The sequence below is a fragment of the Salvelinus fontinalis genome, unplaced genomic scaffold (genome assembly GCF_029448725.1).
Source record: "Salvelinus fontinalis isolate EN_2023a unplaced genomic scaffold, ASM2944872v1 scaffold_0999, whole genome shotgun sequence".
In the NCBI taxonomy this organism is placed as follows: domain Eukaryota; kingdom Metazoa; phylum Chordata; class Actinopteri; order Salmoniformes; family Salmonidae; genus Salvelinus; species Salvelinus fontinalis.
The window spans coordinates 5,709-68,340 of record NW_026601208.1 but is presented as its reverse complement, the minus strand read 5'-3'; the positions used below and the strand labels follow the sequence as shown (position 1 = coordinate 68,340).

The 62,632-nt window shown below is 48.7% G+C and overlaps 1 protein-coding gene across 1 annotated transcript; it reads right to left on the bottom strand.

Annotated features, from left to right (window-relative positions):
• Positions 1-1,956: 1,956 nt before the first annotated feature.
• LOC129848130 (regulator of G-protein signaling 7-like) lies at positions 1,957-60,836 on the bottom strand (the record flags this gene model as incomplete). The annotated part of the gene is made up of 10 exons (XM_055915604.1): positions 60,610-60,836; positions 58,117-58,168; positions 52,901-52,965; positions 52,112-52,188; positions 50,422-50,503; positions 40,588-40,659; positions 37,920-38,018; positions 33,653-33,714; positions 33,157-33,267; positions 1,957-2,082 (listed from the first exon to the last, which is right to left on the bottom strand). Coding segments are annotated over exons 1-10 (827 nt in total), but the record flags the coding sequence as incomplete, so codon positions are not given.
• Between the last annotated feature and the right edge of the window lie 1,796 nt (positions 60,837-62,632).

Sequence of the window (62,632 nt, the reverse complement as noted above, 5' to 3'; positions counted from 1 at the left end):
AGAGGAATGTTTAACATGTCAACAGAACCACAGACAGATAGAGGACTGTTTAACACGTCAACAGAACCACAGACAGATAAAGGAATGTTAAACACATCAACAGAACCTGGACCACAGACAGATAAAGGAATGTTAAACACGTCAACAGAACCTGGACCACAGACAGATAAAGGAATGTTAAACACGTCAACAGAACCTGGACCACAGACATATAAAGGAATGTTTAACACATCAACAGAACCTGGACCACAGACAGATAAAGGAATGTTAAACACGTCAACAGAACCTGGACCACAGACAGATAAAGGAATGTTTAACATGTCAACAGAACCACAGACAGATAGAGGACTGTTTAACACGTCAACAGAACCACAGACAGATAAAGGAATGTTAAACACATCAACAGAACCTGGACCACAGACAGATAGAGGACTGTTTAACACGTCAACAGAACCACAGACAGAGGAATGTTAAACACGTCAACAGAACCACAGATAAAGGAATGTTAAACACGTCAACAGAACCTGGACCACAGTCAGATAAAGGAATGTTTAACACGTCAACAGAACCTGGACCACAGACAGATAGAGGACTGTTTAACATGTCAACAGAACCACAGACAGATAGAGGACTGTTTAACACATCAACAGAACCTGGACCACAGACAGATAGAGGACTGTAACACGTCAACAGAACCTGGACCACAGACCGATAGAGGACTGTTTAACACGTCAACAGAACCACAGACAGATAAAGGAATGTTAAACACGTCAACAGAACCTGGACCACAGACAGATAGAGGACTGTTTAACACGTCAACAGAACCACAGACAGATAAAGGAATGTTAAACACGTCAACAGAACCACAGTCAGATAGAGGACTGTTAAACACGTCAACAGAACCACAGACAGATAGAGGAATGTTTAACACATCAACAGAACCTGGACCACAGACAGATAGAGGAATGTTAAACACATCAACAGAACCTGGACCACAGACAGATAGAGGAATGTTTAACACGTCAACAGAACCTGGACCACAGACAGATAGAGGAAGGTTAAACACATCAACAGAACCTGGACCACAGACAGATAAAGGAATGTTTAACACGTCAACAGAACCACAGACAGATAAAGGAATGTTAAACACGTCAGCAGAACCACAGACAGATAAAGGAATGTTAAACACAACAGAACCTGGACCACAGACAGATAAAGGAATGTTAAACACAACACCGTTTAGTACTCTTAAGTACTAGAGTAGAGTACTAGCGTAAAGTACTGTGTAATACAGAGTAAAGTACTGTAGAGTCAAGTACTGTAGACTACAGTACTGTAGAGTACAGTACTGTAGAGTACAGTACTGTAGAGTACTGTAAAGTACCGTTTAGTACCGTTAAGTACTCTTAAGTACTAGAGTAGAGTACTAGCGTAAAGTACTGTGTAATACAGAGTAAAGTACTGTGTAATACAGAGTAAAGTACTGTGTAATATAGAGTAAAGTACTGTGTAATACAGAGTAACGTACTGTGTAATACAGAGTAACGTACTGTGTAATACAGAGTAACGTACTGTGTAATACAGAGTAACGTACTGTGTAATACAGAGTAAAGTACTGTGTAATACAGAGTAAAGAACAGTAGACATACCTGAGGTTCTCTGAGTACTAGAGTAGAGTACAGTAATATAGAGTGAAGTACTGTAGAGTACAGTAAAGTACTGTCGAGTACTAGAGTAGAGTACTAGAGTAAAGTAATGTATAATAGAGTAAAGTACAGTAGAGTACTAGAGTAGAGTAAAGTACTGTATAATACAGAGTAAAGAACAGTAGACATACCTGAGGTTCTCTGAGTACAGTAAAGTACTAGAGTAAAGTACTGTGTAATACAGAGTAAAGTACAGTAGAGTACTAGAGTAAAGTACTGTGTAATACAGAGTAAAGAACAGTAGACATACCTGAGGTTCTCTGAGCTGAACTCCGACTCCAGGAACTTGAGGAACTGTTCTCTCCCAACAGGATCCTTCAACACCTCGTTAATCCCAAATGCCCACCTCTTCACTCTCTGCTGGCCTGGCTCCTTACTAGAGAGAGAGAGAGAGAGAGGTGTTACAACAGGATCCTTCAACACCTCGTTAATCCCAAATGCCCACCTCTTCACTCTCTGCTGGCTCCTTACTGAGACAGAGGTGTTACAACATAGGTTATTGAAACAGCTTGTGTTGCGTGGACCTAAATGAAACCATTGGCATTACATTCAGTGTTGAGGCTCTACACTCAAAGAAGATATTTCAAAGGTTGTTTATTCATTGTAATACAACACAGACCATCCTGTCTGCTGGGCCTCTTCTCAGTACCTTCCCTAGCCTGGTTAGCCACTCACTACTTAATAACAACACAGACCGTCCTGTCTGCTGGGCCTCTTCTCAGTACCTTCCCTAGCCTGGCTAGCCAATCACTACTTAATAACAACACAGACCGTCCTGACTGCTGGGCCTCTTCTCAGTACCTTCCCTAGCCTGGCTAGCCACTCACTACTTAATAACAACACAGACCGTCCTGACTGCTGGGCCTCTTCTCAGTACCTTCCCTAGCCTGGCTAGCCACTCACTACTTAATAACAACACAGACCGTCCTGCTGGGCCTCTTCTCAGTACCTTCCCTAGCCTGGCTAGCCACTCACTACTTAATAACAACACAGACCGTCGTGACTGCTGGGTCTCTTCTCAGTACCTTCCCTAGCCTGGCTAGCCACTCACTACTTGATAACAACACAGACCGTCCTGACTGCTGGGCCTCTTCTCAGTACCTTCCCTAGCCTGGCTAGCCACTCACTACTTAATAACAACACAGACCGTCCTGCTGGGCCTCTTCTCAGTACCTTCCCTAGCCTGGCTAGCCACTCACTACTTAATAACAACACAGACCGTCCTGCTGGGCCTCTTCTCAGTACCTTCCCTAGCCTGGCTAGCCACTCACTACTTAATAACAACACAGACCGTCCTGACTGCTGGGCCTCTTCTCAGTACCTTCCCTAGCCTGGCTAGCCACTCACTACTTAATAACAACACAGACCGTCCTGTCTGCTGGGCCTCTTCTCAGTACCTTCCCTAGCCTGGCTAGCCACTCACTACTTAATAACAACACAGACCGTCCTGTCTGCTGGGCCTCTTCTCAGTACCTTCCCTAGCCTGGCTAACCACTCACTACTTAATAACAACACAGACCGTCCTGACTGCTGGGCCTCTTCTCAGTACCTTCCCTAGCCTGGCTAGCCACTCACTACTTAATAACAACACAGACCGTCCTGTCTGCTGGGCCTCTTCTCAGTACCTTCCCTAGCCTGGCTAGCCACTCACTACTTAATAACAACACAGACCGTCCTGCTGGGCCTCTTCTCAGTACCTTCCCTAGCCTGGCTAGCCACTCACTACTTAATAACAACACAGACCGTCCTGCTGGGCCTCTTCTCAGTACCTTCCCTAGCCTGGCTAGCCACTCACTACTTAATAACAACACAGACCGTCCTGCTGGGCCTCTTCTCAGTACCTTCCCTAGCCTGGCTAGCCACTCACTACTTAATAACAACACAGACCGTCCTGACTGCTGGGCCTCTTCTCAGTACCTTCCCTAGCCTGGCTAGCCACTCACTACTTAATAACAACACAGACCGTCCTGACTGCTGGGCCTCTTCTCAGTACCTTCCCTAGCCTGGCTAGCCACTCACTACTTAATAACAACACAGACCGTCCTGCTGGGCCTCTTCTCAGTACCTTCCCTAGCCTGGCTAGCCACTCACTACTTAATAACAACACAGACCGTCCTGACTGCTGGGTCTCTTCTCAGTACCTTCCCTAGCCTGGCTAGCCACTCACTACTTAATAACAACACAGACCGTCCTGCTGGGCCTCTTCTCAGTACCTTCCCTAGCCTGGCTAGCCACTCACTACTTAATAACAACACAGACCGTCCTGCTGGGCCTCTTCTCAGTACCTTCCCTAGCCTGGCTAGCCACTCACTACTTAATAACAACACAGACCGTCCTGCTGGGCCTCTTCTCAGTACCTTCCCTAGCCTGGCTAGCCACTCACTACTTAATAACAACACAGACCGTCCTGACTGCTGGGCCTCTTCTCAGTACCTTCCCTAGCCTGGCTAGCCACTCACTACTTAATAACAACACAGACCGTCCTGTCTGCTGGGCCTCTTCTCAGTACCTTCCCTAGCCTGGCTAGCCACTCACTACTTAATAACAACACAGACCGTCCTGTCTGCTGGGCCTCTTCTCAGTACCTTCCCTAGCCTGGCTAACCACTCACTACTTAATAACAACACAGACCGTCCTGACTGCTGGGCCTCTTCTCAGTACCTTCCCTAGCCTGGCTAGCCACTCACTACTTAATAACAACACAGACCGTCCTGTCTGCTGGGCCTCTTCTCAGTACCTTCCCTAGCCTGGCTAGCCACTCACTACTTAATAACAACACAGACCGTCCTGCTGGGCCTCTTCTCAGTACCTTCCCTAGCCTGGCTAGCCACTCACTACTTAATAACAACACAGACCGTCCTGCTGGGCCTCTTCTCAGTACCTTCCCTAGCCTGGCTAGCCACTCACTACTTAATAACAACACAGACCGTCCTGCTGGGCCTCTTCTCAGTACCTTCCCTAACCTGGCTAGCCACTCACTACTTAATAACAACACAGACCGTCCTGTCTGGTGGGCCTCTTCTCAGTACCTTCCCTAGCCTGGCTAGCCACTCACTACTTAATAACAACACAGACCGTCCTGACTGCTGGGCCTCTTCTCAGTACCTTCCCTAGCCTGGCTAGCCACTCACTACTTAATAACAACACAGACCGTCCTGTCTGCTGGGCCTCTTCTCAGTACCTTCCCTAGCCTGGCTAGCCACTCACTACTTAATAACAACACAGACCGTCCTGACTGCTGGGCCTCTTCTCAGTACCTTCCCTAGCCTGGCTAACCACTCACTACTTAATAACAACACAGACCGTCCTGACTGCTGGGCCTCTTCTCAGTACCTTCCCTAGCCTGGCTAGCCACTCACTACTTAATAACAACACAGACCGTCCTGTCTGCTGGGCCTCTTCTCAGTACCTTCCCTAGCCTGGCTAGCCACTCACTACTTAATAACAACACAGACCGTCCTGACTGCTGGGCCTCTTCTCAGTACCTTCCCTAGCCTGGCTAACCACTCACTACTTAATAACAACACAGACCGTCCTGACTGCTGGGCCTCTTCTCAGTACCTTCCCTAGCCTGGCTAGCCACTCACTACTTAATAACAACACAGACCGTCCTGACTGCTGGGCCTCTTCTCAGTACCTTCCCTAGCCTGGCTAGCCGCTCACTACTTAATAACAACACAGACCGTCCTGTCTGCTGGGCCTCTTCTCAGTACCTTCCCTAGCCTGGCTAACCACTCACTACTTAATAACAACACAGACCATCCTGACTGCTGGACCTCTTCTCAGCACCTTCCCTAGCCTGGCTAACCACTCACTACTTAATAACAACACAGACCGTCCTGCTGGGCCTCTTCTCAGTACCTTCCCTAGCCTGGCTAGCCACTCACTACTTAATAACAACACAGACCGTCCTGACTGCTGGGCCTCTTCTCAGTACCTTCCCTAGCCTGGCTAGCCACTCACTACTTAATAACAACACAGACCGTCCTGCTGGGCCTCTTCTCAGTACCTTCCCTAGCCTGGCTAGCCACTCACTACTTAATAACAACACAGACCGTCCTGTCTGCTGGGCCTCTTCTCAGTACCTTCCCTAGCCTGGCTAGCCACTCACTACTTAATAACAACACAGACCGTCCTGCTGAGCCTCTTCTCAGTACCTTCCCTAGCCTGGCTAGCCACTCACTACTTAATAACAACACAGACCGTCCTGACTGCTGGGTCTCTTCTCAGTACCTTCCCTAGCCTGGCTAGCCGCTCACTACTTAATAACAACACAGACCGTCCTGTCTGCTGGGCCTCTTCTCAGTACCTTCCCTAGCCTGGCTAGCCACTCACTACTTAATAACAACACAGACCATCCTGCTGGGCCTCTTCTCAGTACCTTCCCTAGCCTGGCTAGCCACTCACTACTTAATAACAACACAGACCATCCTGACTGCTGGGACTCTTCTCAGTACCTTCCCTAGCCTGGCTAGCCACTCACTACTTAATAACAACACAGACCGTCCTGACTGCTGGGTCTCTTCTCAGTACCTTCCCTAGCCTGGCTAGCCACTCACTACTTAATAACAACACAGACCGTCCTGCTGGGCCTCTTCTCAGTACCTTCCCTAGCCTGGCTAGCCACTCACTACTTAATAACAACACAGACCGTCCTGCTGGGCCTCTTCTCAGTTCCTTCCCTAGCCTGGCTAACCACTCACTACTTAATAACAACACAGACCGTCCTGACTGCTGGGTCTCTTCTCAGTACCTTCCCTAGCCTGGCTAGCCACTCACTACTTAATAACAACACAGACCGTCCTGTCTGCTGGGCCTCTTCTCAGTACCTTCCCTAGCCTGGCTAACCACTCACTACTTAATAACAACACAGACCGTCCTGCTGGGCCTCTTCTCAGTACCTTCCCTAGCCTGGCTAGCCACTCACTACTTAATAACAACACAGACCGTCCTGCTGGGCCTCTTCTCAGTACCTTCCCTAGCCTGGCTAGCCACTCACTACTTAATAACAACACAGACCATCCTGTCTGCTGGGCCTCTTCTCAGTACCTTCCCTAGCCTGGCTAGCCACTCACTACTTAATAACAACACAGACCGTCCTGACTGCTGGGCCTCTTCTCAGTACCTTCCCTAGCCTGGCTAGCCACTCACTACTTAATAACAACACAGACCGTCCTGTCTGCTGGGCCTCTTCTCAGTACCTTCCCTAGCCTGGCTAGCCACTCACTACTTAATAACAACACAGACCGTCCTGCTGGGCCTCTTCTCAGTACCTTCCCTAGCCTGGCTAGCCACTCACTACTTAATAACAACACAGACCGTCCTGTCTGCTGGACCTCTTCTCAGTACCTTCCCTAGCCTGGCTAGCCACTCACTACTTAATAACAACACAGACCGTCCTGACTGCTGGGCCTCTTCTCAGTACCTTCCCTAGCCTGGCTAGCCACTCACTACTTAATAACAACACAGACCGTCCTGTCTGCTGGGCCTCTTCTCAGTACCTTCCCTAGCCTGGCTAGCCACTCACTACTTAATAACAACACAGACCATCCTGCTGGGCCTCTTCTCAGTACCTTCCCTAGCCTGGCTAGCCACTCACTACTTAATAACAACACAGACCGTCCTGACTGCTGGGCCTCTTCTCAGTACCTTCCCTAGCCTGGCTAGCCACTCACTACTTAATAACAACACAGACCGTCCTGCTGGGTCTCTTCTCAGTACCTTCCCTAGCCTGGCTAGCCACTCACTACTTAATAACAACACAGACCATCCTGACTGCTGGGCCTCTTCTCAGTACCTTCCCTAGCCTGGCTAGTCACTCACTACTTAATAACAACACAGACCGTCCTGACTGCTGGGCCTCTTCTCAGTACCTTCCCTAGCCTGGCTAGCCACTCACTACTTAATAACAACACAGACCGTCCTGACTGCTGGGCCTCTTCTCAGTACCTTCCCTAGCCTGGCTAGCCACTCACTACTTAATAACAACACAGACCGTCCTGTCTGCTGGGCCTCTTCTCAGTACCTTCCCTAGCCTGGCTAGCCACTCACTACTTAATAACAACACAGACCGTCCTGCTGGGCCTCTTCTCAGTACCTTCCCTAGCCTGGCTAGCCACTCACTACTTAATAACAACACAGACCGTCCTGACTGCTGGGCCTCTTCTCAGTACCTTCCCTAGCCTGGCTAGCCACTCACTACTTAATAACAACACAGACCGTCCTGCTGGGTCTCTTCTCAGTACCTTCCCTAGCCTGGCTAGCCACTCACTACTTAATAACAACACAGACCGTCCTGTCTGCTGGGCCTCTTCTCAGTACCTTCCCTAGCCTGGCTAGCCACTCACTACTTAATAACAACACAGACCGTCCTGCTGGGTCTCTTCTCAGTACCTTCCCTAGCCTGGCTAGCCACTCACTACTTAATAACAACACAGACCGTCCTGACTGCTGGGCCTCTTCTCAGTACCTTCCCTAGCCTGGCTAGCCACTCACTACTTAATAACAACACAGACCATCCTGACTGCTGGGCCTCTTCTCAGTATCTTCCCTAGCCTGGCTAGCCACTCACTACTTAATAACAACACAGACCGTCCTGCTGGGCCTCTTCTCAGTACCTTCCCTAGCCTGGCTAGCCACTCACTACTTAATAACAACACAGACTGTCCTGACTGCTGGGCCTCTTCTCAGTACCTTCCCTAGCCTGGCTAGCCACTCACTACTTAATAACAACACAGACCGTCCTGCTGGGTCTCTTCTCAGTACCTTCCCTAGCCTGGCTAACCACTCACTACTTAATAACAACACAGACCGTCCTGCTGGGCCTCTTCTCAGTACCTTCCCTAGCCTGGCTAGCCACTCACTACTTAATAACAACACAGACCGTCCTGACTGCTGGGCCTCTTCTCAGTACCTTCCCTAGCCTGGCTAGCCACTCACTACTTAATAACAACACAGACCGTCCTGTCTGCTGGGCCTCTTCTCAGTACCTTCCCTAGCCTGGCTAGCCACTCACTACTTAATAACAACACAGACCATCCTGACTGCTGGGCCTCTTCTCAGTACCTTCCCTAGCCTGGCTAGCCACTCACTACTTAATAACAACACAGACCGTCCTGCTGGGCCTCTTCTCAGTACCTTCCCTAGCCTGGCTAGCCACTCACTACTTAATACCAACACAGACCGTCCTGTCTGCTGGGCCTCTTCTCAGTACCTTCCCTAGCCTGGCTAGCCACTCACTACTTAATAACAACACAGACCGTCCTGACTGCTGGGCCTCTTCTCAGTACCTTCCCTAGCCTGGCTAACCACTCACTACTTAATAACAACACAGACCGTCCTGTCTGCTGGGCCTCTTCTCAGTACCTTCCCTAGCCTGGCTAGCCACTCACTACTTAATAACAACACAGACCGTCCTGTCTGCTGGGTCTCTTCTCAGTACCTTCCCTAGCCTGGCTAGCCACTCACTACTTAATAACAACACAGACCGTCCTGTCTGCTGGGCCTCTTCTCAGTACCTTCCCTAGCCTGGTAGCCACTCACTACTTAATAACAACACAGACTGTCCTGCTGGGCCTCTTCTCAGTACCTTCCCTAGCCAGGCTAACCACTCACTACTTAATAACAACACAGACCATCCTGTCTGCTGGGCCTCTTCTCAGTACCTTCCCTAGCCTGGCTAGCCACTCACTACTTAATAACAACACAGACCATCCTGCTGGGCCTCTTCTCAGTACCTTCCCTAGCCTGGCTAGCCACTCACTACTTAATAACAACACAGACCGTCCTGACTGCTGGGCCTCTTCTCAGTACCTTCCCTAGCCTGGCTAGCCACTCACTACTTAATAACAACACAGACCGTCCTGCTGGGCCTCTTCTCAGTACCTTCCCTAGCCTGGCTAGCCACTCACTACTTAATAACAACACAGACCGTCCTGACTGCTGGGCCTCTTCTCAGTACCTTCCCTAGCCTGGCTAGCCACTCACTACTTAATAACAACACAGACCGTCCTGTCTGCTGGGTCTCTTCTCAGTACCTTCCCTAGCCTGGCTAGCCACTCACTACTTAATAACAACACAGACCGTCCTGTCTGCTGGGCCTCTTCTCAATATCTTCCCTAGCCTGGCTAGCCACTCACTACTTAATAACAACACAGACCGTCCTGTCTGCTGGGCCTCTTCTCAGTACCTTCCCTAGCCTGGCTAACCACTCACTACTTAATAACAACACAGACCGTCCTGTCTGCTGGGCCTCTTCTCAGTACCTTCCCTAGCCTGGCTAGCCACTCACTACTTAATAACAACACAGACCGTCCTGACTGCTGGGCCTCTTCTCAGTACCTTCCCTAGCCTGGCTAGCCACTCACTACTTAATAACAACACAGACCGTCCTGCTGGGCCTCTTCTCAGTACCTTCCCTAGCCTGGCTAGCCACTCACTACTTAATAACAACACAGACCGTCCTGCTGGGCCTCTTCTCAGTACCTTCCCTAGACTGGCTAGCCACTCACTACTTAATAACAACACAGACCATCCTGTCTGCTGGGCCTCTTCTCAGTACCTTCCCTAGCCTGGCTAGCCACTCACTACTTAATAACAACACAGACCGTCCTGACTGCTGGGCCTCTTCTCAGTACCTTCCCTAGCCTGGCTAGCCACTCACTACTTAATAACAACACAGACCGTCCTGTCTGCTGGGCCTCTTCTCAGTACCTTCCCTAGCCTGGCTAGCCACTCACTACTTAATAACAACACAGACCGTCCTGCTGGGCCTCTTCTCAGTACCTTCCCTAGCCTGGCTAGCCACTCACTACTTAATAACAACACAGACCGTCCTGTCTGCTGGACCTCTTCTCAGTACCTTCCCTAGCCTGGCTAGCCACTCACTACTTAATAACAACACAGACCGTCCTGACTGCTGGGCCTCTTCTCAGTACCTTCCCTAGCCTGGCTAGCCACTCACTACTTAATAACAACACAGACCGTCCTGTCTGCTGGGCCTCTTCTCAGTACCTTCCCTAGCCTGGCTAGCCACTCACTACTTAATAACAACACAGACCGTCCTGTCTGCTGGGCCTCTTCTCAGTACCTTCCCTAGCCTGGCTAGCCACTCACTACTTAATAACAACACAGACCATCCTGCTGGGCCTCTTCTCAGTACCTTCCCTAGCCTGGCTAGCCACTCACTACTTAATAACAACACAGACCGTCCTGACTGCTGGGCCTCTTCTCAGTACCTTCCCTAGCCTGGCTAGCCACTCACTACTTAATAACAACACAGACCGTCCTGCTGGGTCTCTTCTCAGTACCTTCCCTAGCCTGGCTAGCCACTCACTACTTAATAACAACACAGACCATCCTGACTGCTGGGCCTCTTCTCAGTACCTTCCCTAGCCTGGCTAGTCACTCACTACTTAATAACAACACAGACCGTCCTGACTGCTGGGCCTCTTCTCAGTACCTTCCCTAGCCTGGCTAGCCACTCACTACTTAATAACAACACAGACCGTCCTGCTGGGTCTCTTCTCAGTACCTTCCCTAGCCTGGCTAGCCACTCACTACTTAATAACAACACAGACCGTCCTGTCTGCTGGGCCTCTTCTCAGTACCTTCCCTAGCCTGGCTAGCCACTCACTACTTAATAACAACACAGACCGTCCTGCTGGGTCTCTTCTCAGTACCTTCCCTAGCCTGGCTAGCCACTCACTACTTAATAACAACACAGACCGTCCTGACTGCTGGGCCTCTTCTCAGTACCTTCCCTAGCCTGGCTACCCACTCACTACTTAATAACAACACAGACCATCCTGACTGCTGGGCCTCTTCTCAGTACCTTCCCTAGCCTGGCTAGCCACTCACTACTTAATAACAACACAGACCGTCCTGCTGGGCCTCTTCTCAGTACCTTCCCTAGCCTGGCTAGCCACTCACTACTTAATAACAACACAGACCATCCTGACTGCTGGGCCTCTTCTCAGTACCTTCCCTAGCCTGGCTAGTCACTCACTACTTAATAACAACACAGACCGTCCTGACTGCTGGGCCTCTTCTCAGTACCTTCCCTAGCCTGGCTAGCCACTCACTACTTAATAACAACACAGACCGTCCTGACTGCTGGGCCTCTTCTCAGTACCTTCACTAGCCTGGCTAGCCACTCACTACTTAATAACAACACAGACCATCCTGACTGCTGGGCCTCTTCTCAGTACCTTCCCTAGCCTGGCTAGCCACTCACTACTTAATAACAACACAGACCGTCCTGCTGGGCCTCTTCTCAGTACCTTCCCTAGCCTGGCTAGCCACTCACTACTTAATAACAACACAGACTGTCCTGACTGCTGGGCCTCTTCTCAGTACCTTCCCTAGCCTGGCTAGCCACTCACTACTTAATAACAACACAGACCGTCCTGCTGGGTCTCTTCTCAGTACCTTCCCTAGCCTGGCTAACCACTCACTACTTAATAACAACACAGACCGTCCTGCTGGGCCTCTTCTCAGTACCTTCCCTAGCCTGGCTAGCCACTCACTACTTAATAACAACACAGACCGTCCTGCTGGGCCTCTTCTCAGTACCTTCCCTAGCCTGGCTAGCCACTCACTACTTAATAACAACACAGACCATCCTGTCTGCTGGGCCTCTTCTCAGTACCTTCCCTAGCCTGGCTAGCCACTCACTACTTAATAACAACACAGACCGTCCTGCTGGGCCTCTTCTCAGTACCTTCCCTAGCCTGGCTAGCCACTCACTACTTAATAACAACACAGACCGTCCTGCTGGGCCTCTTCTCAGTACCTTCCCTAGCCTGGCTAGCCACTCACTACTTAATAACAACACAGACCATCCTGTCTGCTGGGCCTCTTCTCAGTACCTTCCCTAGCCTGGCTAGCCACTCACTACTTAATAACAACACAGACCGTCCTGACTGCTGGGCCTCTTCTCAGTACCTTCCCTAGCCTGGCTAGCCACTCACTACTTAATAACAACACAGACCGTCCTGTCTGCTGGGCCTCTTCTCAGTACCTTCCCTAGCCTGGCTAGCCACTCACTACTTAATAACAACACAGACCGTCCTGCTGGGCCTCTTCTCAGTACCTTCCCTAGCCTGGCTAGCCACTCACTACTTAATAACAACACAGACCGTCCTGTCTGCTGGACCTCTTCTCAGTACCTTCCCTAGCCTGGCTAGCCACTCACTACTTAATAACAACACAGACCGTCCTGACTGCTGGGCCTCTTCTCAGTACCTTCCCTAGCCTGGCTAGCCACTCACTACTTAATAACAACACAGACCGTCCTGTCTGCTGGGCCTCTTCTCAGTACCTTCCCTAGCCTGGCTAGCCACTCACTACTTAATAACAACACAGACCGTCCTGTCTGCTGGGCCTCTTCTCAGTACCTTCCCTAGCCTGGCTAGCCACTCACTACTTAATAACAACACAGACTGTCCTGCTGGGCCTCTTCTCAGTACCTTCCCTAGCCAGGCTAACCACTCACTACTTAATAACAACACAGACCATCCTGTCTGCTGGGCCTCTTCTCAGTACCTTCCCTAGCCTGGCTAGCCACTCACTACTTAATAACAACACAGACCATCCTGCTGGGCCTCTTCTCAGTACCTTCCCTAGCCTGGCTAGCCACTCACTACTTAATAACAACACAGACCGTCCTGACTGCTGGTTCTCTTCTCAGTACCTTCCCTAGCCTGGCTAGCCACTCACTACTTAATAACAACACAGACCGTCCTGACTGCTGGGCCTCTTCTCAGTACCTTCCCTAGCCTGGCTAGCCACTCACTACTTAATAACAACACAGACCGTCCTGTCTGCTGGGTCTCTTCTCAGTACCTTCCCTAGCCTGGCTAGCCACTCACTACTTAATAACAACACAGACCGTCCTGTCTGCTGGGCCTCTTCTCAATATCTTCCCTAGCCTGGCTAGCCACTCACTACTTAATAACAACACAGACCGTCCTGTCTGCTGGGCCTCTTCTCAGTACCTTCCCTAGCCTGGCTAGCCACTCACTACTTAATAACAACACAGACCGTCCTGACTGCTGGGCCTCTTCTCAGTACCTTCCCTAGCCTGGCTAGCCACTCACTACTTAATAACAACACAGACCGTCCTGCTGGGCCTCTTCTCAGTACCTTCCCTAGCCTGGCTAGCCACTCACTACTTAATAACAACACAGACCGTCCTGCTGGGCCTCTTCTCAGTACCTTCCCTAGCCTGGCTAGCCACTCACTACTTAATAACAACACAGACCATCCTGTCTGCTGGGCCTCTTCTCAGTACCTTCCCTAGCCTGGCTAGCCACTCACTACTTAATAACAACACAGACCGTCCTGACTGCTGGGCCTCTTCTCAGTACCTTCCCTAGCCTGGCTAGCCACTCACTACTTAATAACAACACAGACCGTCCTGTCTGCTGGGCCTCTTCTCAGTACCTTCCCTAGCCTGGCTAGCCACTCACTACTTAATAACAACACAGACCGTCCTGCTGGGCCTCTTCTCAGTACCTTCCCTAGCCTGGCTAGCCACTCACTACTTAATAACAACACAGACCGTCCTGTCTGCTGGACCTCTTCTCAGTACCTTCCCTAGCCTGGCTAGCCACTCACTACTTAATAACAACACAGACCGTCCTGACTGCTGGGCCTCTTCTCAGTACCTTCCCTAGCCTGGCTAGCCACTCACTACTTAATAACAACACAGACCGTCCTGTCTGCTGGGCCTCTTCTCAGTACCTTCCCTAGCCTGGCTAGCCACTCACTACTTAATAACAACACAGACCGTCCTGTCTGCTGGGCCTCTTCTCAGTACCTTCCCTAGCCTGGCTAGCCACTCACTACTTAATAACAACACAGACCATCCTGCTGGGCCTCTTCTCAGTACCTTCCCTAGCCTGGCTAGCCACTCACTACTTAATAACAACACAGACCGTCCTGACTGCTGGGCCTCTTCTCAGTACCTTCCCTAGCCTGGCTAGCCACTCACTACTTAATAACAACACAGATCGTCCTGCTGGGTCTCTTCTCAGTACCTTCCCTAGCCTGGCTAGCCACTCACTACTTAATAACAACACAGACCATCCTGACTGCTGGGCCTCTTCTCAGTACCTTCCCTAGCCTGGCTAGTCACTCACTACTTAATAACAACACAGACCGTCCTGACTGCTGGGCCTCTTCTCAGTACCTTCCCTAGCCTGGCTAGCCACTCACTACTTAATAACAACACAGACCGTCCTGCTGGGTCTCTTCTCAGTACCTTCCCTAGCCTGGCTAGCCACTCACTACTTAATAACAACACAGACCGTCCTGTCTGCTGGGCCTCTTCTCAGTACCTTCCCTAGCCTGGCTAGCCACTCACTACTTAATAACAACACAGACCGTCCTGCTGGGTCTCTTCTCAGTACCTTCCCTAGCCTGGCTAGCCACTCACTACTTAATAACAACACAGACCGTCCTGACTGCTGGGCCTCTTCTCAGTACCTTCCCTAGCCTGGCTAGCCACTCACTACTTAATAACAACACAGACCATCCTGACTGCTGGGCCTCTTCTCAGTACCTTCCCTAGCCTGGCTAGCCACTCACTACTTAATAACAACACAGACCGTCCTGCTGGGCCTCTTCTCAGTACCTTCCCTAGCCTGGCTAGCCACTCACTACTTAATAACAACACAGACCATCCTGACTGCTGGGCCTCTTCTCAGTACCTTCCCTAGCCTGGCTAGTCACTCACTACTTAATAACAACACAGACCGTCCTGACTGCTGGGCCTCTTCTCAGTACCTTCCCTAGCCTGGCTAGCCACTCACTACTTAATAACAACACAGACCGTCCTGTCTGCTGGGCCTCTTCTCAGTACCTTCCCTAGCCTGGCTAGCCACTCACTACTTAATAACAACACAGACCGTCCTGTCTGCTGGGCCTCTTCTCAGTACCTTCCCTAGCCTGGCTAGCCACTCACTACTTAATAACAACACAGACCATCCTGCTGGGCCTCTTCTCAGTACCTTCCCTAGCCTGGCTAGCCACTCACTACTTAATAACAACACAGACCGTCCTGACTGCTGGGCCTCTTCTCAGTACCTTCCCTAGCCTGGCTAGCCACTCACTACTTAATAACAACACAGATCGTCCTGCTGGGTCTCTTCTCAGTACCTTCCCTAGCCTGGCTAGCCACTCACTACTTAATAACAACACAGACCATCCTGACTGCTGGGCCTCTTCTCAGTACCTTCCCTAGCCTGGCTAGTCACTCACTACTTAATAACAACACAGACCGTCCTGACTGCTGGGCCTCTTCTCAGTACCTTCCCTAGCCTGGCTAGCCACTCACTACTTAATAACAACACAGACCGTCCTGCTGGGTCTCTTCTCAGTACCTTCCCTAGCCTGGCTAGCCACTCACTACTTAATAACAACACAGACCGTCCTGTCTGCTGGGCCTCTTCTCAGTACCTTCCCTAGCCTGGCTAGCCACTCACTACTTAATAACAACACAGACCGTCCTGCTGGGTCTCTTCTCAGTACCTTCCCTAGCCTGGCTAGCCACTCACTACTTAATAACAACACAGACCGTCCTGACTGCTGGGCCTCTTCTCAGTACCTTCCCTAGCCTGGCTAGCCACTCACTACTTAATAACAACACAGACCATCCTGACTGCTGGGCCTCTTCTCAGTACCTTCCCTAGCCTGGCTAGCCACTCACTACTTAATAACAACACAGACCGTCCTGCTGGGCCTCTTCTCAGTACCTTCCCTAGCCTGGCTAGCCACTCACTACTTAATAACAACACAGACCATCCTGACTGCTGGGCCTCTTCTCAGTACCTTCCCTAGCCTGGCTAGTCACTCACTACTTAATAACAACACAGACCGTCCTGACTGCTGGGCCTCTTCTCAGTACCTTCCCTAGCCTGGCTAGCCACTCACTACTTAATAACAACACAGACCGTCCTGCTGGGTCTCTTCTCAGTACCTTCCCTAGCCTGGCTAGCCACTCACTACTTAATAACAACACAGACCGTCCTGTCTGCTGGGCCTCTTCTCAGTACCTTCCCTAGCCTGGCTAGCCACTCACTACTTAATAACAACACAGACCGTCCTGCTGGGTCTCTTCTCAGTACCTTCCCTAGCCTGGCTAGCCACTCACTACTTAATAACAACACAGACCGTCCTGACTGCTGGGCCTCTTCTCAGTACCTTCCCTAGCCTGGCTAGCCACTCACTACTTAATAACAACACAGACCATCCTGACTGCTGGGCCTCTTCTCAGTACCTTCCCTAGCCTGGCTAGCCACTCACTACTTAATAACAACACAGACCGTCCTGCTGGGCCTCTTCTCAGTACCTTCCCTAGCCTGGCTAGCCACTCACTACTTAATAACAACACAGACTGTCCTGACTGCTGGGCCTCTTCTCAGTACCTTCCCTAGCCTGGCTAGCCACTCACTACTTAATAACAACACAGACCGTCCTGCTGGGTCTCTTCTCAGTACCTTCCCTAGCCTGGCTAACCACTCACTACTTAATAACAACACAGACCGTCCTGCTGGGCCTCTTCTCAGTACCTTCCCTAGCCTGGCTAGCCACTCACTACTTAATAACAACACAGACCGTCCTGCTGGGCCTCTTCTCAGTACCTTCCCTAGCCTGGCTAGCCACTCACTACTTAATAACAACACAGACCATCCTGTCTGCTGGGCCTCTTCTCAGTACCTTCCCTAGCCTGGCTAGCCACTCACTACTTAATAACAACACAGACCGTCCTGCTGGGCCTCTTCTCAGTACCTTCCCTAGCCTGGCTAGCCACTCACTACTTAATAACAACACAGACCGTCCTGCTGGGCCTCTTCTCAGTACCTTCCCTAGCCTGGATAGCCACTCACTACTTAATAACAACACAGACCATCCTGTCTGCTGGGCCTCTTCTCAGTACCTTCCCTAGCCTGGCTAGCCACTCACTACTTAATAACAACACAGACCGTCCTGCTGGGCCTCTTCTCAGTACCTTCCCTAGCCTGGCTAGCCACTCACTACTTAATAACAACACAGACCGTCCTGTCTGCTGGACCTCTTCTCAGTACCTTCCCTAGCCTGGCTAGCCACTCACTACTTAATAACAACACAGACCGTCCTGACTGCTGGGCCTCTTCTCAGTACCTTCCCTAGCCTGGCTAGCCACTCACCACTTAATAACAACACAGACCGTCCTGTCTGCTGGGCCTCTTCTCAGTACCTTCCCTAGCCTGGCTAGCCACTCACTACTTAATAACAACACAGACCGTCCTGTCTGCTGGGCCTCTTCTCAGTACCTTCCCTAGCCTGGCTAGCCACTCACTACTTAATAACAACACAGACCATCCTGCTGGGCCTCTTCTCAGTACCTTCCCTAGCCTGGCTAGCCACTCACTACTTAATAACAACACAGACCGTCCTGACTGCTGGGCCTCTTCTCAGTACCTTCCCTAGCCTGGCTAGCCACTCACTACTTAATAACAACACAGACCGTCCTGCTGGGTCTCTTCTCAGTACCTTCCCTAGCCTGGCTAGCCACTCACTACTTAATAACAACACAGACCATCCTGACTGCTGGGCCTCTTCTCAGTACCTTCCCTAGCCTGGCTAGTCACTCACTACTTAATAACAACACAGACCGTCCTGACTGCTGGGCCTCTTCTCAGTACCTTCCCTAGCCTGGCTAGCCACTCACTACTTAATAACAACACAGACCGTCCTGCTGGGTCTCTTCTCAGTACCTTCCCTAGCCTGGCTAGCCACTCACTACTTAATAACAACACAGACCGTCCTGTCTGCTGGGCCTCTTCTCAGTACCTTCCCTAGCCTGGCTAGCCACTCACTACTTAATAACAACACAGACCGTCCTGCTGGGTCTCTTCTCAGTACCTTCCCTAGCCTGGCTAGCCACTCACTACTTAATAACAACACAGACCGTCCTGACTGCTGGGCCTCTTCTCAGTACCTTCCCTAGCCTGGCTAGCCACTCACTACTTAATAACAACACAGACCATCCTGACTGCTGGGCCTCTTCTCAGTACCTTCCCTAGCCTGGCTAGCCACTCACTACTTAATAACAACACAGACCGTCCTGCTGGGCCTCTTCTCAGTACCTTCCCTAGCCTGGCTAGCCACTCACTACTTAATAACAACACAGACCGTCCTGCTGGGCCTCTTCTCAGTACCTTCCCTAGCCTGGCTAGCCACTCACTACTTAATAACAACACAGACCGTCCTGACTGCTGGGTCTCTTCTCAGTACCTTCCCTAGCCTGGCTAGCCACTCACTACTTAATAACAACACAGACCGTCCTGTCTGCTGGGCCTCTTCTCAGTACCTTCCCTAGCCTGGCTAGCCACTCACTACTTAATAACAACACAGACCGTCCTGCTGGGCCTCTTCTCAGTACCTTCCCTAGCCTGGCTAGCCACTCACTACTTAATAACAACACAGACCGTCCTGTCTGCTGGACCTCTTCTCAGTACCTTCCCTAGCCTGGCTAGCCACTCACTACTTAATAACAACACAGACCGTCCTGACTGCTGGGCCTCTTCTCAGTACCTTCCCTAGCCTGGCTAGCCACTCACTACTTAATAACAACACAGACCGTCCTGTCTGCTGGGCCTCTTCTCAGTACCTTCCCTAGCCTGGCTAGCCACTCACTACTTAATAACAACACAGACCGTCCTGTCTGCTGGGCCTCTTCTCAGTACCTTCCCTAGCCTGGCTAGCCACTCACTACTTAATAACAACACAGACCATCCTGCTGGGCCTCTTCTCAGTACCTTCCCTAGCCTGGCTAGCCACTCACTACTTAATAACAACACAGACCGTCCTGACTGCTGGGCCTCTTCTCAGTACCTTCCCTAGCCTGGCTAGCCACTCACTACTTAATAACAACACAGACCGTCCTGCTGGGTCTCTTCTCAGTACCTTCCCTAGCCTGGCTAGCCACTCACTACTTAATAACAACACAGACCATCCTGACTGCTGAGCCTCTTCTCAGTACCTTCCCTAGCCTGGCTAGTCACTCACTACTTAATAACAACACAGACCGTCCTGACTGCTGGGCCTCTTCTCAGTACCTTCCCTAGCCTGGCTAGCCACTCACTACTTAATAACAACACAGACCGTCCTGCTGGGTCTCTTCTCAGTACCTTCCCTAGCCTGGCTAGCCACTCACTACTTAATAACAACACAGACCGTCCTGTCTGCTGGGCCTCTTCTCAGTACCTTCCCTAGCCTGGCTAGCCACTCACTACTTAATAACAACACAGACCGTCCTGCTGGGTCTCTTCTCAGTACCTTCCCTAGCCTGGCTAGCCACTCACTACTTAATAACAACACAGACCGTCCTGACTGCTGGGCCTCTTCTCAGTACCTTCCCTAGCCTGGCTAGCCACTCACTACTTAATAACAACACAGACCATCCTGACTGCTGGGCCTCTTCTCAGTACCTTCCCTAGCCTGGCTAGCCACTCACTGCTTAATAACAACACAGACCGTCCTGCTGGGCCTCTTCTCAGTACCTTCCCTAGCCTGGCTAGCCACTCACTACTTAATAACAACACAGACCATCCTGACTGCTGGGCCTCTTCTCAGTACCTTCCCTAGCCTGGCTAGTCACTCACTACTTAATAACAACACAGACCGTCCTGACTGCTGGGCCTCTTCTCAGTACCTTCCCTAGCCTGGCTAGCCACTCACTACTTAATAACAACACAGACCGTCCTGCTGGGTCTCTTCTCAGTACCTTCCCTAGCCTGGCTAGCCACTCACTACTTAATAACAACACAGACCGTCCTGTCTGCTGGGCCTCTTCTCAGTACCTTCCCTAGCCTGGCTAGCCACTCACTACTTAATAACAACACAGACCGTCCTGCTGGGTCTCTTCTCAGTACCTTCCCTAGCCTGGCTAGCCACTCACTACTTAATAACAACACAGACCGTCCTGACTGCTGGGCCTCTTCTCAGTACCTTCCCTAGCCTGGCTAGCCACTCACTACTTAATAACAACACAGACCATCCTGACTGCTGGGCCTCTTCTCAGTACCTTCCCTAGCCTGGCTAGCCACTCACTACTTAATAACAACACAGACCGTCCTGCTGGGCCTCTTCTCAGTACCTTCCCTAGCCTGGCTAGCCACTCACTACTTAATAACAACACAGACTGTCCTGACTGCTGGGCCTCTTCTCAGTACCTTCCCTAGCCTGGCTAGCCACTCACTACTTAATAACAACACAGACCGTCCTGCTGGGTCTCTTCTCAGTACCTTCCCTAGCCTGGCTAACCACTCACTACTTAATAACAACACAGACCGTCCTGCTGGGCCTCTTCTCAGTACCTTCCCTAGCCTGGCTAGCCACTCACTACTTAATAACAACACAGACCGTCCTGTCTGCTGGGCCTCTTCTCAGTACCTTCCCTAGCCTGGCTAGCCACTCACTACTTAATAACAACACAGACCATCCTGACTGCTGGGCCTCTTCTCAGTACCTTCCCTAGCCTGGCTAGCCACTCACTACTTAATAACAACACAGACCGTCCTGCTGGGCCTCTTCTCAGTACCTTCCCTAGCCTGGCTAGCCACTCACTACTTAATAACAACACAGACCGTCCTGTCTGCTGGGCCTCTTCTCAGTACCTTCCCTAGCCTGGCTAGCCACTCACTACTTAATAACAACACAGACCGTCCTGACTGCTGGGCCTCTTCTCAGTACCTTCCCTAGCCTGGCTAACCACTCACTACTTAATAACAACACAGACCGTCCTGTCTGCTGGGCCTCTTCTCAGTACCTTCCCTAGCCTGGCTAGCCACTCACTACTTAATAACAACACAGAACGTCCTGTCTGCTGGGTCTCTTCTCAGTACCTTCCCTAGCCTGGCTAGCCACTCACTACTTAATAACAACACAGACCGTCCTGTCTGCTGGGCCTCTTCTCAGTAAGTTCCCTAGCCTGGTAGCCACTCACTACTTAATAACAACACAGACTGTCCTGCTGGGCCTCTTCTCAGTACCTTCCCTAGCCAGGCTAACCACTCACTACTTAATAACAACACAGACCATCCTGTCTGCTGGGCCTCTTCTCAGTACCTTCCCTAGCCTGGCTAGCCACTCACTACTTAATAACAACACAGACCATCCTGCTGGGCCTCTTCTCAGTACCTTCCCTAGCCTGGCTAGCCACTCACTACTTAATAACAACACAGACCGTCCTGACTGCTGGGCCTCTTCTCAGTACCTTCCCTAGCCTGGCTAGCCACTCACTACTTAATAACAACACAGACCGTCCTGCTGGGCCTCTTCTCAGTACCTTCCCTAGCCTGGCTAGCCACTCACTACTTAATAACAACACAGATCGTCCTGACTGCTGGGCCTCTTCTCAGTACCTTCCCTAGCCTGGCTAGCCACTCACTACTTAATAACAACACAGACCGTCCTGTCTGCTGGGTCTCTTCTCAGTACCTTCCCTAGCCTGGCTAGCCACTCACTACTTAATAACAACACAGACCGTCCTGTCTGCTGTGCCTCTTCTCAATATCTTCCCTAGCCTGGCTAGCCACTCACTACTTAATAACAACACAGACCGTCCTGTCTGCTGGGCCTCTTCTCAGTACCTTCCCTAGCCTGGCTAACCACTCACTACTTAATAACAACACAGACCGTCCTGTCTGCTGGGCCTTTTCTCAGTACCTTCCCTAGCCTGGCTAGCCACTCACTACTTAATAACAACACAGACCGTCCTGACTGCTGGGCCTCTTCTCAGTACCTTCCCTAGCCTGGCTAGCCACTCACTACTTAATAACAACACAGACCGTCCTGCTGGGCCTCTTCTCAGTACCTTCCCTAGCCTGGCTAGCCACTCACTACTTAATAACAACACAGACCGTCCTGTCTGCTGGGCCTCTTCTCAGTACCTTCCCTAGCCTGGCTAACCACTCACTACTTAATAACAACACAGACCGTCCTGCTGGGCCTCTTCTCAGTACCTTCCCTAGCCTGGCTAACCACTCACTACTTAATAACAACACAGACCGTCCTGTCTGCTGGGCCTCTTCTCAGTACCTTCCCTAGCCTGGCTAGCCACTCACTACTTAATAACAACACAGACCGTCCTGACTGCTGGGCCTCTTCTCAGTACCTTCACTAGCCTGGCTAGCCACTCACTACTTAATAACAACACAAACCGTCCTGCTGGGCCTCTTCTCAGTACCTTCCCTAGCCTGGCTAGCCACTCACTACTTAATAACAACACAGACCGTCCTGACTGCTGGGCCTCTTCTCAGTACCTTCCCTAGCCTGGCTAACCACTCACTACTTAATAACAACACAGACCGTCCTGCTGGGCCTCTTGTCAGTACCTTCCCTAGCCTGGCTAACCACTCACTACTTAATAACAACACAGACCGTCCTGTCTGCTGGGCCTCTTCTCAGTACCTTCCCTAGCCTGGCTAGCCACTCACTACTTAATAACAACACAGACCGTCCTGACTGCTGGGCCTCTTCTCAGTACCTTCCCTAGCCTGGCTAGCCACTCACTACTTAATAACAACACAGACCGTCCTGCTGGGCCTCTTCTCAGTACCTTCCCTAGCCTGGCTAGCCACTCACTACTTAATAACAACACAGACCGTCCTGACTGCTGGGCCTCTTCTCAGTACCTTCCCTAGCCTGGCTAGCCACTCACTACTTAATAACAACACAGACCGTTCTGACTGCTGGGCCTCTTCTCAGTACCTTCCCTAGCCTGGCTAGCCACTCACTACTTAATAACAACACAAACCGTCCTGCTGGGCCTCTTCTCAGTACCTTCCCTAGCCTGGCTAGCCACTCACTACTTAATAACAACACAGACCGTCCTGACTGCTGGGCCTCTTCTCAGTACCTTCCCTAGCCTGGCTAGCCACTCACTACTTAATAACAACACAGACCGTCCTGCTGGGCCTCTTCTCAGTACCTTCCCTAGCCTGGCTAGCCACTCACTACTTAATAACAACACAGACCGTCCTGTCTGCTGGGCCTCTTCTCAGTACCTTCCCTAGCCTGGCTAGCCACTCACTACTTAATAACAACACAGACCGTCCTGCTGGGCCTCTTCTCAGTACCTTCCCTAGCCTGGCTAGCCACTCACTACTTAATAACAACACAGACCGTCCTGACTGCTGGGCCTCTTCTCAGTACCTTCACCTAGCCTGGCTAGCCACTCACTGCTTAATAACAACACAGACCATCCTGCTGGGCCTCTTCTCAGTACCTTCCCTAGCCTGGCTAGCCACTCACTACTTAATAACAACACAGACCGTCCTGACTGCTGGGCCTCTTCTCAGTACCTTCCCTAGCCTGGCTAGCCACTCACTACTTAATAACAACACAGACCGTCCTGCTGGGCCTCTTCTCAGTACCTTCCCTAGCCTGGCTAGCCACTCACTACTTAATAACAACACAGACCGTCCTGTCTGCTGGGCCTCTTCTCAGTACCTTCCCTAGCCTGGCTAGCCACTCACTACTTAATAACAACACAGACCGTCCTGTCTGCTGGGCCTCTTCTCAGTACCTTCCCTAGCCTGGCTAGCCACTCACTACTTAATAACAACACAGACCGTCCTGCTGGGCCTCTTCTCAGTACCTTCCCTAGCCTGGCTAGCCACTCACTACTTAATAACAACACAGACCGTCCTGACTGCTGGGCCTCTTCTCAGTACCTTCCCTAGCCTGGCTAGCCACTCACTACTTAATAACAACACAGACCGTCCTGCTGGGCCTCTTCTCAGTACCTTCCCTAGCCTGGCTAACCACTCACTACTTAATAACAACACAGACCGTCCTGCTGGGCCTCTTCTCAGTACCTTCCCTAGCCTGGCTAACCACTCACTACTTAATAACAACACAGACCGTCCTGTCTGCTGGGCCTCTTCTCAGTACCTTCCCTAGCCTGGCTAGCCACTCACTACTTAATAACAACACAGACCGTCCTGACTGCTGGGCCTCTTCTCAGTACCTTCCCTAGCCTGGCTAGCCACTCACTACTTAATAACAACACAGACCGTCCTGCTGGGTCTCTTCTCAGTACCTTCCCTAGCCTGGCTAGCCACTCACTACTTAATAACAACACAGACCGTCCTGCTGGGCCTCTTCTCAGTACCTTCCCTAGCCTGGCTAGCCACTCACTACTTAATAACAACACAGACCGTCCTGACTGCTGGGCCTCTTCTCAGTACCTTCCCTAGCCTGGCTAGCCACTCACTACTTAATAACAACACAGACCATCCTGACTGCTGGGCCTCTTCTCAGTACCTTCCCTAGCCTGGCTAGCCACTCACTACTTAATAACAACACAGACCGTCCTGACTGCTGGGCCTCTTCTCAGTACCTTCCCTAGCCTGGCTAGCCACTCACTACTTAATAACAACACAAACCGTCCTGCTGGGCCTCTTCTCAGTACCTTCCCTAGCCTGGCTAGCCACTCACTACTTAATAACAACACAGACCGTCCTGCTGGGCCTCTTCTCAGTACCTTCCCTAGCCTGGCTAGCCACTCACTACTTAATAACAACACAGACCGTCCTGTCTGCTGGGCCTCTTCTCAGTACCTTCCCTAGCCTGGCTAGCCACTCACTACTTAATAACAACACAGACCGTCCTGACTGCTGGGCCTCTTCTCAGTACCTTCCCTAGCCTGGCTAGCCACTCACTACTTAATAACAACACAGACCGTCCTGCTGGGCCTCTTCTCAGTACCTTCCCTAGCCTGGCTAGCCACTCACTACTTAATAACAACACAGACCGTCCTGTCTGCTGGGCCTCTTCTCAGTACCTTCCCTAGCCTGGCTAGCCACTCACTACTTAATAACAACACAGACCGTCCTGCTGGGCCTCTTCTCAGTACCTTCCCTAGCCTGGCTAGCCACTCACTACTTAATAACAACACAGACCGTCCTGACTGCTGGGCCTCTTCTCAGTACCTTCCCTAGCCTGGCTAGCCACTCACTACTTAATAACAACACAGACCATCCTGCTGGGCCTCTTCTCAGTACCTTCCCTAGCCTGGCTAGCCACTCACTACTTAATAACAACACAGACCGTCCTGTCTGCTGGGCCTCTTCTCAGTACCTTCCCTAGCCTGGCTAGCCACTCACTACTTAATAACAACACAGACCGTCCTGACTGCTGGGCCTCTTCTCAGTACCTTCCCTAGCCTGGCTAGCCACTCACTACTTAATAACAACACAGACCATCCTGCTGGGTCTCTTCTCAGTACCTTCCCTAGCCTGGCTAGCCACTCACTACTTAATAACAACACAGACCGTCCTGCTGGGCCTCTTCTCAGTACCTTCCCTAGCCTGGCTAGCCACTCACTACTTAATAACAACACAGACCTGACTGCTGGGCCTCTTCTCAGTACCTTCCCTAGCCTGGCTAGCCACTCACTACTTAATAACAACACAGACCTGACTGCTGGGCCTCTTCTCAGTACCTTCCCTAGCCTGGCTAGCCGCTCACTTCTTACTAACAACACAGTCCTGTCTGCTGGGCCTCTTCTCAGTACCTTCCCTAGCCTGGCTAGCCACTCACTACTTAATAACAACACAGACCGTCCTGCTGGGCCTCTTCTCAGTACCTTCCCTAGCCTGGCTAACCACTCACTACTTAATAACAACACAGACCGTCCTGACTGCTGGGCCTCTTCTCAGTACCTTCCCTAGCCTGGCTAGCCACTCACTACTTAATAACAACACAGACCGTCCTGTCTCCTGGGCCTCTTCTCAGTACCTTCCCAAGCCTGGTTAGCCACTCACTACTTAATAACAACACAGACCGTCCTGCTGGGCCTCTTCTCAGTACCTTCCCTAGCCTGGCTAGCCACTCACTACTTAATAACAACACAGACCGTCCTGACTGCTGGGCCTCTTCTCAGTACCTTCCCTAGCCTGGCTAGCCACTCACTACTTAATAACAACACAGACCTGACTGCTGGGCCTCTTCTCAGTACCTTCCCTAGCCTGGCTAGCCACTCACTACTTAATAACAACACAGACCGTCCTGACTGCTGGGCCTCTTCTCAGTACCTTCCCTAGCCTGGCTAGCCACTCACTACTTAATAACAACACAGACCATCCTGCTGGGCCTCTTCTCAGTACCTTCCCTAGCCTGGCTAGCCACTCACTACTTAATAACAACACAGACCGTCCTGACTGCTGGGCCTCTTCTCAGTACCTTCCCTAGCCTGGCTAGCCACTCACTACTTAATAACAACACAGACCGTCCTGACTGCTGGGCCTCTTCTCCGTACCTTCCCTAGCCTGGCTAGCCACTCACTACTTAATAACAACACAGACCATCCTGTCTGCTGGGCCTCTTCTCAGTACCTTCCCTAGCCTGGCTAGCCACTCACTAATTAATAACAACACAGACCATCCTGTCTGCTGGGCCTCTTCTCAGTACCTTCCCTAGCCTGGCTAGCCACTCACTACTTAATAACAACACAGACCGTCCTGCTGGGCCTCTTCTCAGTACCTTCCCTAGCCTGGCTAGCCACTCACTACTTAATAACAACACAGACCGTCCTGTTGGGCCTCTTCTCAGTACCTTCCCTAGCCTGGCTAGCCACTCACTACTTAATTACAACACAGACCATCCTGACTGCTGGGCCTCTTCTCAGTACCTTCCCTAGCCTGGCTAGCCACTCACTACTTAATAACAACACAGACCGTCCGGTCTGCTGGGCCTCTTCTCAGTACCTTCCCTAGCCTGGCTAGCCACTCACTACTTAATAACAACACAGACCGTCCTGACTGCTGGGCCTCTTCTCAGTACCTTCCCTAGCCTGGCTAGCCACTCACTACTTAATAACAACACAGACCGTCCTGACTGCTGGGCCTCTTCTCAGTACCTTCCCTAGCCTGGCTAGCCACTCACTACTTAATAACAACACAGACCGTCCTGACTGCTGGGCCTCTTCTCAGTACCTTCCCTAGCCTGGCTAGCCACTCACTACTTAATAACAACACAGACCATCCTGCTGGGCCTTTTCTCAGTACCTTCCCTAGCCTGGCTAGCCACTCACTACTTAATAACAACACAGACCGTCCTGTCTGCTGGGCCTCTTCTCAGTACCTTCCCTAGCCTGGCTAGCCACTCACTACTTAATAACAACACAGACCGTCCTGACTGCTGGGCCTCTTCTCAGTACCTTCCCTAGCCTGGCTAGCCACTCACTACTTAATAACAACACAGACCATCCTGTCTGCTGGGCCTCTTCTCAGTACCTTCCCTAACCTGGCTAGCCACTCACTACTTAATAACAACACAGACCGTCCTGCTGGGCCTCTTCTCAGTACCTTCCCTAGCCTGGCTAGCCACTCACTACTTAATAACAACACAGACCGTCCTGTTGGGCCTCTTCTCAGTACCTTCCCTAGCCTGGCTAGCCACTCACTACTTAATAACAACACAGACCATCCTGACTGCTGGGCCTCTTCTCAGTACCTTCCCTAGCCTGGCTAGCCACTCACTACTTAATAACAACACAGACCGTCCTGTCTGCTGGGCCTCTTCTCAGTACCTTCCCTAGCCTGGCTAGCCACTCACTACTTAATAACAACACAGACCGTCCTGTCTGCTGGGCCTCTTCTCAGTACCTTCCCTAGCCTGGCTAGCCACTCACTACTTAATAACAACACAGACCGTCCTGTCTGCTGGGCCTCTTCTCAGTACCTTCCCTAGCCTGGCTAGCCACTCACTACTTAATAACAACACAGACCGTCCTGCTGGGCCTCTTCTCAGTACCTTCCCTAGCCTGGCTAGCCACTCACTACTTAATAACAACATAGACCATCCTGACTGCTGGGCCTCTTCTCAGTACCTTCCCTAGCCTGGCTAACCACTCACTACTTAATAACAACACAGACCATCCTGACTGCTGGGCCTCTTCTCAGTACCTTCCCTAGCCTGGCTAGCCACTCACTACTTAATAACAACACAGACCGTCCTGCTGGGCCTCTTCTCAGTACCTTCCCTAGCCTGGCTAACCACTCACTACTTAATAACAACACAGACCGTCCTGTCTGCTGGGCCTCTTCTCAGTACCTTCCCTAGCCTGGCTAGCCACTCACTACTACTCATGGAACTACCTTCACAGTATTACACAGAGCCATGATCTCATGGAAATGTCTTCACAGTATTACACAGAGCAATGATCTCATGGAAATGCCTTCACAGTGTTACACAGAGCCATGATCTCATGGAAATGCCGTCACAGTATTACACAGAGCCATGATCTCATGGAAATGCTGTCAAAGTATTACACAGAGCCATGATCTCATGGAACTACCTTCACAGTATTACACAGAGCCATGATCTCATGGAACTGCCTTCACAGTATTACACAGAGCCATGATCTCATCGAACTACCTTCACAGTATTACACAGAGCCATGATCTCATGGAACTGCCTTCACAGTATTACACAGAGCCATGATCTCATCGAACTACTTTCACAGTATTACACAGAGCCATGATCACATGGAACTACCTTCACAGTATTACACAGAGCCATGATCTCATGGAACTACCTTCACAGTATTACACAGAGCCATGATCTCATGGAAATGCCTTCACAGTATTACACACAGCCATGATCTCATGGAACTACCTTCACAGTATTACACAGAGCCATGATCTCATGGAACTACCATCACAGTATTACACAGAGCCATGATCTCATGGAACTACCGTCACAGTATTACACAGAGCCATGATCTCATGGAACTGCCTTCACAGTATTACACAGAGCCATGATCACATGGAACTACCTTCACAGTATTACACAGAGCCATGATCTCATGGAACTACCTTCACAGTATTACACAGAGCCATGATCTCATGGAAATGCCTTCACAGTATTACACACAGCCATGATCTCATGGAACTACCTTCACAGTATTACACAGAGCCATGATCTCATGGAACTACCTTTACAGTATTACACAGAGCCATGATCTCATGGAACTGCCTTCACAGTATTACACAGAGCCATGATCTCATGGAACTGCCTTCACAGTATTACACAGAGCCATGATCTCATCGAACTACCTTCCCAGTATTACACAGAGCCATGATCTCATCGAACTACCTTCACAGTATTACACAGAGCCATGATCTTATCGAACTACCTTCCCAGTATTACACAGAGCCATGATCTCATGGAACCGCCATTTATGTAAAACAAGGATATCAGCTGAAACTGTGCTTTTGGGGGTGGATGGGTCCAGAGGCTGTCAGAACCTAATGGGGTAATGAGGGGGTGGATGGGTCCAGAGGCTGTCAGAACCTGTTGGTGTGGATGGGTCCAGAGGCTGTCAGAACCTGTTGGGGAATGCGGGGGTGGATGGGACCAGAGGCTGTCAGAACCTGATGGGGTAATGAGGGGGTGGATGGGTCCAGAAGCTGTCAGAACCTGATGGGGTAATTAGGGTGTGGTAGGGACCAGAGGCTGTCAGAACCTGATGGGGTAATGAGGGGGTGGTAGGGACCAGAGGCTGCCAGAACCTGCTGGGGTAATGCCGGGGTGGATGGGTCCAGAGGCTGTCAGAACCTGCTGGGGTAATGCGGGGGTGGATGGGTCCAGAGGCTGTCAGAACCTGATGGGGTAATGAGGGGGTGGATGGGACCAGAGGCTGTCAGAACCTGATGGGGTAATGAGGGGGTGGATGGGACCAGAGGCTGTCAGAACCTGATGGGGTAATGAGGGGGTGGATGGGTCCAGAGGCTGTCAGAACCTGATGGGGTAATGAGGGGGTGGATGGGACCAGAGGCTGTCAGAACCTGCTGGGGTAATGAGGGGTGGATGGGACCAGAGGCTGTCAGAACCTGATGGGGTAATGTGGGGGTGGATGGGTCCAGAGGCTGTCAGAACCTGATGGGGTAATGAGGGGGGGATGGGACCAGAGGCTGTCAGAACCTGTTGGGGTAATGAGGGGGTGGATGGGACCAGAGGCTGTCAGAACCTGATGGGGTAATGAGGGGTGGATGGGACCAGAGGCTGTCAGAACCTGATGGGGTGGATGGGTCCAGAGGCTGTCAGAACCTGATGGGGTAATGAGGGGGTGGATGGGACCAGAGGCTGTCAGAACCTGATGGGGTGGATGGGTCCAGAGGCTGTCAGAACCTGATGGGGTAATGAGGGGGGGATGGGACCAGAGGCTGTCAGAACCTGTTGGGGTGGATGGGTCCAGAGGCTGTCAGAACCTGTTGGGGAATGCGGGGGGGATGGGACCAGAGGCTGTCAGAACCTGATGGGGTAATGAGGGGGGGATGGGACCAGAGGCTGTCAGAACCTGATAGGGTAATGAGGGGGTGGTAGGGACCAGAGGCTGCCAGAACCTGCTGGGGTAATGCGGGGGTGGATGGGTCCAGAGGCTGTCAGAACCTGCTGGGGTAATGCGGGGGTGGATGGGTCCAGAGGCTGTCAGAACCTGATGGGGTAATGAGGGGGTGGATGGGACCAGAGGCTGTCAGAACCTGATGGGGTAATGAGGGGGTGGATGGGACCAGAGGCTGTCAGAACCTGATGGGGTAATGAGGGGGTGGATGGGTCCAGAGGCTGTCAGAACCTGATGGGGTAATGAGGGGGTGGATGAGACCAGAGGCTGTCAGAACCTGCTGGGGTAATGAGGGGTGGATGGGACCAGAGGCTGTCAGAACCTGATGGGGTAATGTGGGGGTGGATGGGTCCAGAGGCTGTCAGAACCTGATGGGGTAATGAGGGGGGGATGGGACCAGAGGCTGTCAGAACCTGTTGGGGTAATGAGGGGGTGGATGGGACCAGAGGCTGTAAGAAGCTGATGGGGTAATGAGGGGTGGATGGGACCAGAGGCTGTCAGAACCTGATGGGGTGGATGGGTCCAGAGGCTGTCAGAACCTGATGGGGTAATGAGGGGGTGGATGGGACCAGAGGCTGTCAGAACCTGATGGGGTGGATGGGTCCAGAGGCTGTCAGAACCTGATGGGGTAATGAGGGGGGGATGGGACCAGAGGCTGTCAGAACCTGTTGGGGTGGATGGGTCCAGAGGCTGTCAGAACCTGTTGGGGAATGCGGGGGGGATGGGACCAGAGGCTGTCAGAACCTGATGGGGTAATGAGGGGGGGATGGGACCAGAGGCTGTCAGAACCTGTTGGGGTGGATGGGTCCAGAGGCTGTCAGAACTTGTTGGGGTGGATGGGTCCAGAGGCTGTCAGAACCTGTTGGGGTGGATGGGACCAGAGGCTGTCAGAACCTGTTGGGGTGGATGGGACCAGAGGCTGTCAGAACCTGTTGGGGTGGATGGGACCAGAGGCTGTCAGAACCTGTTGGGGTGGATGGGTCCAGAGGCTGTCAGAACCTGATGGGGTAATGAGGGGGTGGATGGGTCCAGAGGCTGTCAGAACCTGATGGGGTAATGAGGGGGTGGATGGGACCAGAGGCTGTCAGAACCTGATGGGGTAATGAGGGGTGGATGGGACCAGAGGCTGTCAGATAGACTGAGGTTAAACCCACCTGGTCTCCAGTAACTCTGACAGAGAGAGAGAAGGATAGACTGAGGGTCAACCCACCTGGTCTCCAGTAACTCTGACAGAGAGAGAGAAGGATAGACTGAGGGTCAACCCACCTGGTCTCCAGTAACTCTGACAGAGGCTGTCAGATAGACTGAGGTTAAACCCACCTGGTCTCCAGTAACTCTGACAGAGAGAGAGAAGGATAGACTGAGGTTAAACCCACCTGGTCTCCAGTAACTCTGACAGAGAGAGAGAAGGATAGACTGAGGTTAAACCCACCTGGTCTCCAGTAACTCTGACAGAGAGAGAGAAGGATAGACTGAGGTTAAACCCACCTGGTCTCCAGTAACTCTGACAGAGAGAGAGAAGGATAGACTGAGGTTAAACCCACCTGGTCTCCAGTAACTCTGACAGAGAGAGAGAAGGATAGACTGAGGTTAAACCCACCTGGTCTCCAGTAACTCTGACAGAGAGAGAGAAGGATAGACTGAGGTTAAACCCACCTGATCTCCAGTAACTCTGACAGAGAGAGAGAAGGATAGAATGAGGATAAACCCACCTGGTCTCCAGTAACTCTGACAGAGAGAGAGAAGGATAGACTGAGGTTAAACCCACCTGGTCTCCAGTAACTCTGACAGAGAGAGAGAAGGATAGACTGAGGATAAACCCACCTGGTCTCCAGTAACTCTGACAGAGAGAGAGAAGGATAGACTGAGGATAAACCCACCTGGTCTCCAGTAACTCTGACAGAGAGAGAGAAGGATAGACTGAGGTTAAACCCACCTGGTCTCCAGTAACTCTGACAGAGAGAGAGAAGGATAGACTGAGGTTAAAACCCACCTGGTCTCCAGTAACTCTGACAGAGAGAGAGAAGGATAGACTGAGGGTCAACCCACCTGGTCTCCAGTTCCCAGACGGTGGTGTCATCAGAGGTCCAGGGGTTGGAGGGCTCCGGGGAGGTGAAGAAGGGGTCGTACTCTACATACTGCTCTGTGTAGCTCAGCAAGCTGCATAGGGAGAACAACAATCACACTGCTCACTTACAATACGTATAATATAGCTATACTGAACAAGTTAGTGTGAAACCATGATGCCACAATAACAGCCCTGACTCCTCCAATAACAGCCTTGACTCCTCCAATACCAGCCTTGACTCCTCCAATAACAGCCTTGACTCCTCCAATAACAGCCTTGACTACCAGTCTGTTTTCAGACAGTACTTCAATAACAGGATAGGACCTGTATAAGGAACTGTCAGAGGCCAACACAGGAGGGGCAGTTTCACTACGGATGCATTTGCCGTTTCCAATGTACTTGGGAAAAAGGTTGCATGAAACGTCTGAAAATATGCCTGTGTGTGTGTGTGTGTTGCATTACAAGGAAACAGCCTACCTTTCTGCCACTTTGGACATTTTTAACCGATGCCTGTCTAGTTGGGCTTGCCAGTGTTGAATCTGAAAGGAGAAAGTGCCAATGTGATGGCATGCTGCTCTGTCACATAACATGATATAGTCAAGTTAACAACCATTCTGTCACATAACATGATATAGTCAAGTTAACAACCATTCTGTCACATAACATGATATAGTCAAGTTAACAACCATTCTGTCACATAACATGATATAGTCAAGTTACCCTGATGAAGACAGCTTGCCTGTCGAAACGTTGGTAATTAAATATTTTTGCATCTGAGCTCCTAGAGTGTGCGGCTCTCCTTTATTTTCTAGTTTTCTACTCCGCTAGCCAGCACCTCGCCTACATAGGTGTTCTACTCCGCTAGCCAGCACCTCGCCTACATAGGTGTTCTACTCCGCTAGCCAGCACCTCGCCTACATAGGTGTTCTACTCCGCTAGCCAGCACCTCGCCTACATAGGTGTTCTACTCCGCTAGCCAGCACCTCGCCTACATAGGTGTTCTACTCCGCTAGCCAGCACCTCGCCTACATAGGTGTTCTACTCCGCTAGCCAGCACCTCGCCTACATAGGTGTTCTACTCCGCTAGCCAGCACCTCGCCTACATAGGTGTTCTACTCCGCTAGCCAGCACCTCGCCTACATAGGTGTTCTACTCCGCTAGCCAGCACCTCACCTACATAGGTGTTCTACTCCGCTAGCCAGCACCTCACCTACATAGGTGTTCTACTCCGCTAGCCAGCACCTCGCCTACATAGGTGTTCTACTCCGCTAGCCAGCACCTCGCCTACATAGGTGTTCTACTCCGCTAGCCAGCACCTCACCTACATAGGTGTTCTACTCCGCTAGCCAGCACCTCACCTACATAGGTGTTCTACTCCGCTAGCCAGCACCTCACCTACATAGGTGTTCTACTCCGCTAGCCAGCACCTCACCTACATAGGTGTTCTACTCCGCTAGCCAGCACCTCGCCTACATAGGTGTTCTACTCCGCTAGCCAGCACCTCGCCTACATAGGTGTTCTACTCCGCTAGCCAGCACCTCACCTACATAGGTGTTCTACTCCGCTAGCCAGCACCTCACCTACATAGGTGTTCTACTCCGCTAGCCAGCACCTCGCCTACATAGGTGTTCTACTCCGCTAGCCAGCACCTCGCCTACATAGGTGTTCTACTCCGCTAGCCAGCACCTCACCTACATAGGTGTTCTACTCCGCTAGCCAGCACCTCACCTACATAGGTGTTCTACTCCGCTAGCCAGCACCTCGCCTACATAGGTGTTCTACTCCGCTAGCCAGCACCTCGCCTACATAGGTGTTCTACTCCGCTAGCCAGCACCTCGCCTACATAGGTGTTCTACTCCGCTAGCCAGCACCTCGCCTACATAGGTGTTCTACTCCGCTAGCCAGCACCTCGCCTACATAGGTGTTCTACTCCGCTAGCCAGCACCTCGCCTACATAGGTGTTCTACTCCGCTAGCCAGCACCTCGCCTACATAGGTGTTCTACTCCGCTAGCCAGCACCTCGCCTACATAGGTGTTCTACTCCGCTAGCCAGCACCTCGCCTACATAGGTGTTCTACTCCGCTAGCCAGCACCTCGCCTACATAGGTGTTCTACTCCGCTAGCCAGCACCTCGCCTACATAGGTGTTCTACTCCGCTAGCCAGCACCTCGCCTACATAGGTGTTCTACTCCGCTAGCCAGCACCTCGCCTACATAGGTGTTCTACTCCGCTAGCCAGCACCTCGCCTACATAGGTGTTCTACTCCGCTAGCCAGCACCTCGCCTACATAGGTGTTCTACTCCGCTAGCCAGCACCTCGCCTACATAGGTGTTCTACTCCGCTAGCCAGCACCTCGCCTACATAGGTGTTCTACTCCGCTAGCCAGCACCTCGCCTACATAGGTGTTCTACTCCGCTAGCCAGCACCTCGCCTACATAGGTGTTCTACTCCGCTAGCCAGCACCTCGCCTACATAGGTGTTCTACTCCGCTAGCCAGCACCTCGCCTACATAGGTGTTCTACTCCGCTAGCCAGCACCTCGCCTACATAGGTGTTCTACTCCGCTAGCCAGCACCTCGCCTACATAGGTGTTCTACTCCGCTAGCCAGCACCTCGCCTACATAGGTGTTCTACTCCGCTAGCCAGCACCTCGCCTACATAGGTGTTCTACTCCGCTAGCCAGCACCTCGCCTACATAGGTGTTCTACTCCGCTAGCCAGCACCTCGCCTACATAGGTGTTCTACTCCGCTAGCCAGCACCTCGCCTACATAGGTGTTCTACTCCGCTAGCCAGCACCTCGCCTACATAGGTGTTCTACTCCGCTAGCCAGCACCTCGCCTACATAGGTGTTCTACTCCGCTAGCCAGCACCTCGCCTACATAGGTGTTCTACTCCGCTAGCCAGCACCTCGCCTACATAGGTGTTCTACTCCGCTAGCCAGCACCTCGCCTACATAGGTGTTCTACTCCGCTAGCCAGCACCTCGCCTACATAGGTGTTCTACTCCGCTAGCCAGCACCTCGCCTACATAGGTGTTCTACTCCGCTAGCCAGCACCTCGCCTACATAGGTGTTCTACTCCGCTAGCCAGCACCTCGCCTACATAGGTGTTCTACTCCGCTAGCCAGCACCTCGCCTACATAGGTGTTCTACTCCGCTAGCCAGCACCTCGCCTACATAGGTGTTCTACTCCGCTAGCCAGCACCTCGCCTACATAGGTGTTCTACTCCGCTAGCCAGCACCTCGCCTACATAGGTGTTCTACTCCGCTAGCCAGCACCTCGCCTACATAGGTGTTCTACTCCGCTAGCCAGCACCTCGCCTACATAGGTGTTCTACTCCGCTAGCCAGCACCTCGCCTACATAGGTGTTCTACTCCGCTAGCCAGCACCTCGCCTACATAGGTGTTCTACTCCGCTAGCCAGCACCTCGCCTACATAGGTGTTCTACTCCGCTAGCCAGCACCTCGCCTACATAGGTGTTCTACTCCGCTAGCCAGCACCTCGCCTACATAGGTGTTCTACTCCGCTAGCCAGCACCTCGCCTACACAGGTGTTCTACTCCGCTAGCCAGCACCTCGCCTACATAGGTGTTCTACTCCGCTAGCCAGCACCTCGCCTACATAGGTGTTCTACTCCGCTAGCCAGCACCTCGCCTACATAGGTGTTCTACTCCGCTAGCCAGCACCTCGCCTACATAGGTGTTCTACTCCGCTAGCCAGCACCTCGCCTACATAGGTGTTCTACTCCGCTAGCCAGCACCTCGCCTACATAGGTGTTCTACTCCGCTAGCCAGCACCTCGCCTACATAGGTGTTCTACTCCGCTAGCCAGCACCTCGCCTACATAGGTGTTCTACTCCGCTAGCCAGCACCTCGCCTACATAGGTGTTCTACTCCGCTAGCCAGCACCTCGCCTACATAGGTGTTCTACTCCGCTAGCCAGCACCTCGCCTACATAGGTGTTCTACTCCGCTAGCCAGCACCTCGCCTACATAGGTGTTCTACTCCGCTAGCCAGCACCTCGCCTACATAGGTGTTCTACTCCGCTAGCCAGCACCTCGCCTACATAGGTGTTCTACTCCGCTAGCCAGCACCTCGCCTACATAGGTGTTCTACTCCGCTAGCCAGCACCTCGCCTACATAGGTGTTCTACTCCGCTAGCCAGCACCTCGCCTACATAGGTGTTCTACTCCGCTAGCCAGCACCTCGCCTACATAGGTGTTCTACTCCGCTAGCCAGCACCTCGCCTACATAGGTGTGCGTTTCTTTTTTCTTCTAGATAGTCAAGTTAACAACCATTCTGTCACATAACATGATATAGTCAAGCTAACAACCATTCTGTCACATAACATGATATAGTCAAGTTAACAACCATTCTGTCAGATAACCAGTCAAGCTAACAATCATTCTGTCACATAACATGATATAGTCAAGCTAACAATCATTCTGTCAGATAACCAGTCAAGCTAACAACCATTCTGTCACATAACCAGTCAAGCTAACAACCATTCTGTCAGATAACCAGTCAAGCTAACAATCATTCTGTCACATAACCAGTCAAGCTAACAACCATTCTGTCAGATAACCAGTCAAGCTAACAACCATTCTGTCAGATAACATGAGTTTTAAATGGTGTAATCTACCAGTGAACACCTTTTGATATGTCATTGCATTTTGATAGACATTTGTTGACACTCGCTCTAGAAGAACCCTCTTTTGTAACTTGTCGTTGAATTGATGACATTACCTGGTCACGTAACTCCTCCTCCGTGGGATCTATGACCTCTGGAGAGGGGGCGTGGGGGGGGCTGTGGCTCCGGATGTCATTCTGGAGGCCGTACACAGACTGGAGAGAAACATCATTCAGACAAACAGAGAGAGAGAAGAGCCCATTCACTCTGATATACAGAGGAGCAAGACAAGGACAGCCCAGTCAATCTGATACAGAGGAGCAAGACAAGGACAGCCCAGTCAATCTGATATACAGAGGAGCAAGACAAGGACAGCCCAGTCAATCTGATATACAGAGGAGCAAGACAAGGACAGCCCAGTCAATCTGATATACAGAGGAGCAAGACAATGACAGCTCATTCAATCTGATATATGAGTCCATATTACAGTAGATATTACAGTAGATATTACAGACCATATTACAGTATATATTAGTCCACATTACAGTAGATATTACAGACAATATTACAGTATATATTAGTCCACATTACAGTAGATATTACAGTAGATATTACAGACCATATTACAGTCAATATCACAGTCCATATTACAGTCCATATTACAGTAGATATTACAGTCCCATATTACAGTAGATATTACAGTAGATATTACAGTCCATATTACAGTCCATATCACAGTCCATATTACAGTCCATATTACAGTAGATATTACAGTAGATATTACAGTAGATATTACAGTCCCATATTACAGTAGATATTACAGTCCATATTACAGTAGATATTAAAGTCCATATTACAGTAGATATTACAGTCCATATTACAGTAGATATTACAGTCCATATTACAGTATATATTACAGTCCATATTACAGTCCATATTACAGTCCATTTTACAGTAGATATTACAGTCCATATTACAGTAGATATTACAGTCCATATTACAGTAGATATTACAGTCCATATTACAGTAGATAATACTGTAGATATTACAGTCCATATTACAGTAGATATTACAGTCCACATTACGGTCCATATTACAGTCCATATTACAGTAGATGTTACGGTCCATCTTACGGTCCATATTATAGCAGATATTACAGTCCATATTACAGTAGATATTACAGTCCATATTACAGTCCATATTACAGTAGATATTACGGTCCATCTTACGGTCCATATTACAGCAGATATTACAGTCCATATTACAGTAGATATTACAGTCCATATTACAGTAGATATTACAGTCCATATTACAGTAGATATTACAGTCCATATTACAGTCCATATTACAGTAGATATTACAGTCCATATTACAGTAGATATTACAGTCCTTATTACAGTCCATATTACAGTCCAAATTACAGTCCATATTACAGTCCATATTACAGTAGATATTACAATCCATATTACAGTCCATATTACAGTCCATATTACAGTCAATATTACGGTCCAAATTACAGTAGATATTACAGTCCATATTACAGTCCATATTACAGTAGATATTACAGTAGATATTACAGTCCATATTACAGTAGATATTACAGTCCATATTACAGTAGATATTACAGTCCATATTACAGTCCATATTACAGTAGATATTACAGTAGATATAACAGTCCATATTACAGTAGATATTACAGTCCCATATTACAGTCCATATTACAGTAGATATTACAGTCCTTATTACAGTCCATATTACAGTAGATATTACAGTTGATATTACAGTCCATAATACGGTCCATATTACAGTAGATATTACAGTAGATATTACAGTCCATATTACAGTAGATATTACAGTAGATATTACAGTCCATATTACAGTAGATATTACAGTCCATATTACAGTAGATATTACAGTCCATATTACAGTCCATATTACAGTAGATATTACAGTAGATATTACAGTCCATATTACAGTAGATATTACATTCCCATATTACAGTCCATATTACAGTAGATATTACAGTCCTTATTACAGTCCATATTACAGTAGATATTACAGTCCATATTACAGTAGATATTACAGTAGATATTACAGTCCTTATTACAGTCCATATTACAGTAGATATTAGAGTAGATATTACAGTCCATATTACAGTCCATATTACAGTAGATATTACAGTCGATATTACATTCCATATTACATTCCATATTACAGTAGATATTACAGTAGATATTACAGTAGATATTACAGTATATATTACAGTCCATATTACGGTCCATATTATGGTCCATATTACAGTAGATATTACAATCCATATTACAGTCCATATTACAGTCCTTACTTCAGTACATATTACAGTAGATATTACAGTCCATATTACAGTAGATATTACAGTAGATATTACAGTAGATATTACAGTATATATTACAGTATATATTACAGTCCATATTACAGTCCATATTACAGTAGATATTACAGTCCATATTACAGTAGATATTACAGTAGATATTACAGTACATATTACAGTAGATATTACAGTCCATATTAGTCCATATTACAGTAGATATTACAGTCCATATTACAGTAGATATTACAGTAGATATTACAGTACATATTACAGTATATATTACAGTCCATATTGCAGTCCATATTACAGTAGATATTACAGTCCATATTAGTCCATATTACAGTAGATATTACAGTCCATATTACAGTAGATATTACAGTAGATATTACAGTAGATATTACAGTCCATATTACAGTAGATATTACAGTACATACCTTTCTTTTATGAGGCTGCTTCATCCTCGAGGACTTCTTGATGTCGGCTTCTGTTGTGTTCACACATCCAGGCTGTATAGAGAAACAAGGACACATTTACATCAGTCTTCTCCAGGCTGTGGAACAAGGACACATTTACATCAGTCTTCTCCAGGCTGTGGAACAAGGACAAATTTACATCAGTCTTCTCCAGGCTGTATAGAGGAACAAGGAGACATTTACATCAGTCTTCTCCAGGCTGTGGAACAAGGACACATTTACACCAGTCTTCTCCAGGCTGTGGAACAAGGACACATTTACATCAGTCTTCTCCAGGCTGTGGAACAAGGACACATTTACATCAGTATTCTCCAGGCTATGGAAAGAGGACACATTTACATCAGTCTTCTCCAGGCTGTGGAACAAGGACACATTTACATCAGTCTTCTCCAGGCTGTATAGAGGAACAAGGACACATTTACATCAGTCTTCTCCAGGCTGTAGAGAGAAACAAGGACACATTTCCATCAGTCTTCTCCAGGCTGTATAGAGAAACAAGGACACATTTACATCAGTCTTCTCCAGGCTGTATAGAGAAACAAGGACACGTTTACATCAGTCTTCTCCAGGCTGTATAGAGGAACAAGGACACATTTACATCAGTCTTCTCCAGGCTGTGGAACAAGGACACATTTCCATCAGTCTTCTCCAGGCTGTGGAACAAGGACACATTTCCATCAGTCTTCTCCAGGCTGTGGAACAAGGACACATTTACATCAGTCTTCTCCAGGCTGTGGAACAAGGACACATTTACATCAGTCTTCTCCAGGCTGTGGAACAAGGACATATTTACATCAGTCTTCTCCAGGCTGTATAGAGAAACAAGGACAAGTTTACATCAGTCTTCTCCAGGCTGTATAGAGAAACAAGGACACATTTACATCAGTCTTCTCCAGGCTGTGGAACAAGGACACATTTACATCAGTCTTCTCCAGGCTGTGGAACAAGGACATATTTACATCAGTCTTCTCCAGGCTGTATAGAGAAACAAGGACACATTTACATCAGTCTTCTACAGGCTGTGGAACAAGGACACATTTACATCAGTCTTCTCCAGGCTGTGGAACAAGGACACATTTACATCAGTCTTCTCCAGGCTGTGGAACAAGGACAAATTTACATCAGTCTTCTCCAGGCTGTATAGAGGAACAAGGACACATTTACATCAGTCTTCTCCAGGCTGTGGAACAAGGACACATTTCCATCAGTCTTCTCCAGGCTGTGGAACAAGGACACATTTCCATCAGTCTTCTCCAGGCTGTGGAACAAGGACACATTTACATCAGTCTTCTCCAGGCTGTGGAACAAGGACACATTTACATCAGTCTTCTCCAGGCTGTGGAACAAGGACATATTTACATCAGTCTTCTCCAGGCTGTATAGAGAAACAAGGACAAGTTTACATCAGTCTTCTCCAGGCTGTATAGAGAAACAAGGACACATTTACATCAGTCTTCTCCAGGCTGTGGAACAAGGACACATTTACATCAGTCTTCTCCAGGCTGTGGAACAAGGACATATTTACATCAGTCTTCTCCAGGCTGTATAGAGAAACAAGGACACATTTACATCAGTCTTCTACAGGCTGTGGAACAAGGACACATTTACATCAGTCTTCTCCAGGCTGTGGAACAAGGACACATTTACATCAGTCTTCTCCAGGCTGTGGAACAAGGACAAATTTACATCAGTCTTCTCCAGGCTGTATAGAGGAACAAGGAGACATTTACATCAGTCTTCTCCAGGCTGTGGAACAAGGACACATTTACACCAGTCTTCTCCAGGCTGTGGAACAAGGACACATTTACATCAGTCTTCTCCAGGCTGTGGAACAAGGACACATTTACATCAGTATTCTCCAGGCTATGGAAAGAGGACACATTTACATCAGTCTTCTCCAGGCTGTGGAACAAGGACACATTTACATCAGTCTTCTCCAGGCTGTATAGAGGAACAAGGACACATTTACATCAGTCTTCTCCAGGCTGTATAGAGAAACAAGGACACATTTACATCAGTCTTCTCCAGGCTGTAGAGAGAAACAAGGACACATTTCCATCAGTCTTCTCCAGGCTGTATAGAGAAACAAGGACACATTTACATCAGTCTTCTCCAGGCTGTATAGAGAAACAAGGACACGTTTACATCAGTCTTCTCCAGGCTGTATAGAGGAACAAGGACACATTTACATCAGTCTTCTCCAGGCTGTGGAACAAGGACACATTTCCATCAGTCTTCTCCAGGCTGTGGAACAAGGACACATTTCCATCAGTCTTCTCCAGGCTGTGGAACAAGGACACATTTACATCAGTCTTCTCCAGGCTGTGGAACAAGGACACATTTACATCAGTCTTCTCCAGGCTGTGGAACAAGGACATATTTACATCAGTCTTCTCCAGGCTGTATAGAGAAACAAGGACAAGTTTACATCAGTCTTCTCCAGGCTGTATAGAGAAACAAGGACACATTTACATCAGTCTTCTCCAGGCTGTGGAACAAGGACACATTTACATCAGTCTTCTCCAGGCTGTGGAACAAGGACATATTTACATCAGTCTTCTCCAGGCTGTATAGAGAAACAAGGACACATTTACATCAGTCTTCTACAGGCTGTGGAACAAGGACACATTTACATCAGTCTTCTCCAGGCTGTATAGAGGAACAAGGGCACATTTACATCAGTCTTCTCCAGGCTGTATAGAGAAACAAGGACACATTTACATCAGTCTTCTCCAGGCTGTGGAACAAGGACACATTTCCATCAGTCTTCTCCAGGCTGTGGAACAAGGACACATTTCCATCAGTCTTCTCCAGGCTGTGGAACGAGGACACATTTACATCAGTCTTCTACAGGCTGTGGAACAAGGACACATTTACATCAGTCTTCTCCAGGCTGTATAGAGGAACAAGGACACATTTACATCAGTCTTCTCCAGGCTGTATAGAGGAACAAGGACACATTTACATCAGTCTTCTCCAGGCTGTATAGAGGAACAAGGACACATTTACATCAGTCTTCTCCAGGCTGTATAGAGAAACAAGGACACATTTACATCAGTCTTCTCCAGGCTGTGGAACAAGGACACATTTACATCAGTCTTCTCCAGGCTGTGGAACAAGGACACATTTACATCAGTCTTCTACAGGCTGTGGAACAAGGGCACATTTACATCAGTCTTCTCCAGGCTGTATAGAGAAACAAGGACACATTTACATCAGTCTTCTCCAGGCTGTATAGAGAATCAAGGACACAATTACATCAGTCTTCTCCAGGCTGTATAGAGAAACAAGGACACATTTACATCAGTCTTCTCCAGCCTGTGGAACAAGGACACATTTGAATCAATCTTCTCCAGGCTGTATAGAGGAACAAGGACACATTTCCATCAGTCTTCTCCAGGCTGTATAGAGGAACAAGGACACATTTCCATCAGTCTTCTCCAGGCTGTGGAACAAGGACACATTTACACCAGTCTTCTCCAGGCTGTGAAACAAGGACACATTTCCATCAGTCTTCTCCAGGCTGTGGAACAAGGACACATTTCCATCAGTCTTCTCCAGGCTGTGGAACAAGGACACATTTACACCAGTCTTCTCCAGGCTGTATAGAGAAACAAGGACACATTTACATCAGTCTTCTCCAGGCTGTATAGAGAAACAAGGACACATTTACATCAGTCTTCTCCAGGCTGTGGAACAAGGATACATTTCCATCAGTCTTCTCCAGGCTGTGGAACAAGGACACATTTACATCAGTCTTCTCCAGGCTGTGGAACAAGGACACATTTACATCAGTCTTTTTCAGGCTGTGGAACAAGGACACATTTACATCAGTCTTCTCCAGGCTGTATAGAGAAACAAGGACACATTTACATCAGTCTTCTCCAGGCTGTGTAACAAGGACACATTTACATCAGTCTTCTCCAGGCTGTATAGAGAAACAAGGACACATTTACATCAGTCTTCTCCAGGCTGTATAGAGAAACAAGGACACATTTACATCAGTCTTCTCCAGGCTGTGGAACAAGGACACATTTACATCAGTCTTCTCCAGGCTGTATAGAGGAACAAGGACACATTTCCATCAGTCTTCTCCCGGCTGTGGAACAAGGACACGTTTACATCAGTCTTCTCCAGGCTGTATAGAGGAACAAGGACACATTTACATCAGTCTTCTCCAGGTTGTATAGAGAAACAAGGACACATTTACATCAGTCTTCTCCAGGCTATAAAGAGGAACAAGGACACATTTACATCAGTCTTCTCCAGGCTGTGGAACAAAGACACATTTACATCAGTCTTCTCCAGGCTGTGGAACAAGGACACATTTCCATCAGTGTCACGTTCTGACCATAGTTCTTGTGTGTTTTCCTTGTTTTAGTGTCGGTCAGGACGTGAGCTGGGTGGGCATTCTATGTTTTGTTTCTATGTGGGGATTGTCAATTGGCCTGATATGGTTCTCAATCAGAGTCAGGTGTTTGTCATTGTCTCTGATTGGGAACCATATTAAGGTAGCCTGTTTTGTGTTGGGATTTGAGGGTGGCTGTTTTCTGTATTTGTGTTTCTCTGCACCAGATAGGACTGTTTCGGTTTGCCACGTTTCTTATTTTGTATTTGTATAGTGTTCACGTTTATCGTCTTTTTAATAAAACATGTTGAACACGGAATACGCTGCGCCTTGGTCCGATCCCTGCTACACCTCCTCTTCAAACGAAGAGGAGGAAGGCTGCCGTTACAGAACCACCCACCAAAACCAGACCAAGCAGCGTGGTAATAGATAGCAGCAGCAGCGGCCTATTACACAGGACTCCTGGACATGGGATAGAAATTCAGGACGGTAAGGGACCCTGGGCTAAAGCTGGAGAATATCGCCGCCCTCGTGAAGAGCTGGAGGCAGCTAAAGCCGAGAGGCGGTGGTATGAGGAGGCAGCACGGAAGCGTGGCTGGAAGCCAGAGAGGCAGCCCCAAAAATGTCTTGGGGGGGATAAAGGGGAGTGTGGCGAAGTCAGGTAGGAGACCTGCGCCCACTTCCCGGGCTTACCGTGGAGAGCGAGAGTACGGGCAGACACCGTGTTATGCGGAAGAGCGCACGGTGTCTCCTGTACGTGTGTATAGCCCGGTGCGGTACATCCCAGCTCCACGTATCGGCCGGGCTAGAGTGGGCATTGAGCCAGGTGCCATGAAGCCGGCTCAACGCATCTGGTTTCCAGTGCGTCTCCTCGGGCCGGTGTACATGGCACCAGCCTTACGCATGGTGTCCCCGGTTCGCCAGCACAGCCCAGTGCGGGTTATTCCACCTCCCCGCACTGGACGGGCTACGGGTAGCATTCAACCAGGAAAGGTTGGGCAGGCTCGGTGCTCAAGAGCTCCAGTACGCCTTCACGGTCCGGTATATCCGGTGCCACCTCCTCGCACCAGCCCAGTACCACCAGTGCCAACACCACGCACCAGGCTTCCTGTGCGTCTTCAGAGCCCTGTTCCTCCTCCCCGCACTCGCCCAGTGGTGAGCGTTACCAGCCCAGTACTGTGCGTCTCCAGAGCCCTGTACGCACTGTTCCTTCTCCCCGCACTAGCCTTGAGCTGCGTGCCCTCAGCCCGGTACCACCAGTGCCGGTACCACGCACCAGGCTTATAGTGCGCCTCGAGAGTTCAGTGTGCCCTGTTCCTGCTCCCCGCACTCGCCCAGTGGTGCGTGTCTCCAGTCCGGTACCACCAGTTCCGGCACCACGCACCAGGCCTACTGTGCGCCTCAGCAGGCCAGAGTCTGCCGTCTGCCCAGTGCTGCCTGCGTTGTTTGACTTGTTTGGACGAAGTTTACCGGTAGCTTTTTGGATTCCTTTGTCTGCATGTTGAACGAGTGGATTACTGAAATCAATGGCACCAACTAAACTGACTTTTTTTTATATAAAGAAGGACTTTATCAAACAAAATTACCATTCATTGTGTAGCTGGGACCCTTGGGATTACAAACAGAGGAAGATCTTCAAAGGTAAGTGATTTATTTCATCGCTATTTGTGATTTTTGTGAAGCCTGTGCTGGTTGAAAAAGTATTTTGATGTAGGGCGCTGTCCTCAGATAATCACATGGTATGCTTTTGCCGTAAAGCCTTTTTGAAATCTGACAAAGCGGCTGGATTAATAAGAAGTTAAGCTTGTAAATGATGTAAGACACTTGTATTTTCATGAATGTTTAATATTACGATTTTGTCATTTGAATTTGGCGCTCTGCAATTTCACCAGATGTTGTCAACAGGTTTTGAAATTGCAGAGCGCCAAATTCAAATGACAAAATCGCTAGAGGGTTGCGATCCCTAAGAGGTTTTAGGTAAAAGCATACCATGCAATTATCTGAGAACAGCGCCCCACATCAAAATACTGAAACCGTAACCAACAGGTGTAGACCTCACAGTGAAATACTGACTGACCAGCCCTTAACCAACAGGTGTAGACCTCACAGTGAAATGCTGACTGACCAGCCCTGAACCAACAGGTGTAGACCTCACAGTGAAATACTGACTGACCAGCCCTGAACCAACAGGTGTAGACCTCACAGTGAAATACTGACTGACCAGCCCTTAACCAACAGGTGTAGACCTCACAGTGAAATGCTGACTGACCAGCCCTGAACCAACAGGTGTAGACCTCACAGTGAAATGCTGACTGACCAGCCCTGAACCAACAGGTGTAGACCTCACAGTGAAATACTGACTGACCAGCCCTGAACCAACAGGTGTAGACCTCACAGTGAAATGCTGACTGACCAGCCCTTAACCAACAGGTGTAGACCTCACAGTGAAATACTGACTGACCAGCCCTTAACCAACAGGTGTAGACCTCACAGTGAAATGCTGACTGACCAGCCCTTAACCAACAGGTGTAGACCTCACAGTGAAATACTGACTGACCAGCCCTTAACCAACAGGTGTAGACCTCACAGTGAAATACTGTCTGACCAGCCCTTAACCAACAGGTGTAGACCTCACAGTGAAATGCTGACTGACCAGCCCTGAACCAACAGGTGTAGACCTCACAGTGAAATACTGACTGACCAGCCCTTAACCAACAGGTGTAGACCACACAGTGAAATGCTGACTGACCAGCCCTTAACCAACAGGTGTAGACCACACAGTGAAATACTGACTGACCAGCCCTTAACCAACAGGTGTAGACCACACAGTGAAATGCTGACTGACCAGCCCTTAACCAACAGGTGTAGACCTCACAGTGAAATGCTGACTGACCAGCCCTTAACCAACAGGTGTAGACCTCACAGTGAAATACTGACTGACCAGCCCTTAACCAACAGGTGTAGACCTCACAGTGAAATACTGACTGACCAGCCCTTAACCAACAGGTGTAGACCACACAGTGAAATGCTGACTGACCAGCCCTGAACCAACAGGTGTAGACCTCACAGTGAAATGCTGACTGACCAGCCCTTAACCAACAGGTGTAGACCTCACAGTGAAATGCTGACTGACCAGCCCTTAACCAACAGGTGTAGACCTCACAGTGAAATGCAGACTGACTAGCCCTGAACCAACAGGTGTAGACCTCACAGTGAAATGCAGACTGACCAGCCCTGAACCAACAGGTGTAGACCTCACAGTGAAATACTGACTAACCAGCCGTTAACCAACAGGTGTAGACCTCACAGTGAAATACTGACTGACCAGCCGTTAACCAACAGGTGTAGACCTCACAGTGAAATGCAGACTGACTAGCCCTTAACCAACAGGTGTAGACCTCACAGTGAAATACTGACTGACCAGCCCTTAACCAACAGGTGTAGACCTCACAGTGAAATACTGACTGTCCAGCCCTTAACCAACAGGTGTAGACCTCACAGTGAAATGCAGACTGAATAAGGGCTCGCCAGTCAGCATTTCACTGTGAGGTCTACACCTTAATAGAACAGAGAGAGGTTGTATTCTTACCACTGGTCTGTGGTGACAGGCGAAACAGAGAGAGGTTGTATTCTAACCACTGGTCTGTGGTGACAGGGGAAACAGAGAGGGGTTATATTCTAACCACTGGTCTGTGGTGACAGGGGAAACAGAGAGAGGTTGTATTCTAACCACTGGTCTGTGGTGACAGGGGAAACAGAGAGAGGTTGTATTCTAACCACTGGTCTGTGGTGACAGGGGAAACAGAGAGAGGTTATATTCTAACCACTGGTCTGTGGTGACAGGGGAAACAGAGAGAGGTTATATTCTAACCACTGTCTGACAGGGGAAACAGAGAGAGGTTGTATTCTAACCACTGGTCTGTGGTGACAGGGGAAACAGAGAGAGGTTGTATTCTAACCACTGGTCTGTGGTGACAGGGGAAACAGAGAGAGGTTATATTCTAACCACTGGTCTGTGGTGACAGGGGAAACAGAGAGAGGTTGTATTCTAACCACTGGTCTGTGGTGACAGGGGAAACAGAGAGAGGTTATATTCTAACCACTGGTCTGTGGTGACAGGGGAAACAGAGAGAGGTTGTATTCTAACCACTGGTCTGTGGTGACAGGGGAAACAGAGAGAGGTTGTATTCTAACCACTGGTCTGTGGTGACAGGGGAAACAGAGAGAGGTTATATTCTAACCACTGGTCTGTGGTGACAGGGGAAACAGAGAGAGGTTATATTCTAACCACTGGTCTGTGGTGACAGGGGAAACAGAGAGAGGTTGTATTCTAACCACTGGTTTGTGGTGACAGGGGAAACAGAGAGAGGTTGTATTCTAACCACTGGTCTGTGGTGACAGGGGAAACAGAGAGAGGTTGTATTCTTACCACTGGTCTGTGGTGACAGGGGAAACAGAGAGAGGTTGTATTCTAACCACTGGTCTGTGGTGACAGGGGAAACAGAGAGAGGTTATATTCTAACCACTGGTCTGTGGTGACAGGGGAAACAGAGAGAGGTTGTATTCTAACCACTGGTCTGTGGTGACAGGGGAAACAGAGAGAGGTATTCTAACCACTGGTCTGTGGTGACAGGGGAAACAGAGAGAGGTTATATTCTAACCACTGGTCTGTGGTGACAGGGGAAACAGAGAGAGGTTGTATTCTAACCACTGGTCTGTGGTGACAGGGGAAACAGAGAGAGGTTATATTCTAACCACTGGTCTGTGGTGACAGGGGAAACAGAGAGAGGTTGTATTCTAACCACTGGTCTGTGGTGACAGGGGAAACAGAGAGAGGTTATATTCTAACCACTGGTCTGTGGTGACAGGGGAAACAGAGACTGTATTCTAACCACTGGTCTGTGGTGACAGGGGAAACAGAGAGAGGTTATATTCTAACCACTGGTCTGTGGTGACAGGGGAAACAGAGAGAGGTTGTATTCTAACCACTGCTCTGTGGTGACAGGGGAAACAGAGAGAGGTTATATTCTAACCACTGGTCTGTGGTGACAGGGGAAACAGAGAGAGGTTATATTCTAACCACTGGTCTGTGGTGACAGGGGAAACAGAGAGAGGTTATATTCTAACCACTGGTCTGTGGTGACAGGGGAAACAGAGAGAGGTTATATTCTTACCACTGGTCTGTGGTGACAGGGGAAACAGAGAGAGGTTGTATTCTAACCACTGGTCTGTGGTGACAGGGGAAACAGAGACTGTATTCTAACCACTGGTCTGACAGGGGAAACAGAGAGAGGTTGTATTCTAACCACTGGTCTGTGGTGACAGGGGAAACAGAGAGAGGTTATATTCTTACCACTGGTCTGTGGTGACAGGGGAAACAGAGAGAGGTTATATTCTAACCACTGGTCTGTGGTGACAGGGGAAACAGAGAGAGGTTATATTCTTACCACTGGTCTGTGCACGTCCCAGAAAGCTCTCTCTTGACTGTCCAGAATCTTCCTCTCAATTTTGTCTCTCTTCTTGTCAACTCTGAGTTAAAGGATAGAGGTGGACACCTTGTAACACAGGCATCCCATCATTCATTTAGTTACAGATGTAGGTTCTTCTTTTGATCACCCTGTCGCAGATTAACTTTCTTGACATGTAGGAAAAGTAAAATGTGTAATGTATTTGAGGTTTAAAAAGCTTTCTGAAGTTTGTAATTTTCACTTAGAAATTTCAGACTTGATTTTCCCTGAACCTTTGCAAACATGTTCATTATTTATAATCCACATAATCATTTACATTTCCTGTTGCTGCAGGATAAGTTTCCCGCTGTAGCAAACGGGCTCAAATTAAGATCCTACATCTGTACACTCCTCTCCCGCCTCCCCTTCTCTCCTCTCCCGCTTCCCCTTCTCTCCTCTCCTCTCCCGCCTCCCCTTCTCACCTCTCCCGCCTCCCCTTCTCACCTCTCCCGCCTCCCCTTCTCACCTCTCCCGCCTCCCCTTCTCTCCTCTCCCGCCTCCCCTTCTCTCCTCTCCTCTCCCGCCTCCCCTTCTCTCCTCTCCCGCCTCCCCTTCTCTCCTCTCCTCTCCCGCCTCCCCTCCCCTTCTCTCCTCTCCCGCCTCCCCTTCTCTCCTCTCCTGCCTCCCCTTCTCTCCTCTCCCGCCTCCCCTTCTCTCCTCTCCCGCCTCCCCTTCTCTCCTCTCCCGCCTCCCCTTCTCTCCTCTCCCGCCTCCCCTTCTCTCCTCTCCTGCCTCCCCTTCTCTCCTCTCCCGCCTCCCCTTCTCTCCTCTCCCGCCTCCCCTTCTCTCCTCTCCCGCCTCCCCTTCTCTCCTCTCCCGCCTCCCCTTCTCTCCTCTCCCGCCTCCCCTTCTCTCCTCTCCCGCCTCCCCTCCCCTTCTCTCCTCTCCCGCCTCCCCTTCTCTCCTCTCCCGCCTCCCCTTCTCTCCTCTCCTCTCCCGCCTCCCCTTCTCTCCTCTCCTCTCCCACCTCCCCTTCTCCTCTCCTCTCCCGCCTCCCCTTCTCCTCTCCTCTCCCGCCTCCCCTTCTCACCTCTCCCGCCTCCCCTTCTCTCCTCTCCTCTCCCGCCTCCCCTTCTCTCCTCTCCTCTCCCGCCTCCCCTCCCCTTCTCTCCTCTCCCGCCTCCCCTTCTCTCCTCTCCTTCTCTCCTCTCCCGCCTCCCCTTCTCTCCTCTCCTCTCCCGCCTCCCCTTCTCTCCTCTCCTTCTCTCCTCTCCCGCCTCCCCTTCTCTCCTCTCCTCTCCCGCCTCCCCCCCTTCTCTCCTCTCCTTCTCTCCTCTCCCGCCTCCCCTTCTCTCCTCTCCCGCCTCCCCTTCTCTCCTCTCCCGCCTCCCCTTCTCTCCTCTCCCGCCTCCCCTTCTCTCCTCTCCCGCCTCCCCTCCTCTCCTCTCTTTCCACGTCTGTGAGTAAATTGAGGCAGAAACCTTGAGGCTGTGTTGTTGGGGTGAAAAGGGCTGTTTTACCACTCAAGTCTGCATGCATCAATTCAGCTCAACATGGGTTGCAGCCCAAATGGCACCCTATTCCCTACATAGTGCACTACTTATAACCAAGGGCCAAACAGCACCCACAGTAGTGCACTGTGTAGGGGACAGGGTGCCGTTTGAGAGGCTGGATTGGAGGAGACACTTACTTTGCTTGTGCTTCAGCTTGCATAAATATGAACTCCCATTTCCTGGCGAAGGCCCTCTGTAGTCTGGCTAAGCTCTCCTGAAACACACAGAAACAGACAAACACTTAGTGTCTTATAGTTTACCTCGTACATTAAACATACCTCTGACGGGACTCATAAAGTTGTTTTGAATTGAATACAGTAGTTAACTGCTTTCCAAACTAAGCAGCCTTGTCTCCATCAAATGCAGGACCTGGTTGATTGTTCTTTACGCTAGGATAGAGACGACTGATACAGTAGAATAGAGGAGGTGGAGGGAGGGGAGGGGGGAGGGAGGAGAGGAAGAGATGGAGGGAGGACAGGAAGGAAGGATGGAGGTGGAGGTGGAGAGAGGGAGGGAGGGAGGGGTGGAGGTGGAGGGAGGGGTGGTGGAGAGAGGAAGGGAGGGAGGTGGAGGTGGAGGGAGGATGTGGAGGTGGGAGGAGGTGGAGGAAGATGGAGGGAGGAGGAGGTGGAGGAGGTTGAGAAGGAGATGAGGGAGGGAGGGAGGGAGAGGGAGGGAGGGGTGGAGGTGGAGAGAGGGAGGGAGGGAGGGGTGGAGAGAGGGAGGGAGGGAGGTGGAGGTGGAAAGAGGAAGGGAGGGAGGTGGAGGAGGTTGAGGAGATGAGGGAGGGAGAGAGAGAGGGAGGAAGAGGTGAAGGAGAGGAGGGTGGAGGTGGGAGGAGGGGGAGGTGGGAGGAGGTGGAGGAGGGAAGAAGAGGGAAGGAGGAGGAGGAAGGAGAGGAGGGAGGAAGAGGTGAAGGAGCTTACAGCTTCGTAGTCAGCCAGCTCCAGGCGGGCTTTGTTTTGCATTGTTCTTTTGCAGAGGTAAACAGCTGAAAGAGACAGAGGTGAAAAACAGTCCGTCAGAGAACAATCAGCAGAAACAGTCAGTCAGAGAAACTGTCAATTAGTCCAAAACAATAAGTCAGAGAACAGTCAGTAGAAACAGTCAGTCAGAGAACAGTCAGCAGAAACAGTCAGTCAGGAGAAATATTGTGCTACAGACGTGCCACCTTGTCCCGGACCTGCTGTCTTGACCCTCTCTCTCTCTCTATTGTCTCGACCTCTGAATGCTGGGCTATGAAGAGCCAACTGACATTTACTCCTGAGTTGCTGACCTGTTGCACCCACTGTGGTTATTATTTGACCCTGCTGGTCATCTATGAACGTTTGAACATCTTGAAGAACGATCTGACCTTAATGGCCATGTACTCTTATAATCTCCACCCGGCACAGCCAGAAGAGGACTGGCCACCCCTCAGAGCCTGGTTCCTCTCTAGGTTTCTTCCTAGGTTCTGGCCTTTCTAAGGAGTTTGTCCTAGCCACCGTGCTTCTACACCTGCATTGCTTGCTGTTTGGGGTTTTAGGCTGGGTTTCTGTACAGCACTTTGAGACATCAGCTGATGTACACTGACTGTTGGAACACCGGTTTTTACATGACAGACTGACCAGGTGAAAGATATGATCCCTTATTGATGCCACTTGTTAAATCCACTTCAATCAGATGAAGGGGAGGAGACGGGGTTCGAGAATGATTTTTAACCTTGAGACAATTGAGACATGGATTGTGTATGTGTGCCATTCAGACGGACAAAAGATTTAAGTTCCTTTTGAAGGAGGTATGGTAGTAGGTGCCAGGCGCACCGGTTTGAGTGTGTCAAGAACTGCAACTCTGCTGGGTTTTTCACCCTCAACAGTTTCCCTGTGTGCATCCAGAATGTTCCACCATCCAAAGGACATCCAGCCAACTTGACACAACTGGGGGAAACATTGGAGTCAACATGGGCCAGCATCCCTGAGGAACGCTTTTGACCCCTTGTAGAGTCCATGTTCTGACGAATCGAGGCTGTTCTGAGGGCAAAGGGGGTGCAACTCAATATTAGGAAGGTGTTCCTTAATGTTTCGTACTCTGTGTAAAAAGGGCTTTATAAATAAATGTGATTGATTGATTGATTGAAATAGTCAGTAGAAACAGATACAGGCAGTCATGCAGTGGTTTTCACTGATTGGCTAAGCAAGGCTTCTGTGGCAAACAGACAGAGCTATCCCCAAGCTATCCTACAGTCCCCTTCATCTATCCCCAAGTTATCCTACAGTCCCCTTCATCTATCCCCAAGTTATCCTACAGTCCCCTTCATCTATCCCCAATCTATCCTACAGTCCACTCCATCTATCCTACAGTCCCCATCATCTATCCCCAAGCTATCCTACAGTCCACTTCATCTATCCCCAAGTTATCCTACAGTCCCCTTCATCTATCCCCAAGTTATCCTACAGTCCACTTCATCTATCCCCAAGTTATCCTACAGTCCACTTCATCTATCCCCAAGCTATCCTACAGTCCACTTCATCTATCCCCAAGCTATCCTACAGTCCACTTCATCTATCCCCAAGCTATCCTACAGTCCACTGCATCTGTCCTCAAGCTATCCTACAGTCCACTGCATCTGTCCTCAAGCTATCCTACAGTCCACTTCATCTATCCCCAATCTATCCTACAGTCCACTCCATCTATCCCCAAGCTATCCTACAGTCCACTCCATCTATCCCCAAGCTATCCTACAGTCCACTCCATCTATCCCCAAGCTATCCTACAGTCCACCCCATCTATCCCCAAGCTATCCTACAGTCCACTCCATCTATCCCCAAGCTATCCTACAGTCCACTCCATCTATCCCCAAGCTATCCTACAGTCCACCCCATCTATCCCCAAGCTATCCTACAGTCCACTCCATCTATCCCCAAGCTATCCTACAGTCCACTCCATCTATCCCCAAGCTATCCTACAGTCCACTCCATCTATCCCCAAGCTATCCTACAGTCCACCCCATCTATCCCCAATCTATCCTACAGTCCACTCCATCTATCCCCAAGCTATCCTACAGTCCACTCCATCTATCCCCAAGCTATCCTACAGTCCACTTCATCTATCTCCAAGCTATCCTACAGTCCACTCCATCTATCCCCAATCTATCCTACAGTCCACTCCATCTATCCCCAAGCTATCCTACAGTCCACCCCATCTATCCCCAAGCTATCCTACAGTCCACTCCATCTATCCCCAAGCTATCCTACAGTCCACTTCATCTATCCCCAAGCTATCCTACAGTCCACCCCATCTATCCCCAAGCTATCCTACAGTCCACTTCATAAGATATTAAAAACTGTAATATCTTATGTTTCACCGAGTCGTGGCTGAACGACGACACGGTTAATTAAGAGCAGCTACGTCAGGTAAGACGAGGGGCGGGGGTGTGTGTCTATTTGTCAATAACAGCTGGTGTGTGATGTCATATATTAAAGAAGTCTGGAGGTATTGCACCTCATGATGAACTGTAGACCACACTATCCACCCAAGAGAGTTCTCATCTATATTATTCGTAGCCATCTTTTTACCGCCACAAACCGAAGGAAGCACTAAGACCGCACTCAACCAGCTGTATAACTCTGATGGGGTCAACTTGGGGTCATGATAGGGGCTGTGCCAAATGTTTGATGTATTATAATAATTGATTATGTTGTATTAATAGAAGGGGAAGGGCTATAAGACCCCTCCCCCACTACATTTATAGGCTCCTAGACTACAGATTAACAATACATATATGCATGATAAGGTTTAATACTGTTCCACAGTCCTTTTCTAGTCTCTGCCTCCTATAAGAAACGGTCTGAGAGATGTGTGAGCTATTTGCAGTCAAAACAGGGTGTCTGTGAGAAAGCGCCTCAAGGCTAAAAGAGATTCATAGACACAGACCCCTGCAGGGGAGTGAAAGAGAAAAGAGACTAGTCAGACATACCACTATAAAGCAACTTGGGGAGTGGAAAATTACTGCAGAGTCCTTAGAAAAACACTGGAACTAGTGTCTCTCTTGCAAGTTTATAAAACTGTATTATGCATGGGCTTGGTCTCATGAGTAGAAGGTATTGACATAGGCAGTTACATCACTAGAGGTTGACTGCAAGCATATTTAAAGCAACTTGGACTTTTCCTATTTTGCAGAACTCAGGAGAGACATCAGTTGTATGTTTGATGTTTGATCTTTGACTTCTGTCTACAGCTGTATTTTGATTAAAAAAAATATGATATATAAATGCACATTTTGAGTATTCCTTAATTGTTAAGTAAATAACGGAGCCCAGAAAAGTGGAACCAACAACGCCATAAGCAAACAAGAACAGGCTCAACCAAGGCAAATTAATTACTTAAAAATCATACAATGTGATTTTCTGTTTGTTTTTTTAGATTCCGTCTCTCACAGTTGAAGTGTACCTATGATAACAATTACAGACCTCTACATGCTTTGTAAGTAGGAAAACCTGCAAAATCGGCAGTGTTTCAAATACTCCCCACTGTATATACTGTATTCTATTCTACTGTATTTTAATCTATGCCACTCCGACAATGCTCATCCTAATATTTATATATTTCATTATTTTACTTTTAGGTTATGTGTATTGTTGTGAATTGTTAGATATTGCTGCACTGTTGGAGCTAGAAACACAAGCATTTTGCTACAATAACATCTGCTAAACATGTGTATGTGACAAATACAATTTGATTTGGATTTGTTTTGACAGACAGGGTATTGGTTTCCTGGTTGTATACCAGACAGGAAACGGACAGACAGGGTATTGGTTTCCTGGTTGTATACCAGACAGGAAACAGACAGACAGGGTATTGGTTTCCTGGTTGTATACCAGACAGGAAACAGACAGACAGGGTATTGGTTTCCTGGTTGTATACCAGACAGGAAACGGACAGACAGGGTATTGGTTTCCTGGTTGTATACCAGACAGGAAACAGACAGACAGGGTATTGGTTTCCTGGTTGTATACCAGACAGGAAACGGACAGACAGGGTATTGGTTTCCTGGTTGTATACCAGACAGGAAACAGACAGACAGGGTATTGGTTTCCTGGTTGTATACCAGACAGGAAACAGACAGACAGGGTATTGGTTTCCTGGTTGTATACCAGACAGGAAACAGACAGACAGGGTATTGGTTTCCTGGTTGTATACCAGACAGGAAACAGACAGACAGGGTATTGGTTTCCTGGTTGTATACCAGACAGGAAACAGACAGACAGGGTATTGGTTTCCTGGTTGTATACCAGACAGGAAACAGACAGACAGGGTATTGGTTTCCTGGTTGTATACCAGACAGGAAACAGACAGACAGGGTATTGGTTTCCTGGTTGTATACCAGACAGGAAACAGACAGACAGGGTATTGGTTTCCTGGTTATATACCAAACAGGAAACAGACAGACAGGGTATTGGTTTCCTGGTTGTATACCAGACAGGAAACGGACAGACAGGGTATTGGTTTCCTGGTTGTATACCAGACAGGAAACAGACAGACAGGGTATTGGTTTCCTGGTTATATACCAGACAGGAAACAGACAGACAGGGTATTGGTTAATTGGTTTCCTGGTTATATACCAGACAGGAAACATACAGACAGGGTATTGGTTAATTGGTTTCCTGGTTGTATACCAGACAGGAAACAGACAGACAGGGTATTGGTTTCCTGGTTGTATACCAGACAGGAAACAGGCAGACAGGGTATTGGTTAATTAGTTTCCTGGTTATATACCAAACAGGAAACGGACAGACAGGGTATTGGTTTCCTGGTTATATACCAGACAAACAGGGTAATAGTTTATTGGTGTCCTGGTTGTATACCAGTAAACTGAATATGAATATTGTTCAGCTGCTTTTGTTTTCATAGATATCCTGTCAGAACAGTAATCCATCTGGCTGCAGGAAGTAGCTTCCATCTGGAGGGATGACTGGAGCTCTGGGCCGACTTAGCAGAGCAGAACAGAACAGCAAAGTAGCCTGGACTTCCTGGTCTGGACAATGGTTTAATGCGTCTCTGTGTGTGTGTGACAATTAGGGGATTTAGGTCATAGTCTGCTGTATTGTCTGCTGTATTCTCGGCTGTACTCACCATAGTCTGCTGTACTGTCTGCTGTACTCACCATAGTCTGTGTTCTCGGGTTCCCAACAGTTAGATGGCCAGAAGTAGGGAGTCTGAGAGAGAGAGAGAGAAGGTGGGAGGGGGAGAGAGAAGGGGGAGAGGGAGGGAGGGAGAAAAGGGCAACTTAGTGAAGAACAAAAACACCATTGTAAATACAACCCATATTTATGTTTATTTATTTTCCCTTTTGTACTTTAACCATTTGCACATAGTCACAACACTGTATATATACATAATATGTCTTTATTGTTTTGGAACTTCTGTGAGTGTAATGTTTACTCTTCATTTTTATTGGTTATTTCACTTACATGTTTCCCGTGCCAATAAAGCCCTTTGAATTGAATTGAAATTGAATTGAGAGGAACAAAGTGTGAGAGAGTGCATGGTGAAATGATTCCAACAGATTCTCTACGGACCCATATGATTCTAACAGATTCTCTACGGACCCATATGATTCTAACAGACTCTCTATGGACCCATATGATTCTAACAGACTCTCTATGGACCCATATGATTCTAACAGACTCTCTATGGACCCATATGATTCTAATAGACCCTCTATGGACCCATATGATTCTAACAGACTCTCTATGGACCCATATGATTCTAACAGACTCTCTATGGACCCATATGATTCTAACAGACTCTCTATGGACCCATATGATTCTAACAGACTCTCTATGGACCCATATGATTCCAACAGACTCTCTATGGACCCATATGATTCCAACAGACTCTCTATAGACCCATATGATTCTAACAGACTCTCTATGGACCCATATGATTCCAACAGACTCTCTATGGACCCATATGATTCTAACAGACTCTCTATGGACCCATATGATTCTAACAGACTCTCTATGGACCCATATGATTCTAACAGACTCTCTATGGACCCATATGATTCTAACAGACTCTCTATGGACCCATATGATTCCAACAGACTCTCTATGGACCCATATGATTCTAACAGACTCTCTATGGACCCATATGATTCTAATAGACTCTCTGTGGACCCATATGATTCTAACAGACTCTCTATGGACACATATGATTCTAACAGACTCTCTATGGACCCATATGATTCTAATAGACTCTCTATGGACCCATATGATTCCAACAGACTCTCTATGGACCCATATGATTCTAACAGACTCTCTATGGACCCATATGATTCTAATAGACCCTCTATGGACCCATATGATTCTAACAGACTCTCTATGGACCCATATGATTCTAACAGACTCTCTATGGACCCATATGATTCTAATAGACTCTCTATGGACCCATATGATTCTAATAGACTCTCTATGGACCCATATGATTCTAACAGACTCTCTATGGACCCATATGATTCTAACAGACTCTCTATGGACCCATATGATTCTAATAGACTCTCTAGGGACCCATATGATTCTAATAGACTCTCTATGGACCCATATGATTCTAACAGACTCTCTATGGACCCATATGATTCTAATAGACTCTCTATGGACCCATATGATTCTAATAGACTCTCTATGGACCCATATGATTCTAACAGACTCTCTATGGACCCATATGATTCTAATAGACTCTCTATGGACCCATATGATTCTAATAGACTCTCTAGGGACCCATATGATTCTAATAGACTCTCTATGGACCCATATGATTCTAATAGACTCTCTATGGACCCATATGATTCTAATAGACTCTCTATGGACCCATATGATTCTAATAGACTCTCTATGGACCCATATGATTCTAATAGACCCTCTATGGACCCATATGATTCTAATAGACTCTCTATGGACCCATGTGATTCTAACAGACTCTCTATGGACCCATATGATTCTAATAGACTCTCTATGGACCCATATGATTCTAACAGACTCTCTATGGACCCATATGATTCCAACAGACTCTCTATGGACCCATATGATTCTAATAGACTCTCTATGAACCCATATGATTCTAATAGACTCTCTATGGACCCATATGATTCTAACAGACTCTCTATGGACCCATATGATTCCAACAGACTCTCTATGGACCCATATGATTCCAACAGACTCTCTATGGACCCATATGATTCTAATAGACCCTCACTGTTGTTTCTATAGTGGAACATTCTGTAAACAAACATCTGTAAACATGACCTATAGTTTATACCTAATCTGTAAACATGACCTATAGTTTATACCTGATCTGTAAACATTAGCTGTAGTTTACACCTGATCTGTAAACATGACCTATAGTTTAAACCTGATCTGTAAACATTAGCTGTAGTTTATACCAGCTGCACAACTCTATCAAAGCATTACTTGCCAATATTGATAGAATACTGTGGTTTCAGGTATTCAGATAATATTAGATCAACTGAAGGGATATTTGTTTTGTACAGTACTGAATGTTTCTTCTGTCTCTACGTCCTACTGGGATAGGGTTGTGTTAGTAGATGAGTGTTTGACTGGTTCAATTGCTACAGTAGAAGTTGATCTGATGTTAGTACCTGAAACCTGTAGAAGGTGCCGTCGTCCTTCAGTGTGAGCACATGGTCTGAGATGGGGAAGAAGTAGCCGTGGGCTGCCATCAGAGTGCCAAGGTGGAGGGCCTCTACTGTAACACAACAACAACAAAAACATCAACAACAACATCAACAATAACAACATCATCAACATCATCAACATCAACAACATCATCAACAACATCATCAACAACATCATCAACAACAACATCAACAACAACATCATCAATAACATCAACAATAACATCAACAACAACATCAACATCAACATCATCAATAACATCAACAACATCAACAACAACAACATCATCAACAACAACATCAACAACAACATCATCAATAACATCAACAACATCATCAACAACAACATCAACAACAACATCATCAACAACAACAACAACAACAACATCAACATCATCAACAACAAAAACAACATATTCAACAACAACAACATCAGCAACATCAACATCATCAACAATAACATCAACAACAATAACAAGATCCTCATCATCATCCATCATCAAAAATAACATCATCATCATCAATCTCCACTGCTAAACAACGTCAACAATAACATCAACAACAATAACAACATCTCCATCATCCATCATCAATCTCCACTGCTAAACAACATCAATCCCACCATGTTTCAACATTGGTAGAGAATGTTTTAATCGAGCTCTCCCCTCACCCCACAGAGCTCTAACTGAGGCGTTGAGGCCGATTAGGTAAAGCTCAATAAAGAGCAGTGATACTAGCGAGAGCAGTGTGCAGGTTTCTTCATTAATGCATGACGAACACATAAAGCTCAATAAAGAGCAGTGATACTAGCGAGAACAGTGTGCAGGTTTCTCCATTAATGCATGTAGAACACATAAAGCTCAATAAAGAGCAGTGATACTAGCGAGAGCAGCGTGCAGGTTTCTCCATTAATGCATGAAGAACACATAAAGCTCAATAAAGAGCAGTGTGCAGGTTTCTTCATTAATGCATGAAGAACACATAAAGCTCAATAAAGAGCAGTGTGCAGGTTTCTCCATTAATGCATGAAGAACACATAAAGCTCAACAAAGAGCAGTGTGCAGGTTTCTCCATTAATGCATGAAGAACACATAAAGCTCAATAAAGAGCAGTGTGCAGGTTTCTTCATTAATGCATGAGGAACACATAAAGCTCAATAAAGAGCAGTGATACTAGCGAGAGCAGTGTGCAGGTTTCTTCATTAATGCATGAAGAACACATAAAGCTCAATAAAGAGCAGTGTGCAGGTTTCGTCATTAATGCATGAAGAACACATAAAGCTCAATAAAGAGCAGTGATACTAGCGAGAGCAGTGTGCAGGTTTCTTCATTAATGCATGAAGAACACATAAAGCTCAATAAAGAGCAGTGTGCAGGTTTCTTCATTAATGCATGAGGAACACATAAAGCTCAATAAAGAGCAGTGATACTAGCAAGAGCAGTGTGCAGGTTTCTTCATTAATGCATGAAGAACACATAAAGCTCAATAAAGAGCAGTGATACTAGCAAGAGCAGTGTGCAGGTTTCTTCATTAATGCATGACGAACACATAAAGCTCAATAAAGAGCAGTGATACTAGCAAGAGCAGTGTGCAGGTTTCTTCATTAATGCATGAAGAACACAAGATGCCACGTACTGTATATTTTATCACGTTGACTCATTAATGTGAGAGAACCCTTTGAAGCCGGGGACTCAGCATCGTGACTAATGCAGCCCATCATTTTACCACCTGGGTACCCCCCCCCCCTTCCCTCCCTTAACTAATCTAGTCAACAGCTCCAGAAAGCCCATCATTTTACCACCTGCGTACCCCCCCCCATTCCCTCCCTCCCTTAACTAATCTAGTCAACAGCTCCAGAAAGCCCATCATTTTACCACCTGGGTACCCCCCCCCCCCCTTCCCTCCCTCCCTTAACTAATCTAGTCAACAGCTCCAGAAAGCCCATCATTTTACCACCTGCGTACCCCCCCCCCCCCATTCCCTCCCT